General features: G+C 54.7%; 3 protein-coding genes across 4 annotated transcripts; 1 reads left to right on the plus strand and 2 right to left on the minus strand.

Moving 5' to 3' along the window:
* Positions 1–478: 478 nt before the first annotated feature.
* Uqcr10 (ubiquinol-cytochrome c reductase, complex III subunit X) lies at positions 479–2,385 on the minus strand. Its single transcript, XM_069994795.1, has 2 exons — positions 2,197–2,385; positions 479–750 (listed from the first exon to the last, which is right to left on the minus strand). Exons 1-2 carry the CDS (start codon positions 2,344–2,346, stop codon positions 706–708), a joined length of 195 nt encoding a protein of 64 aa, XP_069850896.1. The 5' UTR covers positions 2,347–2,385; the 3' UTR covers positions 479–705.
* Positions 2,386–2,727: 342 nt separating this feature from the next.
* Positions 2,728–33,641, plus strand: Zmat5 (zinc finger matrin-type 5). 2 transcript variants are annotated; one of them, XM_069994569.1, is made up of 7 exons: positions 8,184–8,321; positions 10,272–10,442; positions 21,154–21,304; positions 27,509–27,571; positions 28,555–28,635; positions 30,651–30,762; positions 33,441–33,641. In XM_069994569.1, exons 3-7 carry the CDS (start codon positions 21,178–21,180, stop codon positions 33,568–33,570), a joined length of 513 nt encoding a protein of 170 aa, XP_069850670.1. In that variant the 5' UTR covers positions 8,184–8,321; positions 10,272–10,442; positions 21,154–21,177; the 3' UTR covers positions 33,571–33,641. The 2 variants fall into 2 exon arrangements, with proteins under 2 accessions (XP_069850669.1, XP_069850670.1); XM_069994568.1 differs by lacking the exons at positions 8,184–8,321; positions 10,272–10,442 and adding an exon at positions 2,728–2,780.
* Positions 33,642–33,739: 98 nt separating this feature from the next.
* Cabp7 (calcium binding protein 7) lies at positions 33,740–42,774 on the minus strand. Its single transcript, XM_069994567.1, has 5 exons — positions 42,599–42,774; positions 36,210–36,353; positions 35,536–35,648; positions 35,145–35,298; positions 33,740–34,942 (listed from the first exon to the last, which is right to left on the minus strand). The coding sequence occupies exons 1-5, from the start codon at positions 42,705–42,707 to the stop codon at positions 34,815–34,817; spliced, it is 648 nt and encodes a 215-aa protein (XP_069850668.1). The 5' UTR covers positions 42,708–42,774; the 3' UTR covers positions 33,740–34,814.
* Positions 42,775–61,850: the final 19,076 nt, after the last annotated feature.

The raw sequence follows: 61,850 nt of genomic DNA on the forward strand, positions 1-61,850 counted from the left end.
AGGATGGCTGGGAAGGTGGCTCAATGGTAAGAGTGGTTGCCTTGCATGCATGAGGCCCTGGATTCGATTCCTCAGCACCACATAAGCAGAAAAAGCCGAAAGTGGCGCTGTAGCTCAAGTGGTAGAGTGCTAGCCTTGAGCTGAAGAGCTCAGGGACAGTGCCCAGGCCCTGAGTTCAAGCTCCAGGACTGGCAAAAAAAAGAATTTTTTTTAATGAAAGTAAGCCCAGGCAGAAAAGTCTGAGACTTTTATCTCCAATGATTCCAAAAGCCCGAAGTGGGACTGTGGCTCAAGTAGTAAAGCATCAGTATGCATATACATATGTGTGTATGTGTGTGTATATATATATATATATATATACACATATATATATACATACATACAAACACACACACACTATATATATATATATATATACACATTATACATACATTTATATAGCAAGTTAGTGTTAACAAAGCACTCAGTACAAAGCGGGTCTCATGGTTAATTTACATTTATTTGCTGATGACTGACAAAACTCATCAAACAGCAGAAGTTAAGAGTCTATTTTAGGGGGTGGAGCCATTTTTTTATTTTTTTGCCAACAGCTAGAGCTGGTCCACAAAGAATAACTTAAGAATCATCTTCAGGCTGAGGCCTCTGCTTTGTGCAAACAGCAGGCGGATGGGCTGGTCCAGGGCTCCTCCAAGGCAGAGGCGAGGACTACTCACTGGTCACATACTTGTGCTTGATATGTTTCCACAGCTTCTGCATTTAAAAGACAAGAGCAGACATGGTAACCTTTGCTCCCCACTTTACAATTGCTCCCACTGGAGAAACCCAGAGCCATATTCTGGTTCAAAGTGTGCAGCTGGCAGTGGGCAGAATGAAAATAACACCAGGCCAGATGCACAGTTCTAAATATTTATAAAATCCTCATGCTCTACAGCTGGGCATGGTGGCACACACCTGTAAAATGCCAGCTATTATTCAAGAGGTCCTAAATATCCCTAGATATTTCACTGAACGATTCCATTTTCCCAATGAACACTGGACGCAGGAGCTGGGAAGGTGGCTCAGTGGTAGAGTGCTTGCCTTACAAGCATGAAGCCCTGGGTTTGATTCCTCAGCACCTACCACATATGCAGAAAAAGCTGGAAGTGGCTCTGTGGCTCAAGTGGTAGAGCACTAGCCTTGAGCTGAAGAGCTGAGGGACAGCGCTCAGGCCCCACAACTGACAACAACAACAAACAAAAAACAAAACTGGATGCAATTCTCATCCCTACAAGCACAGGGGAAAAAAAAAAGATGGGTTATGACAATGTACTAGGATGTCTTTCCAGATCAGTGGATGTGGCCAACGAGAACACCGGCAAAAGATGCTGTTTCTCAGGGGTACGATTTCCTAGGCACGAGGGCACCTTATCTGTATTCCCTGAGGTAAATACTATTATGATTTCTATTTCACAGATAAAAGGGAATCCTAGAGAGTCTAAGGAACTTGTTATTAAACAGGAATCCACTGTACCCAGCCAGTGCTCTTTGATTTCACAGTCTCCTCTCAACCATTAATGCCAAGATGCCTACGCAGTTACGGTTAGCCTTGGAAACTGAAAGAGCTTTTTTTTGGCGGGGTGTGTGTGTGGGTGTCGGTTTTGGGGCTTGAACTCAAGGCCTGAGCGTTGTCCCTGAGCTCTTTTTGTTCAAGGCTAGCACTCTACTACTTTGAGCCACGGCTTCACTTCCGGTTTTCTGGTGGTTCATTGGACATAGAAGAGTCTTATGGACTTTCCTACCCAGGCTGGCTTAGAATCACGATCCTCAGATCTCAGCCTCCTGAGCAATTATGATTACAGGGGCTCGTCTGAAAGAGCAATTTTTGGAGGTGCTTCCCATGACACCTGTGGCCTGCTCAGATCTGTCCTAGAAACCCTGGGGGGAGAGAGGGGTCTGGGCCCCACGCCTGACTTCCCACCGACGGGGCTGGCCTACTAAGCCCTGGGCTCCCCGGCTTCTGCCAAGGTCCAAGTGTGTATCAACCCCCGCGGAGTGGGGTCTACGAGCGCCTCTAACAGGTCAGGATCCACACCAGGCCCGGCGGCCTCACTTTCCCGCTTCCCACTACAGGCAGACTGAGCGCGGCCCACCGGCGCCCGCCCCGCCCCGCCCCTGCCCCTCGGGCGGGCCCAAGGTCAGAAAGGCGCCGGCCCTCACCCCCTCGTTCATTTGCTCGTAGATCGCGTCCGCGCCTTGATCGAAGGCGCGCTCGAAGAACAGGACGCCCACGGCGATGGTGAGCGCGAAGGTGGAGGTCCTGCGGAACAGCAGGGAGTACAACCTCCCGGAGAACGAAGTGGACGGCATGTTTCCTCCCAGCCGGGCTCGCACCACTGCGCCTGCGCCGAGGCTCTGCCCTCGCCTTCCTAAGGACTCTCGGCGCGCGATGCTTTATGGGATTTGAAGTTTCTTCTGGTCTCAGCGCTCGGTATGTTCAACCACGGAGGTAACTAATTATCCACATAGAAAAACAAAATATCGCTATACTCATATTGACGCATCCTGAATTTATTGAGATTTACTTTAGCCCCTGTATGTTGTCGATCACATCCTACTGTTTGAAGATGTCAAACTACAGCTGCCAGTAGGGCTTGCTCCACTCCCATCATCCCCTGCGCTCTCGGTTTATTTTTCTGAAGGGCGGGCTGATACCCAAGGAAGGACTACGAATCCCAGCGGGCAGTGCGCCGGGCAAGGGCACCAGAGGAGGAGCCGGGAGCCGTCGGGCCCCGGGGAGTCAGGTACCATCTTTGGCGCGACCTCGAGGGGCGGGTTCCGCTTCCCCTCCTCCACACACTTGGGTTCTGCGTTCTAAATCCTGGCGTGCCACCATTTCCTGGGGTGGAGAGGGTGGGGGGCGAGGGGAATCTGGGATTTCGGGGCCCCTGGTGGACTCTTCCATGTTACCCCTGTATCTGCCCGAAGTGGCAGAAGTTCAGTCTCGGCCGCCCGACCCCCGCCCCGCCCCGAGGAAGAGTGGGCTCCGCACGTGCTTCCTGGCCTCGAATCCCGGCCTGAAACCTGGCGATTGGGACTGTTTTTCTAGAAAGGACTAGGGCTTTGGAGCAAGGGGCTGAGCGACCCCTCTAGCCCCCGAGCTGATCACCAAAGCTTGAAAATCTGCTGTGGGAAGTGCCATGTTCGCCCTCACGAGAAGGCTGGATGCCTAGGGGGCGTTGACGGTGCTGTTTTAACCTGAAGCCCTGCTCAGCCGACACTTGACCAGAAGACCTGAATGATTGTAGTCTCAGGTCACACAGCCCATGACTACTGTAGGCCTTCGAGGTTTGAGGAGAAGTAGGGTGGACCAGAGACTTAAAAGTGGGCTGGGGGCTGGGAAGGTGGCTCAGTGGTAGAGCACTTGCCTTGCATGCATGAGGCCCTGGGTTCGATTCCTCAGCACCACATAAGCAAAAAGAAAAAAGCCGGAAGTGGCACTGTGGCTCAAGTGGTAGAGTGCTAGCCTTGAGCTGAATTGCTAAGGGGCAGCGCCCAGGCCCAGAGTTCAGGCCCCACAACCAGACCCCCCCCACACACACACACACAAAAAGTGGGCCTGGGTCAGCTCTGGTCTGGCCTTGTAACCCCTGGGAAGAAGTCTTATTTTTTCCTAATTGCACTCGGAAGCCACTGAAGGGTTTTAAGGGAGGGATGTGAGAAGATCTAATTTACATTTTAATGCTATCATTTGGACTGATCTCTGGAGGACTGACAGAAGAGGGGAAGTTATTCAGATGGATCTGTCTGAGGAGGTCGGTGATTTAGATTCAGGTGTGGATTAGAGTAATGATCAGATTTGGGAGGTATTTTAGGAGAGAGGGCAGACCTAACAAGCTGGCAAATATGTGTAGGGAGATCAAGAACATCAGGTTTTGACCTCGGTGACTTAAAAATCAATAGGAATGATCTTATTCTATATTCTGTTTTGTATGCGCTGTCCCTTAGATTTGTAGCAGGCAGATGGGTTATGTGTGTAGAGCTTAGAGAAGGTGGCTGAAATGTAGATAAGAGTCATCAGGATGGGGGTGGCATTCAAAACCAAGGACTGGTCAGGAGTCCGTGGCTCATGCCTGTTTGAGATCTGGGGATCCGGGTTAAAGCCAGCCATGGGACTCTTTATCCCCAATGAACTATGGGAAAACCAGAAGTAGAATGTGCCTCAGAATGGTAGAGCACTAGCCTTGAGTCAGAAAAAAATCTCAGGCTGGGAAGTTGGGTAGAGTTAGAGTGCTTGCCTCGCATGCATGAGGCCCTGGGCTCTATTCCTCAGCACCACATAAGCAGAAAAAAGCTGGAAATGGCACTGTGACTCAAGTGGTGGGGCTCTAGCCTTGAGCTGAAGAGCTAAGGGACAGCGCCCAGGCCCAGAGTTCAGCCCCCACTACTGACAAAAAAAAAGTCTCAGAGATCGCACCCAGGCCCTGAGTTTAAGCCCCATGACTGAAAAGACAAAAAAAGGGCTGGGAAGGTGGCTCAGTGGTAGAGCGCTTGCCTTGCATGCCTGAAGCCCTGGGTTTGATTCCTCAGCACCACATAAGCAAAAAGAAAAAAGCCGGAAGTGGCGCTGTGGCTCAAGTGGTAGAGCTCTAACCTAGAGCTGAGGGACAGCGCCCAGGCCCAGAGTTCAGGCCCCACGACTGGACCCAAAAGGCTTTTTTTTTTTTGCCGGTCCTGGGCTTGAATTCAGGGCTTGGGCTCTGTCCCTGAGTTTCTCTGTACTCAAGGCTAGTGCTCTACCACTTGAGCCACAGCACCACTTCTGGCTTTTTCTGTTTATGTGGTGCTGAGGAATTGAACCCAGGGCTTCAGGCATGCTAGATAAGCATTCTACCACCAAACCACATTCCCAGCCCTAGATTCTTCATCAGATCAGACCCTGAGCCCTATTTTAAATCACCTGTAAAGCGTAACAATAATGAGTCAGGCACAGGCACCTATAATTCTAGCTTCTTGGTAGGCTGGGATTGGGAGAATCACTATTTGAGGCCCTACATGTGAGATCCCTTCTCAGATGCAGTGGTGCATGTTAGGAAAGATGAAGTGGATGAAAGAGAAGTAGAGACCTCACAGATCAGATCAGGAGGAACTCCAAGTAACACGGGAGAAACAAGGGGTTGGGGGACTGTTTGGGGGTTTCAGTATGAGGGTTCTTTGGAATGTCTGTGACTGTAGCAGATTGTTCTGTTTGCGATTTATCATATTGATATCCTCCTGACACCATCAGTCCTGCACTTTCAGATAAGGTCTGGGTGAAGTTGTTGGGGTTTTTGTTGTTGTTGTTGTTATTTTATTTCTGAGGGTGAAGTTTTGTTGAGAATCAGGAGGGGTCCCTGGGGGAGCATGGTCAGTGGGCCACAGGAGCACCATGATGTTATGAGAACAGAGCAGATTCCCATCAGTACGTACTTATCATCCCAGGTACATAGGAGATTGAGATTAGGATGGCCTGGGCAGAAGAGTCTGAGACTTCATCACAAGGAAAGCTGAGTGTGATGATATGCACCTGCCATCCCAGCTACACTAGGAAGCCTAAAGTAGGTGGAGGGTGGTTCAGGTGTGTGCCCTGCAAGAAAAGCAAAACCCCATCCTGAAAATAACCACTGCAAAAAGGGCTAGGGGCACTACTCACCCCCACCCCCACCCCATTCCCCCCCCCCCCCGAAAAAAAAAATAACAACGATGCCTTACAAGAAAGTGAAATGCTCTGCACTCTGGATGAGCTGCCCTCTCCATGGCTATTTCTTGTTTGCAATGCAGCCTAGTAATTTCCTGGGGCAGGAATTGTGAACCTGTAGAGAAACTAGATTTTCTAATCACCTACATCAGACCTGCAACAAACGAATCTGGCTGATGAAAGGTGGATCCAATGGCCACTGGGAATAAAAGGTGTGGTTTATTCCTTGTGTTTTTTTCTTTTTCTTTTTATCTTAGTTAAAATGTCTGTTTTGTAGTAACAATTTTAAAACATGATTGTCTTCACCAGATTCAATTCGGGAATTATTATTCTATACTTAAGTCTAGGAAAGTAAGAAAAATGACTAACTGTTCCTTTGATAGATGACCGAGCTCCCAATGAACAAATGAAATTCCTTTAGACACAGCCTGTTTACACCTTAATTACATTAAACATTTTAACTCCACTTATAAATTTAATATATTTGATTTTCTGTTTTAAACACTTTAGTTGCATAACCTAACAAGCATAATTTCCCCAAGGATACTAGTTATTAGCAAATCTAATTAATTCTGCTAATACAGAATCTTACGTTGTTGCAAACATTTCAATTCTTTTTACAGACTTTGCCAAATTTTAATTTCAATGGCTCTTTTCTGAGAACTAAAAATAAATAAAGGGATAGGTGTGGCTCAAGTTGTAGAGTACTTGCTTGAAAGCAAGAGATCCTGAATTCAATGAAAGGAAAATATAATATATATTATATAGAGAGACTTTATCTTTGGCATAATATCTGAATATGAGGGGCCACCTTAAGTATCAGAACAGCCCAGTGTTTCCAATCATTGCTGACCTTTCAACCTAAAAATTACAAGCCTAATATCAATTACTGACATATTTGATCAGTTACCTGACTATATTTTAACTACTTTATCTTAAATTGGAAGCACAATGCTTACCTGTCAGATAGTCACCATATAAAATTATTTTCAATGTTGAAAATGCTTCTAACTAGCCAGGCACCAGTGGCTTATGCCTGTAATCCTAGCTACTCAGGAGGCTGAGATCTAAGGATCAGGGTTCAAAACGAGCTCAGGTAGGAAACTCTGTGAGACTCTTATCTCCAATTAACCATTCAAAACGGGAAGTGGTGCTGATACTCAAAGTGGTAGAATGTTAGCCTTGAGCAAAAGAGCCCATGGACAGCACCCAAAGCCCTGAGTTCAAGCCTCAAACAACAACAAAACTTCTAAATACCAAAATGGACATTCCTGTTCTTGTTTGATTGCTCTTTGAAATTTTTTTTGAGGGGCATGGCAGTTTTGGGATTGAACTCAAGAGTGTCAAGCTTACTAAGCAGATCACCCATACCTTCAGCCTTGACCTTTTTTTTTTTTTTTGGTCAGTCATGGGGCTTGAACTCTGGGCTTTGGTGCTGTCCCTCAGCTGTTCAGCTCAAGGCAAGCACTCTACCACTTGAGCCACAGTGCCACTTCCTATTTTCTGGTGGTTAATTGGAGATAAGAGTCTCACGGACTTTTCCTGCCCAGGCTGGCTTTGAACTGTGATCCTCCGATCTCAGCCTCCTGAGTAGATAGGATTATAGGCATGAGCCACCAGCACCTAGAGTTATTTTGGGGCCTTAAACTGGAAATCCTCCTGCCTTAGCTGGGATGATAGGTATACGTCATGGTGCTCATCTTTTGACTAGACCAGAGGATTAGTACCAGTGAGTTTTAATTACATTTCTTTTTAATTCTCAACTTTCTTGCAGTATGGCAAGACAAACACACAGTAAGAAAAAGTCTTTTTCAAGTGGGGTGTGGTATTACATGCCTATAATTCTAGCATTTGGGAAGCTGAGGCAGATGGACAGTTGGAGGCCAACCTAGACTACATAGCAAGGGCCTGTCTCACATATCTACACACTCACATTCCTGTACATGATGTTTTGAATCCAGCTGAAGTTGCCATTTTGTCAGATAGGGTTATTCATAAACTGCTTTCTGACTAGCCTGTGTCTGCTCAAAAGGACTGTCTCAATACAGGCACAGTGCCACTTCCGGTTTTCTGGTGATTAATTGGTTAAAGTCTCATGGACTTTACTTCCTAGTCTGGCTTTGAACTGTGATCCTCAAATCTCAGCCTCCTGAGTAGCTACGATTATAGGCATGGGGCAGGACATCCAGCAAAATCAGGCTGCCTTTTGGATTGAGGGGGATTTCATTCCTCCAGATTTTCTCTTTTAGAGAATTTACTTGACTTGGGCTAGGAATGTGGCTTAGTAGTAGCGTGCTTGCCTAGCATTCATGAAACCCTGGGTTTGATTGTTCAGTACCACAAACACAGAAAAAAACAGAAGTGGAGCTGGGGCTTAAATGGTGGAGTGCTAGTTAGCCTTGAGCAAAAGAAGCTTAGGACTAGCAGAGGGGTGAATGGGGGGGGGGATGTTAGAGAGGGAGAGGGGGAGAGAAAGAATACTTGACTTGCTGATTAAATACCAGACTTTTTAAATTTTTTTGTTTTTTTTGTTTTTGGTTTTGGTTTTTTTTGGTTGCAGGGCTTGAACTCTGGGCCTGGGTGCTGTCCCTCAGTTCTTCAGCTCAAGGTGAGTGCTCTACCACTTGAGCCACAGCACCACTTTGGTTTTCTGGTGGTTCATTAGAGATAAGCGTCTCATGGATTTTTCTGCCTTGGCTGGCATTGAACCACAATCCTCATATCTCAGGATTACAGGTGTGAGCCACCAGCGCCCAGCTTAATTTTATTATTGTTAGAGTATGTTAGACTTTGCCAGAAAACCATGCAGACATCCAGGTACAAAGAACAATGAAAGATTTATTGCCTGTAAAGGGACTGGCAAGATCCCTTCTCACAAGAGAGGAATGAGAAGTGCTGGTTATTGTCTGAGGTGACCTATATAACCGACTGAGGCTAGGAGGGGCTAGAAGGGACTAGGAGGTGGAGACCCCAGTATGGACGTGTGGACCAGGGGCTCTGCCATGGCGAATTAGGACTTAATGGCTGTTGCCCACGTCGTAGATAAGGGGCCTTGCAGCTGCCCAGACCTGAAGGTCACTCTAAGGGGCTCTTGTTTCCTTATATGGTGGTAGCTGCCCCAGAGGAGTGCCATCCCAAGGTAAAGGGGAGTGGAGGCTGATTATTTACTGCCTTTACTGCATGGACCTGGTATTGCCTAGGAAGGGAGCGTGCTAAGCTGTGGAGAGGGGAAGGAGCATGCTACTCTATGGGAAGGTTGCTCATTGGGCTAACAATTTTTGTTTGTTTTTTTGTTTGCTTATGTGGTACTGAGGAGTCGAACCTAGGGCCTCAGGCATACTAGGCAAGCACTCTACCACCAAGCCACATTCTCAGCCTTCCTTTACTTTTTGACACTCAAGATGGAATCTCAGGACTTCATACAGCTAGGCAAATACTCTTCCATTCAGCTCCGCTGCTAGCCCCAGAAGATTTTGTGTGTGTGTGTGCCAATCCTGGGGTTTGAACTCAGGGCCTTGGGTACTGTCCTTGAACTTTTGCTCAAGCTAGCCCTTTACCACTTGAGCTACAACTCCACTTCTGGCTTTTTTAGTGGAGATAAGACACTCACAGACTTTCCTGCCCAAGCTGGCTTTGATCTGAGATCCTCAGATCTCAGCCTCTGGAGTAGCTAGTACTACAGAGGTAAGCCAATGAGACTTCTTTTCATAAGACGATTTTTTTTTTATTTGCTTAGAGTAGTTATCCAGGGGGAAATTCATTGTAACATGTCTGTATATGCATACAATGTATCCAAATCAAACTCACATCTGCCCTCTATAGTTAGTTGTCCCTAACCCTCTTCTTTTATCAACCCCACTCATCCTCTGTTTAAGAGGTAAGATCTTATTATGACCCCAAATTCCTGGGCTCAAAGGATCCCCCACCACACCTGGCAGTAAGTATTTTTCTCTATGAAATACATTTCAACTTACAGCAGTGTAGCCATTCCAGTTCTCATGTAGTTATCTTATTTAAAAAATGTAATTCTGATTCTTTGAATCAAAAGTGTCTCCGGTAGATAGCAAACAGTTCATGGGATCTTTTTTCTCAATCCAACCTGACAGTCTCTACTTTGGGGTTAGGTGGTTTAATCCATATTCACTTAGTTGACATGATTGATGTGGTTAGATCTACAGTTGTCTTTTTGCGCTTTGTTCTGTATGTCATATGTTTCTTTATTCCACTTTTACTGCCTAGAGGCTTGATTCTTAGCAAGTTCTCCCTGAGAGATGGAAGTTTTTGTGCGGGGGTGCTATAAGGAAGTGTTAGTTTGATGCAGACCAGGATGGGCTGAACTGAGCAGCCTGTGTACCCATGGGAGGAAGTAAGACAATGCTGACAGTGACAGAGGGTCCTCTGGTGGTCTTCAAGCTTAGAATGGGGCAGAAGGAAGGAGCAGGCAGAGGTGACTTGGAGTGCAGGTATTTAGTTCAGACTATTTTTGTCTTTCCTATTTGGAAACTCTGGCCTCCTGGGACCTGTAACCATCTGATGAGATGCTGTCTCCCTCCTGCAGTCCCTGGAGCCCAGAACCTGGCTCAGCCAATCTCCAACTGCGCCTGCGGGGCCAGGGCTGATTGGAATCAGGACTCCTCCTGCCCTTCTTCAAACTGGAGCAGAGGGAAACACTCCTCCAAATACTCCTCTTTATTCATCCAGCCAAACCGGGTCCTTGGAGCATCCTGAGGTCAGGAGTAGCATTTATCCTGTCTGACAAAGATCTCACTTTTCTGGGGGTGCCAAGAGAAGGTTGGGGTCTTGCTTTAGAGCGCAAGTAGAACTCCTTATATGACCCAGGCCGGCCTTAAACTCATAATCATCCTGCCTGAGCAACCCCCCCCAGGCTGGTCCTGGGTTTGGAATCTGGGCCTGAGTGCGGTCCCTCTTGAGCTTCTTTATGCTCAAGGCTAGTGCTCTACCACTTGAGCCACAGAACCACTTCCTCCTCTTTTGAGTAGTTTATTAGAGATGAGTCTCTTCCCTGCCCCGCTGGCTTTGAACTGTGATGCTCATCTCAGCTTCTGCAGTAGCTAGGATTACAGGTGGCACCAGCTCCTGGCCCCATGCCTTAGCCTCTTTTTGTTGTTGTTGTTGGTGGTGGTGGTGGTGGGGCCTGAACTCTGGGCCTAGGCGCTGTCCCTCAGCTCTTCAGCTCAAGGCTAGTGCTCTACCACTAGCCACTGAGCCACTTCCGGTTTTCTGAGTAGTTTATTGGAGATTAGAGTCTCATGGTCTTTCCTGCCTGAGCTGGCTTTGAACCATGATCTGCGGATCTCAGCCTCCTGAGTAGCTAGGATTACAGGTGTGAGCAACCAGCACCCGGCTGCCCCTACTTTCTTGAAGGGACTTTTTCTCCCCTCAAAGATTTTTAAACACTCTAGACTAAAATACAGACATTTCTTAGAAAGATAGGAAATACAAAATGGAAAAAAAAATCACATGTAATCCTATTATCCAGGCATAGCCACAGTAAAATATTTTGTGTCTATTCCGGTCTTTGTGTATGTGTGTGGGAGGATGATTTCTCCTTAAGAAGTATTATAACATTGTATGTACGCTTGTAATGAGCTGTTTCTCATTTAGCAATATAGAGTGAACATTTGTCCAAGTGAGGAAATAGTTTGCTTTGACTTAATCTTGTTTTTAGTGAGATAGAGTCTTGCTAAGTGAGCTTGGGCTAGGTCTTGAACCCTTGGGCTCAGAGGGTCTTTCCACTTCAATGGCCCAAATAAGCTGAGAGTATAGATAGGTGCTACCATGCCCTGGTTTGAGTTGATTTTCTTTTTCTTTTCTTTTTCTTTCTCTCTCCTTCCTTCCTTCCTTCCTTCCATTCATTCATTCATTCTTGTCCTGGGGCTTCAACTCAGGCCCTGGACGCTGTCCCTAAGCTTCTTTTGCTCAAAGCTACCATTCTACCACTTGAGCCACAGCTCCACTTCCAGCATTTTTGGCAGTTTATTGGAGATTAGAGTCTCATGGACTTTCCTACCCAGGCTGCCTTTGAACTGCAGTCCTCAGATCTCAGCCTCTTGAGTAGCTAGGATTACAGGCATGAGCCACCAGCATCTACCTGAGTTGATTTTTACTGGCTGTATAGTATGCCATTGAAGTGTGGCTCACATCCTTGTGATTTGCAAGTGTGACCACAGGTTTTTAGGGCAAGATGAGCATCGCAGTAGAACGGACTCCACAGGCTTTGTGCACTGTGTTATTGCGACCCTGTCCGCACCCCACGTGGAAGCAGCGTGCCTAGCTCCAGCTACGGGGCACAGCTGTTGTTGCCTCTACTGTTGCCCATTTCGGTTTGAGTCTGAGGATGAGCTCCGTGGCCAGACCATCTGGATACAAATGATCCCAAAATGCTTGGGGCCAGAAATGTTTTGCATTTCTGAGGTTTTCAAAGTTGCATAGATTCTAGCAAGTGAGTAGCCCTAGTCTGAAAACTAGGAATCTGAAACTCTTGAGCATCCTATCAGTGCTGAAAGTCTGGGGCTTGGGAGTATTTTGGAGTTTCTAAGTAGGGCTGCTCAGTCTGTACCCTAGAACTTTGTGATTGTCTCTGACAAGAATGCCTTGGAGGAATTCCCTGGGGGAGGCAGGCGCCCCTTGGGATCCCTGGTCACAGAGGTGGTGACCCGAGGCTGCTTCCTGGGCATAGCCATGGGCCAGCCACCCGAGACTCAGTAGACCTCATGAGGGCAGGGGCTTCCGTCCCTTGTCATGCGGGCCTCACCTCTGGAGGCTCCCCAGCTTCTCCAGATCAGAGAAAGGCAGGTACAGGATGAAGCTGCAGTCTTCTGTAACCTGTCCCTGGACCTGACTTGCATCATCTCTGCGCTGTTCCCTGGTCACACAGATCCACACTGGCTTGAGGCGGGAAGATCCCTGGGGTCACAGGCTCTGAGTCCACAGATGGACTCTGGGCAGCACTGGCATGCCGGGTGCTGTGCTAAGCACCCCGCATGCGTAAATGCATCCTCTCAGTCATCCCAAAATAGTGCTATTACACCGTTTTCCAGGTCAGGTGCAGAACAGATGTAGTTTGTGGAAAATCGCACAGTCCCAGAGCGGGAGGGATGGGATCAGACCCGAGCCGAGCAACTACCGATGGGGTCAGAGCCTGATAAATCCCCTCTCACTTGAAAATACCATGAATCAGACATGCAGTGTGTGCAGAAATGTCACGTACCATAGCATCATGGGACAGGAAGTGTTCGGTATGTTATGGGAGTGGTAGCTCACTGCAGCTGCGCAGTCCTGCTGTGGATCGTGATGTCAGAATTCAGTATTCCAAGTGCGGTTTCTACTGAATGTGCTTTACATTTGAACAATCACAAAGGTGGATTGTTGTGAGTCAGGGACAGCGGTGGTGAAGGGTACATCACGTTCATGCATTGAACAGGGCAGGCTGTGTGACTTTGAGTGAGCCCTTGTCCTCTCTGTTCCAGTTGCCCTAGACTGACAATGCTCTGAGGACTTGGAATCAGGGCCTGTTCCAAACCTGCTGAGTGTGGGAATAAAGTGTGCCTTACTTCCAAGGAGAGCAGGAGACAAAGTCAAGATGAGGAAATTTACGTGGTTGCCACCAAATACTGAAAGGGGGCCCTCACATACGGACCCCCATCAGGGAAGACAACTTGCATTTCCTTGCAACCCCTGTGAGGCAGGGTCTTGAGCCAGGCCAGCTGTGGGGCACCGCCACACACCCGTGCTGACGGGCTGCCATCCGCCAGACGGCAGACATGTGGCACTGTTTGCCTGGACTCTGGTGGGGCCTTAATTAGAAGCAATGACAGGTGAGCTTGAGGGACGCATGTGGTGAGCACAAGCCCGGGGGAGTTCCAGTGCGCCGCCCCACCCCTGGCCTGGGCTCTTGGCTTACTTTCGTCCTGCGCCAAAGTTAGCTCCATTCCTCCACGCAAGGAACCAGACTGACCAAAGTACAAATGTCTGCCCGTCATAGCCTCCAGCGGGCATTGGTATGGCCAAAGAACAGACTGGGCCAGCCAGACTCGTGTGGATGCCAGATCTGGGGTGCTCTGCCTGTGGGCCCCCCCCCCCCCCCGCAGTCAGGTGATGAGCTATTGTCATTGTCACTAACTCTAATTGTTCCATTGTTTTTAGTGTTTTGCCTTGCTGCAAGCAGAATAGACCCCCTTGGCATCTCCTCAGAGGACTGGGAGGCGGGCAGAATAAGGGGGAAAGCTAAGTGCTCATCAAGAAGTTATTCCTCTCCCATTTCCCCTCCCCCGCCTGTTTGCATCCCTCTTCTATTTTTTTTTTTTTTTGGGGGGTCCGGTCATGGGGCCTGAACTCTGGGCCTGGGCGCTGTCCCTCAGCTCTTCAGCTCAAGGCTAGCGCTCTACCACTTGAGCCACAGCGCCACTTCCGGCTTTTTTCTTTTTGCTTATGTGGTGCTGAGGAATCAAACCCAGGGCCTCAAGCATGCAAGGCAAGAGCTCTACCACTGAGCCACCTTTTCAGCCCATCTTGCTTCATCATTTTACAGGCTTGGTTTCTGCTGCTGAGGAGCAGCACTTGTACAAATAGACAGACAGACAGACAGGGCTCTGCCTTGAGCCTGTGCTGTGGTGGGAGAGGCCGGCTCGTGGGGCAGTAAGCCGGCACGTGGGGAAGTGAAGCATGCTGGGTGTAAGAGGAGCTGGGGACTTGACTGCAGTTTTCAGTTGCTGGTCAGGGAGTGAGGGATGCGTGGCATTCCTGAGCGCACGCTGTGTGCCAGGGACCTGAGTGTGCTATTGGGAGCCCGTGCTGCAGGTCTCATGTCCGTGCACTCAGCCAGTGTTCAGGGGGAAAAAAGTATGCTGAATATGTATAGAATTTTTCCTCGCCATTATTATCTACACAATACAGTGCAACAACATTTACACTTACTGGGTATTATAAATAACCTAGAGATGATTTCTAGCGTACAGGAGGACGTGTGTATAAATACCACGCTCTTTTACATAAAGGACTTGAGCACTGGAGGACTCCAGTGTTGCTGGGGTCCTGGAAGCTGTCCCCATGTGCACCGAGGGACGGCTGTGGCCCTCGGTGAGGTCTCAGCTGCATGGGATTCTTCTTTCCTAGACAACGGCAGATGGTGAGACATGAAATGACTTTCTGGAGGTCACTGGGATTGGAACTCAGACCGGTGTGGTCCCAGGGCACTGTCCCTCTAGCTTGCCTGATGCCCCTGGGCCATGAGGAGGCAGGCCGGGCACCTGGCGGAACCCTGGGAGCCAGCATCCACTGTCACAGCCATGGGCCTGATCTCTGGAAGTGGGTTGGCACCACCCGTGTCCTTGGTGGGGGAGTGCAGCTAGGTTATTCTGTGTTCCGGGCAGGGCCTGGCTCACAAGCTGCAAACTCAACCATCCTTGGAGGATGAGGATGAATCATGGCGGAGAAGGCCAGCTTAGTCAGCACCCCATGCTGCTGCTAGGCCCCATGTAGACGCCCCAGCTGCCCCCTCTCCTGCAGCTCAGGGCTGCTGCGTGCAGTGAGCAGGGTGCGCCTTGTGCAGGGACGCCTGGCTGGGGAATGTGGCTGAAGCCAGGCCAGTGTTGCTTTCCACGTGTATGTCTCTCAGTGTTTTCTGCATACTGACCCCTTTCCTAAGGTGCACACAAGCCCTGGAGGGAGGCAGCTAGATCAGGAGTCTAGGAGTTTATGCGTGGGGAGGCCATCTTGCTAAAGGTCAGCTCCTGCCCAGGCAGAAGTCCTGGGTTCCCAGTGGCATGCTGGGCAGTGGGGCTGTCATGCAGGACAGACGTCTGGGCCCACCACAGGGCTGAGGTTCCATTGTCAGCTTTGCCTCTTGTGCTGGGCCCTGGCCTCCCTTTGCTTATCCCCAGAGTGGCTCCACTAACCCCGTTCAGGCTGGCATCCTGCTTCTTGTCTGAGCCTTTGTTTCCTGGAGACCCTCGTAATGATGGTGTTTCTGTTAGCCAGAGTCCTCTCCAGAAAAATCAACCTGACGGCAGCTGTCCTTTTCTGGTGTTTCTCCTATAGGCCCAGCCCTGTGCTACCTGCTGCCTGTGTATATGGATGAGTAGATCCTCAGACAACCACCTGAGAGGCTGTTGTTATCCTAATTCGTGTGTGTGTGTGTGTGTGTGTGTGTGTGTGAGTGTGAGCACGCGCACATGCATGTGTGCACATCTACGTGCACACACCCTAGTTTTGGGGCTTGAATTTAGGGTCTTGGCACTGTCCCTGGGCTTTTATTGCTCAAAGCTAGCACCCCACCACTCACGCCACAGCTCCACTTCTAGCTTTTTGGTAGTTAATTGGAGCTATGCATCCCACAGACTTTCTTGCCCAGGCTAGCTTCGAACCTCAAGCCTTGGATCTTACCCTTCTGAGTAGCTAGGATTATAGGCCCAGCATCATCCTAGTTTTTATAGCAGGAAAACACTGTCAGCACTTAAATATCACTATGCACTTAGAAAGCAATGCCCCTGTCTGGATGGAAACCCTAATGCCGACTCAGCTCCTAACCCTTGTCCTAAGTGACCTTTCTGGACACGCAGGGAAGGCTGTCAGAGGTCTGCCGCTCAGTCCTGTCCCAGCAGTGATGAGAGAATGCAAAGTCCTGTTGTGAGCATCTGTTCATCTGACCACCAGATACCTGCAGAGGCCTTTAGAGATGACCTGGCCCAACCACCCACCTGACACATCACAACGCACAGCCACAGCCAGACCTGGCAGAGCCAGGACTAGAACATGGGGCCCTGTGAACACTCCAGGGTGGCCAGACATTTCCCATATGCCAGAGGAGGGGTGGGTGGGCAGCTGGGGCAGTAGTGAGAACGTAGATGGAGCCATTGGCTGATTTGCCTGGCTATGGGTATGTGCAGCCTACTGGGCTGAGCCAGCAGAGGGGCAGGTGGCCTTGATTTCCTAGTGGGCTTGTGTTTAGGACAGTTCATAGGCAGCGTGAACTTAAACTTTCTCACCCCAAGATCTGTTCTTCCAATGCCTTAACACACAGTACCTCACAGCACCTCCTTAAGCTTCAGTTTCCTCATTTGTAAATGGGTTTATAAATGTTTAGCAGCATGGTCCTAGAGGTGTGATGCATGATTCATAAAGGAAAGCTGCCATCAGGTTGGTTTTTTTGGAGAGGACACTGGCTAAGAGATTTGGAGATTAGGCCTCTCTGTCTAGGTTCTAAGCCAGCCTGGCTACCTTCTAACAGCATGACCTTCACCAAGACATTTCTCTTCCCAGAGCCTCAAGGCTCTTATCTGAAAAGACATCACAGGCCTGCCCTACAGATTGTCTTGATGGTTAAATGAGATGAGGCTGGTGAAGCTCTTATTCTAGTGCTAACAGATAGTAGGTGTTCAATAAACCACTACCTCCATAGACAGTAGCCTTTACTGAGCCCTTGCTTGGTATGAAACATGTAACAATGGATCCAGCCAGGCGCTGGTGGCTCACGCCTGTAATCCTGCTGCGTAGGAGGCTGAGATGTAAGGATCACAGTCAAAGCCAGTTGGGCAGGAAAGTCCATGAGACTTTTACCTCCACTGAACATCAGAAAATCAGAAGTGAAGCTGTGGCTCAAAGTGGTAGCGCACTACCCTTGAGTGAAAGAGCTCAGGGACAGCACCCAGACCCTGAGTTCAAGTCCAGCTGACTCTTTCTCTCTCTCTCTCTCTCTCTCTCTCTCTCTCTCTCTCTCTCTCTTGGGCGCATGCTTGTGTGTATACGTGTGTGTGTGTGTGTGTGTGTGTGTGTGTGTGTGTGTAAGAGAGAGAGAGAGAGAGAGAGAGAGAGCATGAGTGCATATGCCAGGGCTTCAACACAATGCCTTTCATTCAACTTTCATTCTCCAACTTCAGCCATGCCTCCAGTCTGACATTTTGATTTTTAGATGAACTTTTTTCCCCAAGGTAGTCTTGAGCCTTGATCCTTAGATCTTGGCCTCCTGAGGAGCTAGGATTATAGACATAAGATAACAGTACCCAGCTAATAGTGTTATTTTTTTTTTAATAATAAAGAACTTTTTTGTGGTGCTTGACACGGGAACCCAGGGCCTCAAATGCTAGGCAAGTGTTCTACCAGCCTTAATCATCCATTTGCATTAGCAAACTTCTCTCCACCACTCCTGAAGCAGTCATTTGATCATTTAGGTCCTTTGTTGCCCATCCCCTGGTCAAAGAGAGGCCTAGAGAGGAGCAATGACTTGCCCAAGGTCCACAGCCAGCTCCTGTGTGACTTGATCCAGCACCGTCTGCTGCAGAGCCACTGTTCCATGTTGGTCTCCAGGGGGACACCCTGTACCCCCTTCCCCGTTACTCTCCTGAGCCAGCAGCTTCTTGGAGCTTCAAGCTTCCTGAATGGCTTGGTTAAGCACTCGGCCGTTAAACGTTCATCTCTAACAATTTCAGTCCAATTCCTATAAGTTTATTGGCAAGACGGAGTGTATTAGAGCTGCCAAATTTAATATATCAAGTTTGTGTGTCTGGGAAGTGGTTTCTCGGCAGTGATGGCAGAAGAGAGGTTATAGACATTTTCATTTGGAATGGCTGGCTGTTCCTGCTCCCATTACAGCCCCTGACTTAGTGGCTGGCGTCCCTGGACTGCTGCAGGAGCGACTTTCTCCCTCAGCCTGCTTGGCTGCCCAGACTTCCCAGGTACTTGCTTGGCTCGGCCTCCTCCTCCTGTCCATCGGCTCTACGGTCAGGTCCCAGTATCAGCCTTAGATGCCATGTGAAGGGAGGCTAGCAGCCACCTCTGATCTCATGCCCACCTTCCTCTGAGCTTCGGGAGCTTGCTCTAGGCAGAGGAGCAGCAGACCCGAAGCACCATGCTGAGCTAGGTCCTAATTGATGACCTCCAATGGACCTTCTCCTCAAAGTCATATGACACTGACCCGGGAGCCTGGGGACACATAATCACCCCCCACCTTGAGCTGCAGGTTGAGACCGCAAGGGTGGCTATTGGTAACCATGGCTAGGGCATCTTAAGACCCTATCCTATTCTCACTCCCTGTGAGGCTGGTGGGATCCTGCCCCCCAAGAATGGAGTAGCCTCATCAGGCCGGATGCCTAGGCCCCTGGCTTCCCAAAGCATGAAGCTGGCTGGAGGAGAGGACACCTAACAGCATGACATGGGGGACCTGCACTGGTGTTCAGTTTGCTAGCTTTGTGGCCCGCAAATCCCTTTCTCCCTCTGAACCTCAGTTGTCGCAAAGGGAAAATGAGAATTAATTCATCCATTACTTGCTCTGCACCAAGCATCATTTTAGGTGCTGGAAGTCCAGCAATAAACAGAGAGAGAGAGAGAGAGAGAGAGAGAGAGAGAGAGAGAGAGAGAGAGAGAGAGAGAGAGAGAGAATGTGTGTGTGTGTGTGTGTGTGTGTGTGTGTGTGTGTGTGTGTGTGTGTGTGTGTGTGTGTTACTGCCTTGATGGATTTTTGAGGGAGAAAAACCATAAACATTGGCTGGGAAGGTGGCTCCGTGGTAGAGTGCTTGCCTTGCATTCATGAGGCCTTGGATTCAATTCCTCAGTACCACAGAAGCAGAAAAGCCGGAAGTGGCGCTGTGGCTCAAGTGGTAGAGCACTAGCCTTGAGCTGAAAAGCTCAGGGACAGCGCCCAGGCCCAGAGTTCAGGCCCCACTACTGACAAAAACAAAGCAAAGAAACAAACAAAAAAAAAACTCTATAAATAAAATAAGGAATTTGCTACTTCAAAGGGGGTAAGTGCAGAGAGGAGAGCAAATCAGGGAGTGGGACAGTTAAGGGGAGGGTTCTGTGATTTTTACATGAAGTACATAAAGTAGATTACTGTTGAGGTAGCATGGAGCGAAGACGGAAGGACTGAGTGAGCAAGCATGGCAGGGACCTATGGGAGGGAACCCAGGCCTAGGGGCAGCATGTGCAAATGCCATAGAGTAGCCATGTGCCTGGCATGTGTGAAGAGCAGAGGAGGCCAACATGGAGAGGTCAGAGAGGGATGGGGGATGAGGGAGGCTGGCCAGAGGGCGCGCTGAAGGCACCAAGCCTCCAGCCTGACCGGGCCTCTCCTGCTAAGGTTCTGTGTTAGCTGGTGGGGTTGGAACCTGGACATCAAAAGTGCTCAGAGCTGAGCACTGGTAGCTCACACTTTTAGTGCTAGCTACTCAGAAGATTGAGATCTGAGGGTGCCAGCCCAGGTAGGAAAGTCTGAGACTCTTATCACTGATTAAGCACCAGTAAAGCTGGAAGTGAAGCTGTGGCTCAAGTGTAGAGGTCTAGACTTGAGCAAAAAAGCTCAGGGACAGTGCTCAGGCCCTGAGTTTAAGTCCCATGATTGGCACCAAAAAAAACCCCCCAACAAAGTGTTAGCTGAGTGCCAGTGGCTCACACCTATAATCCTAGCTACTCAAGAGGCTGAGATCTGAAGTTTGCAGTTTGAAGCCAGCCCACACAGAAAAGTCCCTGCAAGACTCTGATCTCCAATTAACCAATCAAAAAACTGGAAGTTAGCTGGCACCAGTGCCTGTAATCCTAGCTACTTGGGAGGCTGAGATCTGAGGATCACGGTTCAAAACCAACCCAGGCAAGAAAGTCCATGAGACTCATCTCCAATAACCCACCAGAAAACCGGAAGTGGTGCTATGGTTCAAGTGGTAGAGCGCTCACCTTGAGCTAAAGAGCTGAGGGACAGTGCCCAGGTCCAGAGTTCAAGTGCCACAACCAAACCAAAACAAAACAAAACCTGAAAGTTGGGGCTGGGAATGTGGCTTAGCGGTAGAGTGCTTGCTTTGCATGCATGAAGCCCTGGGTTCAATTTCTCAGTACTACATAAACAGAAAAAGCTGGAAGTAGCACTGTGGCTCAAGTGGTGGAGTGCTAGCCTTGAGCAAAAAGAAGCTCAGGGACAGTGCCCAGGCCCTGAGTTCAAGCCTCAGGACTGGCAAAAAAACTGGAAGTGGAGTTGCGGCTCAGAGTGGTAGCGCACACGAGCTGTGGGATAGCACCCAGCCCAAGTTCAAGCACAACCAGCAAAAAAACAAAAAAAGCCGGGCGTCGGTGGCTCACGCCTGTAATCCTAGCTGTTCAGGAGCCTGAGATCTGATGATCACAGTTCAAAGCAGCCTGGGCAGGAAAAGTCCATGAGACTCTTATCTCCAATAAACCACCAGAAAATGGGAAGTGGTGCTGTGGCTCAAGTGGTAGAGCACTCACCTGGAGCTGGGCAGTGCCCAGGCCCAGAGTTCAAGCCTTAGGACCAACAACAACAAAAAAAGTGTGCAGCCCAGATAGGCCCTAAAACACTGGCACTAGAGGTGCCTAATGGGGTGGACGTCCTTAAAGAAAGCTGTGTCTCGGGCCTGACTCTGGGGCCTGGCAAGCCTTTCCTTATGGTCTGACCAAGTACCTTGTGGTTTCTCTGGTAGCTGCTGCACCTGGCACAGGTGGCTATGGGGAAGCGATACTTCTGCGACTACTGTGACCGCTCCTTCCAGGACAACCTCCACAACCGGAAGAAGCACCTGAACGGCCTGCAGCACCTCAAGGCCAAGAAGGTGTGGTACGACATGTTCCGGGGTGAGTGTGCGTGGGCTCGGCACCACTGTGGGCATTGACATGGCCTGGCCCTGGCCTGAAGGGCTGGGAGGAGAGCTTAGGGCTCAGTCCCTGCAAGGCCTTGGGCTGGGTCCCCAGCACCAGAGAAAAGACATGGAAAAAAACAAAAGGAGAGAAAACTCCTTGTTTGTGTGTTTGTTTGTTTTGTCTTGGGGCTTGAACTCAAGGCCTGGGCACTGTCCCCAAGATTCTTTTTGCTCAAGACTAGCACTCTACCATTTGAGCTACAGCACCACTTCCAGCTTTTTCTGTGTCTATGGTACTGAGGAATCAAGCCCAGGGCTTCATGCATGCGAGGCAAGCATTCTGCCATTAAGCAACGCTCCCAGCCCAAGAGAGCACTCCTTTCGCTGGCTCATGCCTCCTACTCAGGAGGCTGAGATCTGAGGATCTCGGTTTGAAGCCAGCCTGGGCAGGAAAGCATATGAGACTTATCTCCAGTTAACTCAAAAAAACAAAACCCAAACCCCAAAGCTAGAAGTGGAGCTGTGGCTTAAGTGGTAGAGGGCTAGCCTGGAGCACAAAGTCTCAAGCCCCAGGACTGGAGAGGGAGACTGACCAGGCCTCTCTCCTTCAGAGGAACCACCACCAGAGAGCTGTTCCTCAGCCACCTTACCCAGGGCTCCGTGCTCCACACACTGTGGACCGCCCTGGGGGTGGAAGAGGCCTGTCCCCAGAGGCCAGGTTTGAGCCTCTGGCTGGAATAGCGGGAGAGGCCAGCAGCTCTATTCTGGTAGGTTCTGAAGGTAGGCAAACAAAAGCATCTAGGAGTACCACACTGCAGCCACTGATAGGGAAGCTGAGGGAGAGGGTATAGCTCATGAGAAGAGAGTGGTGGGGTCTGAATCCTTTTTTTTGGGGGGGGTCCAGTCGTAGGGCCTGAACTCTGGGCCTGGGCGCTGTCCCTCAGCTCTTCAGCTCAAGGCTAGCGTTCTACCACTGGAGCCACAGTGCCACTTCCGGCTTTTTCTGTTTATGTGGTGCTGAGGAATCGAACCCAGGGCCTCATGCATGCAAGGCAAGCGCTCTACCACTGAGCCACCTTCCCAGCCCCATGGCCTGAATCCTTTAGGCAACCTTTTGAGGACCCTGCTGTGGGCAAGGTGGGGTGTAAGAAGGGGTTATTGCCCAACTGGCTTGAGGTCAGTGGAGGGAGAAAGGAAGGGAGAGAGGGTGAGCAAGGCAGCCCCCTCCCCCCCCCCAGGGGTCTGGGGAGCTGTGCTGAGCAGGCTGAAAGGAGAGGGAGCTTGACAGAGCAGCAGGGGTACACGAATCACCCCAAGAATGAGATGGGATGGAGTCAGTTTCCATACATTGGGAGCAAGATTTCAGGACAGAGCCCAGATCCCAGAAGGAAGGAACTGAGCCTCAGATGAAGGGAAGTGAAGGGAATCTGGGCTCCTTGGTCCGAGATCTAGAACTTATGAGAAGGGAATATGCATTCATTGAGTGCTTGCTGCATGCCGGATGCTTGCCACAGTTTTTCATTTGCTTCTGGGTACCCAGGAAGCCTCTGGCCTTGACATCAAACAAAGACTGCCCGTTTCCACCTCCAGTGAGGACTGTGGCCTATCTCAGCTGGGCCAAGATCCCCTGGTATTTGCACTAGTCCCAGTCTAAAGCAAGAGCAGCTGGGTCCTAGCTGGAGGGCTGAATTACTTCTAGAAAAGGTGAAAGAGCAGGTGCCATGAGCCCCTCATTAGGGCTCGTGACTTCTCAGTGTCTTCTCACCCCTTAGAACAGCTCTGCAAGGGAGGCCGGCCGTGGAGTCCCTACTGACAGATGGTGACCAGTGCGTTGTCTTATCCTAGATCCTCAGCTGCTGCTCATCAGTCTGGCATTGGAGCTCTTTCATCTTCCTCAGGAGGCTTTTCCAGGAAGGGCGGGCATGTAGGTACATGCCTATAATCCTAGTTTCTTGGAAGACAGAGACAGGAGTATATTAGTCTGGAACGGTCTCAGGCAAAAGCACTAGGCTCTATTTAAAACAACAACAACAACAACGTGTGGGTGGGGACTGGGAATGTGGCTTAGTGGTAGAGTGCTTGCCTAGCATGCTTGAAGCCCTGGGTTCAATTCCTTAGTACCACATTAAACAGAAAAGGCTGGTGCTGTGGCTCAAGTGGTAGAGTGCTAGCCTTGAGCAAAAAGAAGCTCAGGGACAGTGCCCAGACCCTGAATTCAGGTCCCAGGACTGGCAAAATAAATAAATAAACAAACAAAAAGACTGGAGGCATGGTTCAAGTAGTTGAGGCTCTGAGTTTAAGGCCCTAATGTTATAAAAAAAAAATGGCTTTTCTAGGACAGCCTACCGTCAGCTTACCCTGAGCAACTGTATAGACGAGGCTGAGACTCTATTGAGTCTACCCTAGCACCATGGCTTTGGATAAGTTCCTGAGCCTCAGAAGCTGAGGAACCCCAGCCCTGGTGAGGAGCCATGGAGCCGGCATACTCAGCCATCGGTCCCAAAGTGTCACTAGCAGTGTGGGCTGCATCTTGTCATGTGCAAAACAGCCGTAGCAACAGAACTAACCTCCCAGGGATGTGCCAAGGGCTTAGGATCCCATGGTGGCTGGCACCGGAGGGTCCATTGAGCAAGAGCACTGTCTGTGTGTTCTCCAAATGGTTGGCCTCAAGCCCTTCATTTCATGGGCTCATTCAGCCAGTGCTCCCTGAGGATCTAAAAGCCTGTCCCACCTGGCTGCCACGTGGTGTTGGCCTCTGCCTGGCCCTGGCTACATGCTCACTACGTGTCTGCATTTCCTGCCGTCCTCTGCCCACGCCGGTCCCCAGGTCAACTCAGGCAGCGACTCCTCTAGGACACCCTCTCTGTCCCCTGGGCCGGGCATCTGGCCGTGTGGCATGTTCCGTGTTTACCCTGTTGATACCCACGTGGATTAATGTGGCTGCTGGGCTGGAAGAAAGAACCAGCTCCGACTTGTTCTCTACTTAAATCCTCAGCTGGGCACCGCGCCTGGTGCCCAGGCTGTGATCAGGGGCTGGGAGTTGAATGGCTAAAGGACTGAGCAAACAAACATAGGCTGTGGGGGCAGCTGCTCATTAGGGGAGATGAAGCGAGAAGGACCAACGGGTCAGAAGGTGAGGAGCCTTAAACACCAAAGGAACAGCAGGGAGGACTCTGCACGGGCCTGGGCTGGGTTTTGCAACCTTGGGAGCTTAGAACTGCTCCCAAGAATGGAAGCAGAACCTGACAGGGGAAGGGATGGTGTCCCTGATTCAGAGTGTGGTGGGGAACTCTTCTCCCTTGTCCGTGACTTCTGCCAGTTTAAAGGGTCCTGGCCCATAGCCACATGCCCTCCACCACCCTGCCTCCCCCAGGAAGATCAGGCAGAGCTGCTGTGTGCCATTGGTAGTCCCAGCTGGGTGGACGGAGTCTGATAAGTCTGGTGAGTGTCCCGGAGGGACCCTTACCCACCCTGCTGGCTCCACCCTGGCCCCAGCACCAGCTGCCCTGCTGCGAGGGGTCCCCAAGGCAGGGACCATCAACCCGCCCCAGGATGTCAGCAGCTACATGGAAATGGAACTCAAAACTCCCAGCCGCAGCGTTCCTGCTCCGCTCCTCCTCATGGGATACCCTTGGCCAGGCATTTCACTAAACCCGTTTCCCCTCTGCAGAATGGGTTACAGTGAGAAGCAAGGAACTTGCTGCCATTTCTCAGCAGGTGCTCAGGGGTGGGCCATCCATGCCTGTGGCCTGAGGAACTGGATGCCCAGGCCACGTCCAACCCCACTTGATGGCTTCCTTGTTGCTTTCCTGGTGGTTCCACAATGCTGCCAGGCTTGGGACCCACAGGCTTCCTCTGCCAGGTGCTCTTCACCCCTTATCTTACCGGCTGTGCGCAGCAGCCCTGCAGGGTGGGAATTGCCCCCCATCTTCATGGGTGAAGCAGCCTGAGAGAGACTGAGCCACCTGCCTGGGCTTTATGTGCATGGGATTTGAGCTCAGAGTTACAGGACTCTGAATCCTGTAGTTTTTCCAGTATTCCAGCAGCCTCTAGGGAAGGTGGTGGGCAAATGTCCTGTCCAGTTTGGCCTTTCCCTTCATCCAAGGTGACTAGTAGGGCCTCTGTGTCTAGGGACCATCCTTAGGCACTATATGTGTGTGTATTATATATGTATATATGTATCTATATGTATATATGTATCTATATACGTATATACATGTATATATACGTATATAATACATATATACATATATGCATATGCATACATATATATGTATATATACTTTTTTTTTTTTTGGTCTGGTCATGGGGCCTGAACTCTGGGCCTGGGCACTGTCCCTCATCTCTTCAGCTCAAGGCTAGCGCTCTACCACTTGAGCCACAGCGCCACTTCCGGCTTTTTTCTTTTTGCTTATGTAGTGCTGAGGAATCGAACCCAGGGCCTCATGTATGCAAGGCAAGCGCTCTACCACTGAGCCACCTTCCCAGCCCCGTATATATACATTTTTTTCTTATTTTTTTTTAAATGGCACTGGTGGCTCATGCCTGTAATCCTAGCTACTCAGGAGGCTGAGATATGAGGATTATGGTTCAAAGCCAGTGAGACTCTTATCTCCAATAAACCACTCAGAAAACCACAAGTGGTACTGTGGCTCAAGTGGTGGAGTGCTCACCTTGAGCTGAAGAGCTGAGGCCCACAGTTCAAAGCTCAAGACTGACCTCCCCCCCCCCCCCCCCCACTGGGGTTTGAACTCAGGGCCTCACTTCTAGGTAGATGCTCTATCACTTGGGCCTTGCTTCTAGCCCCTTATTTTTGCTTTAGTTATTTTTCAGATACAGTCTGGTGTTTTTTGCCTGGGGCCAGCCTCAAACTGAGATTGTGCTTTACCCCATAGCTGGGATCATAATTCCCTGACACTATGCCCAGCTTATTAATTGAAATGGGATCTCTCTTTTTGCCTGACAGGAATCACTGTCTTTCAGATCTCTGCCTCCCTAGTAACTGGTGGGACTGGAATTTAAACTCAGGGCCACGTACTTGCTCAACTGGAACTCTACCATGTGAGCCATACAGCTTGTTTTGTTTTGCTATGTTGCCCAGTCTGGCCATGAACTCTTGGGTTCAGGCCATCCTCCTGCCTCAGCTTCCTGAGTACTTATGACTCCAGGCACATACTGCTGTGCCCGGCATACTCACAGATTTGAATCTTTTCTACCAAGAAGCACACAAAATTTAAAACTGTAGATATATGATGAAAGCTGAGGTAGGATTAGTCACAGGAAAATAGTTTAAGGTTAGCATCCAGAGTGGCTCTGAGCACTGCAGCTAGGGTCAGAAGATAAAACAGAGCAGTGATTGCAACCTTGTCTGTGGAGACATCCTTGCCCCTCGGGCATCCTGGGCACTGGGATTTTTAAAAATCTTTATTTTGAAGCAGTTATCTGTCTCTTACTGGCAGGGATACAGTCTGAGGAATGTGTCTTGTTAGGTGATTTTTGTCATCACAAACCAAGATGGCTATGCTATCATTAGGTAATGTAGCTTAGGGGCCACTGCTGTGGTCTTTAGTGGCCCAGGTCTATAATTAGGGATTTACAGAGGATAGAAAGACAGGATAAGCCGGCGCCAGTGGTTCAGGCCTGTAATCTTAGTACTCAGGAAGCTGAGACCTAAGGATGGTGGTTTGAAGCCAGCCAAGGCAGGAAAGTCTTTTATCTCTAATTAACCTCCAGGAAAACCAAAAGTGGCACTGTGGCTCAAAGTGGTAGAGCACTAGCCTTGAGTAAAAGAGCTCAGGGACAGTGCTCAGGCCCTGAGTTCAAACCCCACAACAACAACAACAACAACAACAACAACAAAAAGGTCTCATGGTGCCTGGATTTTTTTTTTCTTGGTATCTGGTTTGAACTCAAGGCCTCACATTCACTAGGCAGGCACTTTTTGTTGGCTAATTGGAGAGAAGAATCTCACGGATTTGTCTACCAGCCTAGATTTGAACTGCCAATTTGAACAGTTCAAAGTGCTTCTTCCTTGTCGTGTCCTGGGTGGGCTGGAAGGGAAGAGGCCACCTGGCCTGCTGTCAGCCCTGGCTTACACTCCATGCGTGGGAAGCTCTTTTCTTTCCTTATGAATCCATGCCTCTGTGGCTCACCGAGGAATCTGGAGCCATCTGAACCCAGCCTCTCCTTTCTCTTACAGATGCCGCCGCCATTTTGCTGGATGAACAGAACAAGCGGCCCTGCAGGAAGTTCCTTCTGACAGGTAAAGGGTTGTGCTGCGCTCCGGTCCCCTCGGGAACCAGCAACACCTGTACAGCCTTCGTGAATCTCTGGAATGTCTACTCAACCCTAGCCACCTTCCCAAGCCCGCGTGGTCAGTCAGGGCCTCCCCAGGAGCTGAACTCTGCTGGTCTTTGTTGCTTCAGATATACCATGTGATTTTATTGGCTCACTGAGAGCAAGCAAGCTCTGGAGATTATAAGGACGTTCAGGAGCTAGGTGCTAGTGGCTCATACCTGTAATCCTAGCTAGTCAAGAGGCTGAGATCTGAGGATCATGCTTCAAAACCAGCCTGGGCGGAAAATCCCTGTGACTCTTATTTCCAATTAATCACCAAAAATCCAAAGTGGAGATATGGCTTAAGTGACAGAGGCTAGATTTGGAAAAAAAAAATAAAGGACAGCGCGCAGGCCCTGAGTTCAAGCTCCAGTACTAGCACAAAGTTTAAAAAGGCAAGCCAGGATGGTAATTTGCCATCTTGCTATTACATACTCTAAGGGTTTGTCTCTGAGCTTCCTGTCAGCCAAGGCAAAGAAGGAAACCACACTGGCATGGCTTGTGAGGGAGCTTAGCACTGGGGAGAGGTCCTGCTGTTGAGCCAGAGCCAGGGAAGCCAAGTGAATGGCCTTGTTCTCCTTGGGACACAGTGCTGCCTCAGATGGCCATCAGGCCTGAGATCGGGGCTCCCCCACAGACCTGGCCTTGGCCTTGATGTGCCTTTGCCACTGCTAGGTGGCGCTGGCTGAGGACACGGCCAGTGTGCTCTTATTCCAAGGCACACCTTGGTCACCTTGGTTGAGATGGACTAACTGCACAGACAAAGCTGCCAGTGCCTTCGTGCCAGCCCCAGAAGAGAACTAGGAACTAGGATTGCTGCTCTCACGTCCTGCCTCTGAAACCCTGGGGCCCTCCATCCTTGGCTAGGGTCCTTCCCAAACGGGGGGTAACTCTGTCTTCTCCTTGCAGGCCAGTGTGACTTTGGCTCCAACTGCCGCTTTTCCCACATGTCTGAGCGGGACCTGCAGGAGCTGAGCATCCAGGTGGAGGGTGCGTTGCCATGGGGACCGGGATGCTGCAGGAATGAGCAGGGAGCAGGCATGGCACTTGACCTGGGGAAGCGGCCCGTGCCTCCCCCTCTCCCTCATTGGCAGCCACCATTCCACCAGGGGGACAGGGAATCCCTGAGTCCCCAACTGGGAACAGGGCCAGACACACATGGCTTCCTCCCAGGAGCCCTGAAGTTATACCTCAGCGGCCTTGGGGCCAGGCTCTGGCAGTGATTTGTGGCTGTCCCTCCCTCCTTCCCTCCCTCCCTCCTTCCTTCCCTGTGCCTTTCCTAGCCCCCTCCCTCACAGATCCCCTACAATCTTTTTTTTTTTTTTTTGTCAGTTGTGGGGCCTGAACTCTGGGCCTGGGTGCTGTCCCTCAGCTCTTCAGCTCAAGGCTAGCGCTCTACCACTTGAGCCACAGCGCCACTTCCGGCTTTTTTCTTTGTGCTTATGTGGTGCTGAGGAATCGAACCCAGGGCCTCAGGCATGCAAGGCAAGCGCTCTACCACTGAGCCATCTTCCCAGCCCTCCCCTACAATCTTGGGCCAAGCTGTTAAAGTGAACCCTGACCCTGCTTCAGGGTTCTCCCAATCTAGTGATTTCCACTTCTGTGGAAACTGGGATCTGCCCCTAGGGTTCACTGCTCACTCTGCAGCTAGAGAACAAGGAAGTCCCGTCTGGATGCTTTCATGGACATCCTCTTGTCTGCCCTCACTGAACAGGTAGCGAAGCACGCCTGGCACAGGGCCTCCAGGGAGCCCCACAGCCCCAGGGGGCTGCTGTTTCCTCCACTACCCAGTGGCTTCCCAGCAGCTTGGCCTCAGCGCCTGGTGGGCCCAGTCACAATCCACATGCTCCACGCCCTGAGCCAACAGTGGTGGCTGTGGCCCTGGCACCCACGCAGGGTTTCCAGGAGCTTTCTCAGAGTGGCATGGAGGCCTTGTGGGGCTGGCCAGCAAGTCCTGGCAGTGGCAGCGTCTCCGGCCTGTCACTGGCCGCAGGCTCTCGGGGAATGGTTGGCTCGTGGAAGGGAGCACATAAGCCACTGGGCCTGGAGATAGGGAGGTGAGGCCCCAGACGGCTGGCAGTTTGGGTTCCAGATCACCTCCCCTGAAGCCTTGGCACGTGGGTGCATCTCTTAGAGGTAGAGTCCTGACTGTCAATCCCTTGTTACAGGTTAGGGAGATGATGCCTGCTCTTAGCCTAGAACCTGGCCCAGAGGGCTTGTTGTGCCATGAGTTTGTTTCCCCCGGCCCAAGGCCCCTTTCCAGTGTTCCTAGAGACTTCTGCCCCCATCACCTGCTTCTACCCAGCCTCTACACTCTGTTTGTTGCTTGGTTTGAGTTCAGTGAGTAAGCATTGTTTTTGTCTAAACATTATATGAGAAGAAAAACCAGAGGCAGCTGGGTGCTGGCGGCGCACACTTGCAGTCCTAGCCATTGGGATCCAGAGGACCATAGTTCAAAGCCAGCCCAGGAAGAAGAGTCAGCGAGCCACCATCTCCAAAATAAGCAGCAAAAATCTGGGCTGGGGGTGTGGCTCACATGGTAGAGTGCCAGCCAAGCAAACAAGCAGAGTAAGCGTGAGGCCCTGAGTTCAAACTCAAGTACTGGCCAAAGGAAAAAACAGAGAAGCTTATTACCTTGCTCGGGGTGAGAAACTGGACAAGTAGCAGAGCTGAGATTCTACCCCATTCTACAGCCTGTGTTGGCTCCTGCACCCCATCTTTGGGCTCTCCTGAAAGCAAGGCTCTTTGCCTTCTTTGTCCTGTTTCCAGTTCCCCAAGGCTTGAGAGAGAAATTAGTGTTGCCTCTAATTGCCTAGCGTGAGGTGCAGAGCGGGGATTGTGGTTCCGGGAGCAGCATGGAGGGGGTGAGCTGGGGGCACTGAAAGGCCAGATTGCACCCCTCAGCTCACTGTAGCCCCCCAAGGCTGGCAGTTCTCACTGTGTAGGGGAGGGAGGGACTCAGGCAGGTGGGATCATGACCCTCACCTGTCTCCCTGTCCCCATAGAGGAGAGGCGGGCCCGGGAGTGGCCAGTGGATGCCCCTGAGCTCCCTGAAGGCAGTCTGGAGGACTGGCTGGAGAAGAGGAGCAAGCGGCTGAGCTCCACCCCAAGCAGCAGGTACAGCGCTGACCCAGCCCCTCCCAGAGGAATGACACCCCATCTGGACTGTCCTTTGTGTGAAGTGCCCAGGCCCAGGGGCCAAACGCGGACCCCTCCCACAGAGCTCCCTAAGTGGGGCACCTCAGAAGCTCCTGGGTCCCTAGACTGTGGCCTCCAGTGCCTGTTCCCTGGTCCCCTACCTCAGTAGCTCATCTGTGAACCCCTGAGGGCACATTTAGGAGAGCAGAGGCTCCATCACCAGGTGTTAACACGGTGGGCCTCGTGGGGGGACAGGGGTGTAGACCTTGGGCTTCTGCCTGGGTCTCTGCTGCCTGGCCCACCAGGCAGGGACTACCTGGCCCTGGTAGGCTTCGGCCCCTGCAGCAAGTCAGAGCCCCCAGGTGAGCCGGCCGGCCCTTCTTGTAATTGTGGGCACACAGGAGCTCCCTAGGGCGTGGCCTGGGGACCCCTGCACATCCCCTCAGCACAGCGACCCTGAAGGGCAGGCCGGGCAGGAGCAGAGGGCAGCCAGGGAGGGAGCGCGGGGTGGGCCACAGGCGTGAGCAGGCTAATCCCGGCCAGAGCTGTCCCTGCTTCCTATTGTTGGCTCTTCTGATTGTGCCTTTATCCCTCCTAATCTCCCCAACGCCCCTCTGGGCTGCGCTGCTGTTCTGCCCATCCTCCTCCATAAGACTCTATTTCCTTCTGATAAGGACGTGGCTGGGCAGGTGCCAGGGAACTGCTCCTATCCTTGTGCGCAGAGCAGGGCGGCCAGTTGAAGCCACAGAGTCCCGTGCATGCTCACCTGTGCCCCTCTATTATGGAGAACCCTGAAGCAGGGTCAGGGTTCACTTTATGGGCTGGGGGCTAGCGACTCAGGATGCCCTTCGGTTGGGGTACTAGGTAGACAGAGCACTGTGCTGAGCCGTGGTCCCACACGCTGTGTGCCAGTGGCTTGGGGAATCTGCCTGCTTCGCTTGTGAAACGTCCTGAGGCTCAGGCTGGGGGTCCCCAGGATCACACCCTCCCCGGGGGAGCCCTGCTGTCACCCCCCAGGGCGCGGGCGACTGGCTGGCAGCTGGGGCTCTCCCTCGCAGCCACTGTGCGGAGCCTCCCCCACACCCAGCCTTCTCTGCGGCTAGTGGAGTTTATGAAATCTCCCCGGTGCCATAAATCATGTCAAGAGCTGCTGTGTGGCTTTCCAGCAGGCAGCGCACCGCCAGGCAGGGGATGTCCTGTCCCCTCGGCAGAGCCCCCGAGGCCGAGCGGGGCTCCGGAAGCCCTCGGGCCCAGACAGGCCTGGCAAACTGTCAGGGCCGCTGCCCCCGCCCCCGCCCCCCGCGGGCCCCTGGCCCTCCTTTTTTCTGCTGAGGTTTGACCACAGGGCGTCCAAGCCAGAGTCTCCCCTTTCTTGAAGGTTGGGCCATGGAGTCAGGGGACAATGTCCGGGCGACATAAGTTACTTGCACCTCATTCTCCTCATCTGCAAAGTGGGGCTCCTGTGAGGAGTCTTCAGGTTTCTCTAGGCTTACAATAGTGCTGTTCACATGGCTACTGATGGGTCCTTCAACAAGCAGGCAAACTGGATGGCCTTTGGGTGCCAGGTCTCGCTTTGGGACATAGACCCCCTGGTCCCTACTGTGCATTGGAGGGCTGCAAACCCACGGGGAGACATGAGCTCCCTGGAGAGCTCCACCCCAGAAAAGCTACCGCAGCCCTGAAGCCATGGCAGGGGCCAAGTCTGCAGGGGTCTGAACGTGGAACAGGTCGGGGAAGGCCCTGGTCAGCTGGCTGGACACAGAGGACACCTTGTCCCAGCCGCCCTTCCAGTGGCGTCCTGCATTCAGGGGAGGTGACTGGGGAGAACAAGTAGCATGGGAAGTTTAGGGGGAGCGGTTGGTGTTTTTTGGTGTTTGTTTGCTTTTTTTTCTTTTTGCCAGTCCTGAGGCTTGAACACAGAGCCTGGGCACTGTCCCTAAGCTTGTTTTGCTCCATGCTAGCCCTCTACCACTTGAACCACAGTGCCACTTCTGCTTCTTCTGTGATTTCATTGGAGATAAGAAGCTCACAGACAAATCCTCAGATCTCAGCCTCCCGAGTAGCTAGGGTTCCAAGAGTGAGCCGCCCGCACCCGGCCCAGGCACCTTTTTAAAAAAAATTAGACAATACTTTTTTTCTGATTTAAAAGGTGTGCATGCCTGTAAATCTTCTGAAAAGTAGATTTAAAAAAACCCACCCACAACTGCACCACTCAGAGAGAACCAGTTGACATTTTAAGGTGACTTCCAGGATTTTTTTTATGCATTTATATATGTTATATATCTTTAAACAAAAATAGTATCATGCTATATACATTATTTTATAAGCGGCTTTCTCTCCTCTCCCAGCACGTCTGCCCCGGTAGTGCAGGTGCAGCAGGCGGGCTGCGTGGCACTCTCGCCACAGCTGTGCGTGTGCCCTCGTCCCCCACGGGTGGACGCGAAGGTTATTTCCATTTTCTCAAGACCAGTCTTGAGGCTCAGTGTCTGCCTACAAACCTGCTTTTTGCTAGGGCTCAGTTCCTGGAGGGGAGGCGCCGGCTCCGGGGTCTTTCAGCAGGTCATGCAGACAGTGGGCCCTCCCCACGGCCAGGGTCCCGGAGCATGCGCTGGGTCTAGGCTGTGCCCATTCTGATGCTCTGCCCTCTCTCTCTCTAGGGCTGAACCCATCAGAGCCACCGTCTTCCAGTACCCCATGGGCTGGCCGCCAGTGCAGGAGTTGCCCCCCTCCCTGCGGGCACCCCCACCTGGGGGGTGGCCCCTGCAGCCCAGAGTCCAGTGGGGCTGAGCTCACAGTCCCCACCAGACTCTCACCCAATCAACTATCCCGTCACAATAAAGACAACTTTTTGTACTGGGGTTCAGAGCCCCCTTCCTGCTGTGCCCCCAGGCTCTGGGCCTGGCCTTCCCCAGGCCTCCCATACCAACTGCCCTCTGGTCCCAGTCTGCACCAGGCAGCTCCCCCTCCCCCCATTCCACTGTCTTCAGAAGATGGGCAAGGAAACTTCCAGATGTTTGGACAGGAAGCGTCTTGGTGGTGGTGTGTGTTTCTCCTGCCGGTATTCTCAGCTGCGTCCCCCCGTCCCTGGTCAGGGGCAGAGCCTCAGCCTGGCAGAGGTGCCCAGGTGGTAAGCAGCCCAAGTCTGCAGAGAGGCGCCCCAGGCCTCCATCTGCCATCCCAGACTGGCAGAACTCGCAGCCTCCACGTCGCCCGTGCCAAGCTGGCATTAAGCATTTGGTGCAGAGGAGTGGGGGGCCAGGAGGAGTGGCTCACCGTGCCTCTTGGGTTATACCAGCTCCTCGGCCCAGCGGGTGGTCTCCCACAGTTCTAGCCAGAGGCCTCGGTGCCCTGGCTGCCTAGCTAGTCAGGCCCTCCCAGCCTCAGCCCTGCTTCCTCCCCAGTAGATTCCAGTTCTGGGTTCTGTGCTGTGGGGTGGGATGGGGGAGGAAATACAGCCTTTAGTTACAGGGCCTTTGGTGGCGGGGGGGGGGGGGGGCGCGAGGTTCTCCGAAGGCAAACCCAGGTCAGGTCTCAGGCCACTGCCCGTGAGATCGGCAGGCTTGGGCACCAGCAGGTGTGGGGGAGGAGGACTGGGTTTGGGCTGAAGGAGGGTCAGAGGCAGGGACCCTTCTCTGGAAGAAGGCCAGCAGCCTCTGCCTCGTCTGCCCTGTGGATTCAGGATGCCTGTCCTGCCTAAGGGACCATAGCAGTGGCTGGGTGCTGGGGGTTCCTCTCTAATTAAATTCCTCCATTTCCCAGGACCCCTGGGACATTGGGAAGTTAGCGCTACATAGAGACTGGGTGAGGGCAGGGTGGCGGGGCCTGGGGGCCATCCTCAGAGCCACCTCCAGGTCCTCCACAGCCGGGCCCCAGCTCCATGCAAGGCCTGTGGGGCGAGAGGGGTACAGCGGCCAGACGTCCGGGCCCTGGAGTACCTGTGGGTGGTGGACCTGGGAGCCAGCTGAGGGACGGGGCTGCGGGCGGCGATGGTGGTGCGCAGCGGGCCCGGCACTGCATGCGCCAGGCGGCGCCTACTTCATGCCACTGCGCAGCACCTGGTTGGCTGCAATGAGCATGACGCTGATGATGAAGGCGATGGCGAAGGCGCAGATGAGACTCTTGCGCACACACGTCTGGCGGATCTGCTGGTTGGAGCAGGCTGTGGCCGCCCACCGGGAACACGGAGACAGAAGGGGATGGGAGGGATGGAATCAGGAGCTGCCTGCGCTTGGGCCCAGGCTCCACCCAGGGAGAGAGGATGATGATAAGGCTGGAGGCTGGCGAGGAGCCCCACCCCCGCCCCAGGCCATTCTCACTAACCAGGGAAGCCCAGCCTCAGAGCTGCAGGGTCGGCCACTCACTCTCCACATCCACGGGGCACTCCTCGGCGGTGCCCAGGTGGCTCTCCTCCTCCGTCATGATGATGTTCTCGATGTCCTTCATGGACAGGTGCTCGCAGAAAGTGTCGTAGAGCAGCCGCTTCAGCTCGTCCACCGTCAGCTTCTGCATGTCGCACTGGGGATGGGGGGGGACAGTGCTCACCGCCATCCCCACCGAGCACCCTGCAGCCGCAGGAGCCCTGCTTCCCACGGCTCACTCCATTGTCCAGCACCTGCCTCGCCCGGGGCCTTGGGGCGGCAGGACATGTGGACAGAAGCCTGGAGTGGCCCAGTCCTCCCCTCAGCACAGCCTGGCACTGGCAGGCCCCGGGATTCCCCCCCCCCCCCCAGGCCGTCCAGCCTGGGGCTGTACCTTCCAGAAGACTGTGTCGAAGTCGGTGCCATGGAACTTCTCTGGGATCCCTGACGTAGACAGCTTGGGTCCCAGGAGGGTCACAAACTCCTCGAAGTCCACCTGGCCGTCACCTAGAGTGGGCACAGAGCCAATCCGGATGGAAACCCGCACTGAGCAGGGACCCTAGTTCCCAAAGGGTCTGGGGTGGAGTCCTGGTGCACGTGACCTCAGACTGGCACCTCCTGTGCCTAGAGCACTGAACATGCCAAGCTCTTGGCAGATGTGGAGACCCAGTGTGACGGGCCCTGGGGGTGGGAGATGTGGAGAGTGGGGTGCACGGCCAGGAGGTGAGGCCCAGCCAGTCTGCTAGAATCCTCTGTGGCTCCCCACGCCCCTTCATAAATGCCAGGTGGCAAAAACAACCAATTAAATGACTTTGAGGTGACAGGATCTGGGATGTTTATTACACGCTTTCTTCTTTGTCATACTTTGAAATTTCTCAGACTACAGAGAGTGGGGGAGCAGCCGTTGTCCCCCACCCCACGTAACTAAGACTGTCACACCCTCTGTGTCTGAGAAACAGCCAGACCATGCTGCAGCCTGCCGTGGGCTCTGAGGTGGCTCCAAGAAGCCCAGGTGTAGGCTCGGCCTCAGTGGCTCAGTGGGGACGGGGGCCTGGGTGTGATGCTCACCGTCCATGTCCAGCCTCTGGATGATCACCTCCAGCTCCACCTCATTGGGCATGTAGCCCAGCGAGCGCATGGCTGTGCCCAGCTCCTGCTTGGAGATGAAGCCGTTGCCATCTCGGTCAAACACTTTGAAGGCCTCACGGATCTCTGCAGGGGAGAAGAACAGGCTGGGGCCTCAGCCTGTCCCCAACAGATCGGGAGGATCTGAGGGGCCACCCGGAGCCTGCAGAGGTGGGGACCAGTCAGGGCACGGATGCATTCCTGGCGGGTAGAGAATGCACGACCCAGGAACCATGGCCGCCCTGAGGCCTGAGCACGCACGGCTCTCCTGGTGTGCTCACGACGACCCCGTGTGGCGGGTGCAAGGAGGACGAGGACGCTGCTGGCCAAGGTGGCTTCTGAGAAGGGTTCCCAGCACACACGCGTGCGTGCGTGTGCACACACACACACACACACAAACACACACGCGCGCGCACGCAAGCTCCTTCCAGCCCCCTCCCTCCTTCTGCAGCCCGGTCCCACTGAGCTTTCTCTCCCAGCTCAGCTCTAAGCACCAGCCGCATGTGCCTGTAGTGACCTGTTAGTGGCTCCAGCTGATGGCTGGGCTCAGATCGCCTCAGCCTGGGATCAGACAGAAACGGGACAGAAGATCCAGTGCGGGTCCCTACCCCATTGAACAGAGAGGGTGAGCGAGGCCTGACAACCTGCATGACTCCAGTGGGCAGCAATGCACTTGGCTGGAATCCTGGAGTAACTCTATGACCTAGGGCTGGATTCCATAGTAGCCACAACCAAATGGGCAGAACAACGTCAGACAGGCTGGGTTAGGGGACCCCAGCCTATCATCTTTGTATTTTCCTTCGGGGGCAGGGCAGATCTCAATCCACTAGATACCCGCGGCCTAAAGTTCTCCTTGCTTCCTTGGTAGTCTCCTGGCTTTTGCCTAAGTTGTTCACCCAAAGGGCAGAGTGGAGCTGCACGTGTGTGTGTGTGTGTGTACATGTGCTATGCAGACACGAGACTCCACATGCTAGAGATCCAGCAAAAAAGGCCCAATAGCTGGCCGGGCTCCACTGCGTTTAAAAGCTGTTGCTACAAGTGAGCTGTGAGCCCTAAAACTTTAGTAGGATCCTATACTTTGAAGCTGTTCCCCGGATCTCCTGGGTGACAGGGAAGCCCAGCCTGTTGGCCCCACCACGGACTGGGAGCCATGGCTCATGGCAGAGTCTTGAACCAAGGTCCCAGCCCTCACAGACTCGGCCACCAGTGCCAAATCTTGCGGGCAGGTGGAAACAGAACTAGTGCTCAAATGGCCTGGGCCCCAGGCCATTATGAGTAAGGCCTGAGACTCTCGTGTCTCAGCCAGTAGCCCTAGGGCCAGGGCCAAGGGGAGCAGCTGGGTTGGGCCCAGCCAGACCTGTGGGTGTCTGCAGATCCTGAACTCAGGGAAGTCTAAGCAAGACCAATACCAACAACCATTTCTGGGGTCCAGCCATTTCCTGAAGGGGCAGTATAGTATGCTCCCGTGACTGGAGGCACAGAAGCAGGCTGCTGTGGAGACTCAGGGCAGCTGCCAGTCTGTGGCAGACGGGGAGGTATGCATGCATACATGTGGGGGGCTGGCTATCTCCCCCTTCTCCCCTACCCCTGTGACATGAACTCAGCCCCGAGACCCTCTCGGGATTTACTTCTAGGCTTTGATCACGGGTGACTCTGACCCCGATGGCAGTTCTGTTGCAGGCCGGCCCTCTGCCTCATCCCCTGCCCCTCTCCAGGCTAACTCTGGCTCTTTCCTGCCCCTCACAAACCTGTTTTCCCCCCTTGATGGACTGTGAGTACCATAAGAGAGAGGCTAGGGGATGGGGGTCCTCATTCATGACTTGTCCCCATGACCTGAAACAACATCCGTGCACACGTGCTGAATGAAGGCCGAAAGGCAGACGGCAGAGACCGAGGAAGGACTCAGAGCAGAGGCCACAGCCGGGCCCCCAGGGAAGGCAGGAAGGGGAGGCCGGCACTGCCCGTCCCTCGCCCGGTCCCCAGAGTCTGTTCCAGAGTCTGTTCCCGCTCTATGGATCACCCACAGAAAAGGAGATGGAGGTGGAGGTGGAGGTGGTTTGGAGGTGCCTGGGGACAAGCACTGTATCCTTCTGAGTCTGAGGCCCTTTGGGGAGTTCTCAAAGTGGGGTACAAAGTTAGAGAGGCCACAGTGGCAGCTGCCCCTCCCCTGCAGTGGGCTGAGGTTCAGGCTGTCTCTTCCTCGTGGCTCTCCCTTCCAGGGTTGCCTGGGCTTTTCCGGCTCCTTTCCTGGAGGCCCCGAGGAAGCACATTGGATGTGGGGGGACAGGATGTGAGGTGGAGCTAGGAGAGGGGATGGCAGAGGGCAAGTGAATCTTGGGGTGCATGAACAGATGACAGGCCGAAGTGGGGGCAGGAAGGGGCAGGTGAATCTTGGGGTGCATGTCGGACGACAGGCTGACCTTTGCCAGGTAAATCCACAGCCTGCCACCTCCCCATTCGTGCGCCCTTCCCGCACCCTCTCAGCACAGCCGGCTACGCCACGGCCCCGTCCCGGCTCCCGCCAGCTTCCATTTGCCCATGGAGACCCAGTTCAGGGGCCAGCTCAGCCAGGGAGTGTCACAGGGACCCAGGTTCAAATCCCAGTTCTCCTCTATCCTGGCAGGGTGACCTTGGGCAGGGACTTGCTCATCTGTACAATGGGACTTGCTTGATGAGTAAGCAAGAAAATTAGGCATACAAGTCCCTGGCTGAGCCTGGCTCAGGGTGGATGCTGTAAATCAGCTCATCCCAGATGGGAGAGCCGGAAGGAGAAGGAGGACTGGGTGAACTCGGGACGCCAGGCTGGCCCGCCTGCTGGCTGGGCCCAGGACCCAAAGCTTGGGCTCAGACTCTGGCTCTACACCACTCTGCAGCCAAGTGGCCTGAGCAAGGCCCTGGTGTCTCCGGGCCTCAGGCCCCTCACCTAGGAGTCAGGCTGGGGCCGGGCCTCTGTGGGGTTCCCTGACGGGGTGGGTGTCATCACTGTCCCTGTGCGCCAGCAGCTGGGTACGTTTCCCCGAAAGCCTCACTCCGCTCCCCACCCCGCGAGGCCAAGGGAAGCTTGTGCGCTCCGTCTTGGCATAGGGCTGCCTGGCCCGGGAATGGGCTGGCAGGGCCACCAGGTTTCCAGGCTGATGCTGTCTCCTCCACCACCCCCAATCCAATCACCTTCACCCTGACCTCCCGTGCTCCCCTCCCCAACCTGCGGAGCTGTGGTAGGGCGGTGTCCCCAGCAGGCCCCCATGGACGCCCATGTCCTCTCTGTGATGGAGTTCGGAGGGGGACACAGGCTGGAGGTCACAGGAGGGGGCAGCGCCCATCCTCTGCAGAGGCTGCCAGGCTCCGCGGCATTGGCCCTGCGCCGCACCTCCCCAGCATCCCGGAGTCCCTGGCCTGTGCAGAGGCGACTGTTGGGCCGCAGGGACCAGGGGCAGGAAGGGGGCTCCTCAGCCTTTCCTTGCCTCAAAGACCCCCTATTTGCTCCCTGCAACCCAGACTCCACTATTAGCCTGGACTGACAACCTGGTGGCCTTCCTGCCTGCCTTTCTCCTCTCTCTTGCCAACCATCCCTGATTCCATCTTCTGGACCCCACTAGCCCCCAATGTCTCTGAACCAGCCCTGGGTGTCTCGAGGCCTCTGCTGTGGGCTGACATTGGGGTGTTCAGAGCAAAGGAATGTAGAAGAACTCCTGCCTCTCCCTCACAGGGACTAAGTGGGCTCTGCCCAGCTATGGCCTTACCCTGCCAACTACCATCCACAGCTCCCCTGGGCCTGTGCCTCTGCCAGACCCAGTCCTGTCCCCCAGCTTCCTGAGCCCCCCCCAGCCCACACTCCTCAGCCCATGCCCTATGCCCATGCTCCAGGCTCACCTCTGCAGGGTCCCCTCTTCCCTCTCCCCGGCTATGTTTGGGCATTCTTGACCATCAGCAGTGCTGGCGAGGGCAATGCCAACCCCCTTTTACAGATGGGGAAATCAAGGCTCAGAGAAGCAAGGAATTGCCTAGGGTCCCTCCGTGAGTGTGCAGACTAAGACCCAGTGCTACCTGACTAGGAAAGCCCTCATCTCAACTCTGTGCTCCCCACTTCCTATCCAGGCCCTTCTCACGCAGATTGACCGCCCCTGGCTCTGCAGCAGGCAGGCACGGACGATCTATGGCATCCCAGGCCCCCGCGCTCCCTCTTGCTGGCGCATGTGGCTTCTTCACCAGTCATCTCCTCCCATCAAGGGCCTGGGTCTTACCCAGACCACCCCGGGGCAGGGGCACTAGTGTACGTCAGAGAGACAGTGGGGGCCGCAGGGGCATCTGAGCCTCTCCACCCGGTCTCACCATCCAAGGACCACCGCAAGGAGCCCAGGCCTGCGGAGAGCTTTGGGGGTTTCTGCAACTAGAAAGGGGGTTTGTTGAGGAGGACTTTGCTTTCATCGGTGGATGCCCACAGACACCTGCTGGCTCCGTGCCCCACCCCCCCGGACAGCGTCGGGATGGCTCTGCCCTTCAGGTGCCCCTGGCACGAGGGCCCCTCTCCTAGCACAGGAGAAGGGGACGGCACCGAAGCAGTGTGAGTGGCGGTGGTGACTAACGAGTGGGCTTCTGCCAGCTTAACTGCTCCATGGCCCAGGGGAGCCTGCGGCATCTGTGCCCACCCTGCAGGCTTGCCACCTCCCCTTCCTCAGAGTGCACTCCAGAACTGGGGGTCAGGAGAGAAGCAAACCAGGGAGGTCTGGCCTGGGGGTTCCAGAATCCTGGGGTGCCAAAAGTCAGGGGGAGGGAATGAGGCAGAGTCTGCCTAAGGTCGGAGACAGATTGACCATTCACTGTCTTATGAGACCAGGAGGAAGGGATGGGCAAGGGCCTTGAATGGGGAACAGGCAGGAGGTCTGGGAAGGCCCAAGGGATGCAGGGGATAAAGATGGAAGATGAGGACAGATGCCCATGCCCCATCCGCTGCCTTCTCGCCCTCGTCCCGTCCCTTCCTTCCCCTAGGCCCTGGAGGAGGCTCTGGATCCTGGGCTTTGGCCCAGACTGGTGAGAACCTAGACTCTGAGTGTAACCGCTGAGGTCAGGTCCGGGGCCCGCGCGTCCCTCCATCTGTCCTGCCTGCCTCGAGTCCAGACCTTGTCTCCTTGGCCCCTGAAAAGCTTGGGGGCTGGGGGTGAGGAGCAGGTGGCTCGTGGCCTGTGGTGCAGTGAGCTTAGTGGTGGCAGCTGCCTTTTCTCTCCAGGTCTTCCCCCATCCCGATCTGATTCCCCTCCAAGATCGGTCCCCATGGGGCTTGGGAAGACCTTCCTCCCTGGCTGCTTTCTCGGTTCCTCCTCCTCAACTGCGGTGGTCCTTCAGCGGCACTCTGCGGGCCCCGATGAGCCCCAGGTCTCAGAGACACCCCCCCCTCCGGACCCAAGGAACCGAGAGCCAGGGTCAAGCTCTGGGGATCGCAGCCGACCGCGGATCCTAAGAAGCCAAGACTCGGGGTCGTCAGCCCACAGCCCCCCCAACTCCGGCCCATTGGGGACCCCAGGAGGTCTGGGGGAGGGGACTCCCGGGCGCCTCCCCCAGCTCTGCAGGGAAAGCGGGGCGCTGGGCAGGCCCCGGGGGGTCTCACGGCCCGGCCCCGACCCCGGGTCCCGCCCCGGCCCCCGGCCCGCGGCGCGGGGCTCCCCTTCGCGTCCGCGAGGCGGAGGAGCCGGGGAGGGGGAGCTAGGGTCCCGGCCCCTCTGCCTTCCCTTCCAGGCTCGGCTACGGCGACTGAGCCGCCCAACCCCGGCCACTTGTTGTCGCCACCGCCTCGCCGCCGCCGGGCCGGCGCTACGGGCTGGGGGTCCCCGCGGGAGCGCGGGGAAGGGGCGCGGGCGGCGCGCGGGCCGGGGGCGCCCCGGGGCCGGGCGGGAGCCCCGCAGGCGCCCTCGCCCCTTCTCCCGCCGCCCGAGCGGATTGGATTTTTTTTTAAAGCGACACGAGCGGAATGTCAATGCGAGCGCAGAGCCGCCGGCGGGCGCCGCGGAGGGAGGGGATCGGGATGCGGGTGCTCGGGGCTGGGGGACCCCGCTCCGATCCCCCCCCTCCCCCGCCCCGGCCCCGCCGCGCCGCCGCACCGCACCGTCAGCCCGCGGGCTGCGCGGCCCCGTGACCCCGCTGCGGGGCCCGGCAAGTTTCCGCAGCGCCGGGGGCCACGCGGGCAGGGGCCGGGCGCCCCCCCCCACGACCCCCTGCGGCGGCGCCCCGGGGGCCGGGGGTGCGGCCGGGGCCGGCCCCGCGCGGCGCCCGCCCGCCCGCGCCCGCGCCTCACCTGGCGCACAGGTAGGGCCGCGGGCCGGGGTCCCGCGCGCACTCACCCTCCAGCTCGTCCTCGGGGATGTCCACCGGGCGCTGCTCCGACAGCAGGTTGGGCACGGTGTAGATGCCCCGGTACATCAACGCCGCCGTCACCGGGTGGAACGGCATCTTGGAGGCTCCGCGCCCGCCCGCCCGCCGCAAACTTTGAGGCCGGGGCTCATGGGCCGCCGGCGGCCCCGGGGGCGGCGGGCGCGGGCGGGGCGCGCGGCGGCGAGGCGGGGGGCCGCCCCTCCGGGGGCCTAGCGCCCCCGCGCCCCGGGCCGCCGGCCCATGCCGCCGCGCTCCTCGTCGGGCTCCCAGCCGGGGATCTCCCCCCACCCCCCCGCACGGGGCGGCGGGGGCGGCGCCGCTCGGGCCTCTCCGCTCCGACCGCCCCGCGCCCGCCCGCCGCGCCCGCTCCTCCGAGCCCCGCGCGCCCCGGGCCGCTCGCCGCCCGCTCGTCCGCTCGCCGGCGCGGCCGCCCGGCCCGGCGCTCCGGTTCTCGCCGCCTCTCCGCCCGGCCGCTCTGTGCCGCGCTCGCCGCGCTCCCCGCCTCCCCCCCCCCCCGCGCGCCCCCCCCGCCCCGCCCCCCTCCGTCCCCCCCTCCCCCGCCTCCCGCCGCCGCCGGCCCCAACGACATTCCCTTTCCCCCTAGGGCCCCCTCAGGTCTCCCTTGGCCGCCACCCGGACGGGGGGGGTGTTTGGGGGGGGTCCCTCCTTCGTACCCCTTGGCCCACCGGCCTCCACGGCCCCCCCACGCAGGATCTGGGAACCAACCGAGGCCCAGAAACATGAGCTCCGGGGGTCCCCAAAGAGCATCACTGGACTGGCACTGAGAGAGGCTTTAAAGTGGGGAAACTGAGGCCCAGAGAAGGACGTTGAGCAAGGTCGCGAGGGCCGCGGCCGGAGCCTCCCGAGACGGAGTGACCTTGCCCCCCGCAGTGGGTCCAGACCGCCCGCTTCCCAGCCCGCGCCACCCGGCCGCCCGACCGCAGGCCCGGCCCTGCCCCGCGGCCCCGGGGCGAGGGAGGGACCAGGCCGGGCCTGGGCCGCGGGGTCCCGCAGCGCCTCGGGCCGCAGGCTGCACACGGGCAGCTCCGGCGGGGCCCACGCCGGTGCCGCACTTGTTTGAGAAAGCATGTGCATGCGTTTATGTTTGATCGCCACGAGTGTGAAAAGGCCATCGGTGTGTGTACACGTGTTTTCAAGCCCACAAGCAGATGGGTGTCTGACCGCTCGCCTGGGCCAAGGTTGTGAGTCAGCAGGGAAGGAGGGAGGCACGAGATTGGCGGCAGGTGGGGGCGCGTGTGCCTGCCCTTGAGCCAGGAATGGTGGGGGGGAGCACCCCCCCCGTACACGTGTGTGCACAGGTGTACGTGGGCAGCTTTGAGGGATTGGGGACCTTCTGGCCCTGGCTGCCCGAGGTTCTGGGGTGACATCCTCTGGAGCCGCCGTGAGAACCACCTCCCTGCCCCTTGGGTCCAGTCAGGCCCAGCCCCAGCGGGAGAGCTGATTGCCACAGTCTTGCCCTTCCCAAGTTGATTACATTTTTCTGCTTGTTTCTGCTTTTGTCGCTGATTAATCAAAGTCCTGTCTCGGGGCCTGGAGAGGGGATTCAGTGAGACATGACAGCTCCTGCTAGCTAGCCCCCAGCACTTGCGGGCACTGATCTGAAGGGAGCCCCCAGCAGCACGGGCACCCCACAGAGGGGCCATGAGAGACCCCAGTTGTCTAGGATCAGTACTGGCTGAGTACTCAGGACCTACCCGGGATCCAAGAGGCTCAGAAGCCCCATCCCTAAAGCTGTCCTCACCCCAAAACTGTCCTCACCCACCTGCTCTTGTCTAATCAGCCACCAATACAGCCGAAACTGAGGTTTCTAATTGAGCAGAGACATGACAAAGAGAACGCAGCACCTGAGCCAGGCTGACCCAAGGCAGCGCTGTCCACTACCTCCTTACCATGAGGCTTGAAAACTACTACCTCCTCCCTCTCCTCTTCCCCCTCCTCCTCTTCCTCTTCTTCCTCCTCCTCCTCCTTCCTCTTCCCCTTCCTGTTCTTCTTCCTGCTTTTTCCTCCTCCTTCTCCTCCTCCTGCCAACCCTAGGCACTGTCCCTGAGCTTTTTTCTTTCTTTTTTTTTTTTTTTTGGTCGGTTTGGGTTGGTCGTGGGGCATGAACTCTGGGCTTGGGCACTGTCCCTCAGCTCTTCAGCTCAAGGCAAGCGCTCTACTGCTTGAGCCACAGTGCCACTTCCAGTTTTCTAGTGGTTTATTGGAGATAAGAGTCTCACGGGCTTTCCTGTCCGGGCTGGCTTTGAACCGTGATCCTCAGATCTCAGCCTCCTGAGTAGCTTGGATTACAGGTGTGAGCCACCGGAACCCGGCTCTGAGCTTTTTTCTTAATTGGAGATGAGTCTCATGAACTTCCCCGCCCCAGCTAGCTTCCAACCTCAGCCCTCAGATCTCACCATAATAGGAGTTTCTTTTCTTGCTTGCTTTTTCTTGCTTTCTCTTTCTTTTTGCTAGTCATGGGGCTTGAACTCGGGACCTGGATGCTGTCCATGAGCTCTGTTTCTCAAGACTAGTACTCTACCATTTTGAGCCACAGCTCCACTTGAGTTTTCTGGTGATTAATTGGAAATAAGAGTCTCATGGACTTTCCTGCCCAGGCTGGTTTTGAACCACAATCTTCAGATTAACCAGGATAACAGGTCTGAAACTTTGGCAGTAGGCTGTGAGCGGCTACTGCTGCTGCTTCCTTTTCCTTTTCTTCTTCTTCCTCCTCCTCCTCCTCCTCCTCCTTTTGCCAGTCTTGGGGCTTGAACTCAGGGCCTAGGCACTGTTCCTGAGCCTCTCTGTGCTCAAGGCTGGCACTTTACCACTTGAGCCACAGTGCCACTTCTGGCTTTTTCTGTTTATGTGGTACTGAGGGCTTCATGCATGCTAGGCAAGCACTCTACCACTAAGCCACCTTCCCAGCCCAGCTGGGAGTTGTTTTTTTTTTCTTCCTTCTTTTGTCGGTCGTGGAGCTTGAACTCTGGGCCTAGGTGCTGTCCCTCAGCTCTTCAGCTCAAGGCTAGCGCTCTACCACTTGAGCCACAGCACCAATTGCGGGTTTCTGAGTGGTTTATTGGAGATAAGAGTCTCAAGGACTTTCCTGCCTGAGCTGGCTTTGAACTGTGATCCTCAGATCTCAGCCTCCCGAGTAGCTAGGATTACAGGCATGAGCCACCTGTGGGGGAGGGAGTTTCTTATTAGCATGAAAATGCATCTCCCTAGAAACAGGAAAGAGTAATAGTGACCCCTGCAGTGACTGAAAGCTTGGTGGCTTCATTCTTTGTTTGCCAGGTGTTCGGGCGGCTCTAGCCGGCCAGCTTGCCATGGGGCAGAGGAAGAGTGGCCTGGAGCCTGGAGCCTGCCAAGCCCAGCCCCCAGCGACCTCCGGAGAAGCTGCTCCATGGTGTGTGGCCCTTGCCCAATGAAGGGGCAACTCCAGGCCTTGGTACCCCGGTGGGGAATTCTCAAAGATGGGGCAGGCTCTGAGTGCCTCAAGCGCAAATCGAGAGACCCTTGCTGCCTTTGAGAGCCACCGCTGAGCTCCAGCCCTCCACTGCTGGCTCCTGCCTCCCGCTGGCGAAGGGGCTGGGGACTGTGGAGGAGCCGCAGCCCCCACTGTCTGAGGAGGAACATGGTGGCAGGATTGAAAAGTCTCGTGATATGGGGCAAAGAGGTAGAGCCATAATGAGTCAGCGCCATGGAGAAGCCAGAGCTGGCCATGTGGCTTCTCTGAGCCTCATCTTTCTCGTCTGTTAAATGGGAACACCTCCCTGCTGAATGTACAAGATTCTGCATGCCCCTGGGCACTGGTGTTCCTGCCTGCCATCTTTGCTACTCAGAAGACCGAGGTCAGAGAATCGTGGTTTGAAGCTAGCCTAGGCAGGAAAGTCCATGAGACTCTTATCTCCAATTAATCACAGAAAAGACTGGAAGTGGAGCTGTGGCTCAAGTGGTAGAGTACTAGCCTTGAGCATAAAAGCTCAGGGACAGCGCCCAGGCCCCGAGGTCAAGTCCCATGACTGACAAAAAAAAAAAAAAAAGCTAGCCCAGTACCGGTGGCTCACATCTGTCATCCTAGCTACTCAGGAGGCTGAGATCTGAGGATCACAGTTGAAAGCTAGCCCGGGCAGGAAAGTCTGTGAGACTCTTATCTCCACTAAACTACTCAAAAAGCTGGTGATGTGGTGACTCAAGTGGTAGAGCACCAGCCTTGAGCACAGAGAGGTTGGGGGACAGAGCTCAGATCCTGAGTTCAAGCCCCAGGACTGGCAAAAAAAAAAAAAAATCAGAAGATAAACATATTGAATGAATAAATGAATGAGTGAGAAAATGAAAGAATGATTCCTTGTTCATCTGCCTTTCCTCTCCTCTGTGCTCCCAGGAGCAGATGGTGTGATTGCAGGGTGTGAACAATGTCTGCCATTCCCTCTTCTGGGGGCGGTGCTGCTGTCATCCCTGCTCCCTCTGGGTGCCCTTGGGGGGGGGGATTCAGTAGGCATCAGTCCTTCCGAGAGATCCACCATGAACCTTACCCATGGTGCCAGGGGCTGCAGACACTGGAAGAGCTGATTCACTGAAACATGCAGATTGGAATTCCCCAGGTGGCAGGACTGTCACACCCAGAGGTTAGACCCCAGCCTCCTCAAGAGCTGAACCCTGAAGCCCTGGCTTCTCAAGACCAGCACAAGGCTGGAGGCATGGTTCAAGTAGTAAAGCGCCTGCCTAATCAAGACCAGCACAGTCCCCATCCTCACCTGGACCGCTGACCAAAGCCCTGTCCCAGCCAAGGACCTGCTGGGAGAGAAGCTGGGGAGAGGTGCAGGGGCACAGGTGGGAAGAGGCTGTCCAGGGACAGCGGAGGCTCTGGCCTCTGCTTCTTGGCTGGGGAACAATATTGTTCCAAGAACCCATGGGGGACGGTGTCTGGAGGTGAATAAAATATTCATTGTCCAGGCAAACTCACGAAGTCACTTGATGAATAATGGAATTTATAGACTTGCAGACACAGGCTGGGCCGGGAGAGGGTGCAGTCGGGAAAGCAGGGGGCCCCTGGCTGCTCTGGTTCCTGCTTTACTCCAGCTAGCCCCATGTCTGAGCCCTGAGAGGTGACGGAGGGGACAGTGACAGGACTGGAGTAGACTACAGGGAACCAAGGCCACAGTGGGAGATGACTTAAAGGGGACAGGCCCTTAAATCGGATGCTCTTTCAGAAGCAACTTGAGGCAGGAAAAAGAACACAGTGTGCAGTGGCGCATGCCTATATTCCCAGCGACTCTAGAGGCATGAGTAGGGGGACTGTAGTCCCAAGCTAGTCCCAGGCAAAAATGCAACATTCTACTCTAAACATAACTACAATGAAGGACACCAGTGGCTCACACTTGGAATCCTAGTGACTCGGGAGGCTGAGATTTGAGGATCCTGGTCCAAAGCCAGCCCAGGCAGGAAAGTCTTATCTCCGATTAACCACCAAAAAGCTGGAAGTGGAGCTGTGGCTCAAGTGGTAGAGGGGGAAAAAAATGTTCAGATACAGCACCCAGGCCCTAAGTTCAAGTCCTAGGACTGACACATACAGAGAAACAACCTATAGTCAAATAGAGCTGGGGCTAGGGGCCAGTGACTCTCATCTATAATTCCAGTTAGTCAGGAGGCTGAGATTTGAGGATCATAGTTGGAAACCAATGCATGCAGACAAATCTGCGAGACTCTTATTTCAAATTAACTAGCAAAAAGTCAGAAGTGACTTGTTGGAAGGTAACCCGTTTGTACAACTATTTAAATGTTTAAAAATAAGACCAGGGGGCTGGGAAGGTGGCTCAGTGGTAGAGTACTTGCCTTGCATGCATGAGGCCCTGGGTTCGATTCCTCAGCACCACATAAGCAAAAAGAAAAAAAGCCTGAAGTGGCGCTGTGGCTCAAGTTGTAGAGTGCTAGCCTTGAGCTGAAGAGCTGAGGGACAGTGCCCAGGCCTAGAGTTCAGGCCCCACGACCGGACCCCCCAAAATAAGGCCAGAAGTGGAGGCATGCCTCAATTGGTAGAGTGCCTGCCTAGCAAGAACAAAGCCCTGAATTGAAAATAAGGAGAGGGCTGGGAAGGTGGCTCAGTGGTAGAGTGCTTGCCTAGCATGCGTGAAGCCCTGGGTTTGATTCTTCAGCACCACATACACAGAAAAAACCGGAAGTGGTGCTGTGGCTCAAGTGGTAGAGTGCTAGCTTTGAGCACAGAGAGGTTCAGGGACAGGGCCCAGGTCCTGAGTTCAAGCAAAAGAAAGAAGGAAGGGAGGAAGGAAGGAAGGAAGGAAGGAAGGAAGGAAGGAAAATAAGGAGAAAGGTGCACAACACCAGAGGTGGAGCCAGTGTGACTGGGATGAGGCCAGACCAGAAGCTGTCCCCAGCTTAGCACCCTGAGCGTGGCACCTGTCTGGCCTCAGTTTCCCCTTCTGTGAAATAGCACTGACGGCCTGCTGTGAGGAGGCGATGGCTGGGGTCATTTCTGGCCCCCAGAATGCACGGAGCTTCAGGAGCCATCTCACTGGCTGCGTGGCGCTGAGCTGGAGGACTGGGCAAGATGTGCCCCCAAGTCCCTTCGAAAAGCAACGGGGGAGAGAAGCTTCTGGCTTCTTGGTGACTAATTTCCAATCCTCAGGGCAGGACTGGAGATTAGTCACCGAGTACACAGCCTTCTTCGAAAGATTCTGCGCTCAGGCCAGGCATGGATGGCTCACACCTGTAATCCTAGCTACAGGAGGCTAAATCTGTGGATCATGGTTCAAAGCTAGTCTGAGCAACAGTCTGTGATACTGTGTGTGTGTGTGTGTGTGTGTGTGTGTGTGTGTGTGTGTGTGTCCTGGGGCTTGAACTCAGGGCCTGGGCACTGTCTCTGAGCTCTTTTACTCAAGGCTAGTTTCCACCACTTGAACCACAGCACCACTTCTGTTTTTTTCTGTGATTAATTGGAGATAAGAGTCTTACAGACTTTCTTGCTTGTGCTGGCTTTGAACTGCAATCTTCAGATCTCAGCCTTCTGAATAGCTAGGGTAACAGGCGTGAGCTACCAGTGCTCAGCTGGGAGACTATTTATCTCCAATTAAATAACAAAAAGCCAGAAGGGGAGCCAGGGCTCAAGTGATAGAGCTGGACCAGCCTTGAGCAAAAATGTCAGCTGAGAACATGAGGCCCTGAGTTTGAACCCCGGTACTGGTGTTGCATGTGTGCGCGCATACACACACACACACACACACACACACACACACACACACACACACACACACACACACACACACACACACACAGAGTCTAGACTGATCCAGGATTAGAACCAAGATACCAGAGAATGAAAGCCTGGTGGGAGGAGCCGAGTAGAAGCAGACAGAGAGGAGCTTGGGCTGACTTGCTTAGGAAACAGCAGCGGCCCATGTCCTTTATGCTCCTTGGGCCTCAATCTTCCTCTGCTGGGGTGTGGCTGGCTGGGCCTGGCTGGGCTGCAGGCTAGGGACAGGACCGTGCACAGATGGGCCCTTGCTCCAGGCCCGCTTCCTGAGTGATGGACCCGGCAGCTGGCAGGAGACGAAGCTGGAGACAGCGCCTAATTGCTCTGGGCATCCCAGATCCCTGCCTCTGCCGAGAAGCTCAACTGGCAGAGACTGCCGACCCAGAAAGATGCCCACTTCCGGCTAGCCTGGGCATCACAGCCCGGCTGATAGGTTGGGGGAAGTCACCTCCCCTGGCCTTGGAGCAGGGCAAGGCTGGGACTCAGGAGTCTCCCTTCTCTCCAGATGTCTGTCTGTCTGTCTCTCTCTCCCCCTAGAGCTTGACCTCTGGGTCTACCCCTGAGCTTCTTTAGCTCAAGGCTAGTGCTCTACCACTTGAGCTGCAGCTCCACATTAGACCGTTTTGGTGGTTAATTGGAGATAAGCATCTCCTGGGTTTTCTTGCCAGGGCTGGCTTTGAAACTCGATCCTCAGATCTCAGCCTCTTGAGTAGCTAGGATGACAGATGTGAGCCACCAGTACCCAGCAAGGACACCTATTTCTCAGGTTCACACAGGAAGAATAAAACACGAAGGTACAGAGGCCCCATAGTCAGGACAGCACACATGGCTTCCTGCTCCAATTCTACAATTCTAGCCTACTGGACCTCCAGTTCACAGCCCCTGCTTCTTGTTTTCTGAGAGCATCTCTAGGACAAGGGATGGACAGCTTAATATGGAACACCCCCATATTCTTTCGCAGGAGGACCAGAGGCCACCTGACTGGGTGTGGCCTGTTTGCACACCTCCAACCACAGGGAGCTCAGTCCTTGAGACAGCAATCAGGCTCCAACTTTATGCTCAAAGATGTCCCAGCTTTGCCAGGCACCAGTGGCTCACGCCTGTAATCCTAGCTACTCAGGAGGCTGAGATCTGAGGATCACAGTTCAAAGCCAGCCTGGGCAGGAAAGTCCCTGAGACTCTTATCTCCAATAAATCATTAGAAAATAGGAAGTGGTGTTGTGGCTCAAGCAGTAGAGCACTTGCCTTGAGCTGAAGACCACCGGGACAGGGCGCAGGCCCAGAGTTCAAGCCCCATGACCGACAGAAAAAAAGAAAAAGATATCCCTGTTTTGAGGCAAAGCCCTGAGCCAGGGCCCCTGGGCGTGGCCTGACCAGCAACTGTGCACCCGAGCGGCCAGTGCTGGAAGGGGGCGAGGCACAAGGGTCAGTTCCTAGGCCCAGATGAGTCTGTGGCTGAAAAAGAAAGCGCTTTGTTCATGGCGGACCTTGGAAAGATCTAGACTGAAACATTGTCCAGAGAAAGGCTGGGCTGGGGGACCTCACCCTCATCCCGTCACCCACCAATCCTGTGGGGACCTGCCTAGAATCTTTAGGAGCTCCAGATGTCAGGAGATGGGCCGGCCACAGCAGGGGTAGTGGATGGAGAGACATCCAAGGCCGCCCTCGGGCTAACATTCCTGGTCCCTGGCCTAAAATCCCAATAACGGGCCTTTGGACCCGCCATGCCCTGGCCGTGTTGAGCCTAAGTGATGATAAAATCGACAGCACTTTAATTGGTCATTTTAATCCTGGACAGAGCAGTAATGGCGTTACTAATTGGATCATTAGAGTTTTGTGCTTTATGGCAGTGTAATTAGAGAAGCCATGGGGGGTCAGGGTGAAATGGGGGGCCATGCGGGGCCGGGGGCAAAGAGCAGCAGCCAGTGCCCTTTCCCAAGTTAGGGCTGGGTCGCAGGCCTGATTGCTGTCCTGCTGGGCTTTGCCACACTGAGTCCCTGGGGTGTCTGAGTGGGGGGGGGGGTGGAGGTGGCTGAGGGGGCCTGGGTCCCATCAAGTAGGAGAGGGAGGAGGGCCTGGGGTAAACTACAGGAAGGGACCACAACGCTCATAGCCTAGTTCTATAGATAACAGGGGCAGAGGCCCCTAAACCCAGATTCTCCCATGTTCCTGAGCTCATGTGGTTCTACCACTTTGCAACCTTGAGCCCTCGGTGGGTGCGGGTGGCTGGGGGGGGTGGGGGGGCATAGGGACTTGCTTTTGTTGGTTGTCCAGTGCTGTGGATGGAACCCAGGGCCTGGTACATGTTAGGCAAGTGCTCTACCACAGACTGAGCCGCACTTCCGCTCCCAAATGTCTTCGTGTTTGAACAGAAAAGAATATTCCGTTCTGTCTTCCAGTCATTTCTAATGTTGGGAAACGGAGGTCCAGGAGAGGCGGGACTCATTTGTGGGTGCTACACAGCTAATCATCAGGCACATGTGGATGGCGGCTGCTCACCGGCCCCAGAAATCAGCATATGGCAGCGTCTCTCCTGTGGGTGCACAGAAAAGACCCTCCAAGGCATAGAGACTGGGGATGCCCTACTGAACCCCATTCCAGGCCCATGGGGCAGAGCCGCAAAGTACTTTGGGGGACAGGATGGAATGAGTTTACAAAAGGCTAAACTGCACCCGGCACTCAAACAATATTTGTTGAATTCATTAGTGAAAGGGAAAAATGGTGAGGAGGAGAGGAAGGAAGCACTGGTAAGGTCTCCGTCACACCCAGGCCCCTAGTATCTCTCTCCCATTGGTCCCCAGACTACCATAGCCACGCCCCTCAACGATGGCCATCCACAGGTACCCGCCTTATTTTCAGGGAAAGCCCAAATCCCCAGGGCGACCAGCAATGTCCCACTTCCCTGCGCTTTCCCCACCTGATCTAGTCCCAACCAGCTGATTGCAGAATGCCAGCCACCTTCCTGCCTCAGGGCCTTTACACTTGCTGCCCTTTGCAAAAAATGCTCTCCCTCTAAATACCTTTGTGGCTCACTCTTTCAGGTCTTGACTCCAAAGTCAGACTTTTACTAGTTAGTGAGCCTTCTCTGGCAACCCTAGGGTTAAAACAAACAAAACAATCAAAGAAGGATGGACCCTGCCTCTCCGCTCCCCACTCCATCCCCATTTGAGGTTCTGGTTCTTGCTGAGGCTGGGTTTTATTCACTGCTGTGAACAGGGCTCCCAGTACTCATACTTCTACAGGCTTGCTGAGTGAATGAAGAAACTGGCGTGGGTAGTGAAGGCAGTTGGGGGGCTGTGGGATGAGAAAAACCAAGGGCTAAAAGCTGGGTGACCGTGGCTCACACCGGTAATCCCAGCTACCCAGGAGGCTGAGATCTGAGGATTGAGGTTCAAAGCCAGCCCATGCAGGGAAGTCCATGAGACGCTGATCCATTAACCACACACACACACACACACACACACACACACACACACACACACACACACACACACACACACACACACACACACACACACACACACACACACGGGTCGCAGCAGGTACTTGGGCAGATGACACCAGCTGTAGGCCTGTTTCCCCTGCCTAACCTGGCTCCTATACCCCACTTCCCTGACAGCAGTACAGTCTGGAGGTGTACCCCAGAGATCTTAATTACCCCAGGATTGGGAGGGGGAGAAATAAAAGTGTCTGTCCTCCTGCCAAACACTTCAGAGCTGCCCCCCTTCACCTGCTCCACACTCTCCAACCAGGTTCCCCTGGGTCTCCGCCAGCCTCTGCGCTCTGCTTCAGAAGAAGCAATTATTACCTCTGGGGTGGGCTGTAGGGGAACCCCCCCCCCCAATGCCTCTCTCTCCTGACCTCAGGTCTTCAGTCCCGGGAAGGAATGGTGTAGAATTTACATCAGCACCCAAGCAGGCAGTACCCTGCGTGGCCACCTGGCCTGGCCACCCTGCGTGGCCAGGTGATGGATGGCCACTGGTTCTGCCAGGAAGCGACAGCAGATGGACAGGCAGTGCCGGGGGGCGGGCTCAGAGCCAGGGGCCTGGCTGGGGAGAAAGCCTTTCCCGGAACGTCACCTCTCTGAGCGAGGGCAGGGTGAGGAGGCTGCAGTTGTCTTGGGCATGGTGCCCTATCCTCTGGCGCTTGGTATGTGGGTAGTACGGGGAACTGGGGTGTTCTTGACTGCCCCCCCTTCCCACGGTATCTCTCCAGGCCCGTTTCCTCGTCTGTCAAGTGGCAGGGAGCAGGGAGGATCCATGGAGTCCAGGCTCAGCTCACTCTCGTCCCCCAACCCTATCATACACCCCTGCCCAGTTCATTCCTTCCTCCTCTGTCCCCCCGCTTTATCCCTCCCCCTCTTCACCCTCTCAGCTTGGGGGTGGGAAGCACACCATCAGCCATCGTGGTGTGCCCAACTTCCCATTTTCCAGATGGAAAAACAGGTTTCCCTCAGGGGCTTTTTTGTGGTCTTTGAGGACAAGGGCCTGAGGCCTAGGGGGACTTCCCACGGAGAATCCTGAAAGCAGCCCCCCCCTCACCCCCAGACTGGGATCCGGGAGGGTGGGGGACAGCCCGCCGTGTCCACTGCCCAGCAGGCTGGGAAGGACAAGCAGGCAGGGCTGAGCCCAGGGAAGGGGCCGCGGCCAGTGAAGCTGGCAGGCCGCGCCAGACACCTCCGTGGACGCTGTCGGCATCCAAGGAGATTGGGGCACTGGGAGGACGGACGGCGTGTCCTTGCAGGCGGCCGGGAGGAGAGATGGGGAAGGAGGGGGGCATTCGGGGAGCGAGGGCCGCCTGCCGGGCTGGGCAGTATCTCCTGCCGTCTGCTCAGCTGCCCTGCTCCCCAGAGGATCCTGCACCCCACGTGGGGGCTCCGGGGCTATGTGCATGTGACACAGATGCAGATGTGAGTGCGTGTGTGCATATGTGTGTGTGGCCATCGGCTGTTGGGCTGTGTGTACCTACAAGGGTCTAACATCTGCACCTAAGAACCTAGGGCTGGGCCGAGCAGATGTCCAGAGATGAGCGAGCGAGAGCACCATGCATCTTGGGGTGGTGTGCTCACTGCAGGTGCGCATGTACACGGTGGTGGGTAAATACGGTCAACACCCACAGGTTCTGCGCAAGCAGCCTCAGTCACAAGGGAGAGGGGCAGCCCCGCTGTCAGATGGGGAAACTGAGGGCAGAAGCCTGCCTAAGGCTGGTGAAAATTCTAGAATGATCCTACCCTGTCTCATAAGGTGGGAAAATGTCAGAAAAATGCTCAGAAAATGTCCCATCACAGGCTGGGCTTGGTGGGGTACACCTGTAATCCCTGCTATTCAGGAGGCCAAGGCAGGATCTCGAGTTCAACACCACCAGACTGGGGGGGGGGGGAGGGGAAGCTGGGTGTCGGTGGCTCACACCTGTAATCCTAGCTACTCAGGAGGCTGAGATCTGAGGATCGCCTTTCAAAGCCAGTCCAGGCAGGAAAGTCCATGAGACTCTTATCTCCAATAAACCACTCAGAAAACCGGAAGTGGTGCTGTAGCTTAAGTGGTAGAGAGCTAGCCTTGAGCTGAAGAGCTGAGGGACACCGCTCAGGCCCAGAGTTCAGGCTCCACAACTGACCAAAAAAAAACAAAAACAAACAAAAAACCAACACAAAGGGCTTGAGGGATGGCTAAATTGGTAGAGTGTTTGCCTACTAAACATAAGGTCCTAGCTTCAGTCGCCCAGCACCTTAAAAACCAACAAAAATGTTGCACCAAGGTGTGAGTATGGGGGGTGGGGGGGTGGGGGGCTGTGTCTGACACTATCCCCAGGTCAGCACACCCTGGCCAGGATCTGCATTCTGGAGCAGTCATTTCTCCGAGCAGGGATGGGTCATGTAGTGCCCAATGAGGGCCTCTGGGATTGCTTGGGGGCAAGCCCCTTGCTTACAACCAATCAGCAACACTTCGCAAAGGGGGTACCCCACCTAGAAGGTTCCCCTCCCCAAGCTTCAATTTTCTCGCCTGTGGAATGAAGCCCCCCTCTGCTTGGGACCCACTGGGAGGAGCTCCCCCCTCCCCCCGGCAACGTCCCAGCCCAACACATGTGGTGACCAGGGTCATGGCAGGTGTGGGAACCAAGGTCATCTCTGGGACGAGGTAATGATCTTGACTGCAGCAGGTTGTACTCGGCCCGGGCTTTTGTTGCTGGCCCTGGAGATGAGCCCAGGGTGGGGGAAAGGAGGGGCAGGAGGGATCCACGGCTGGGCGCGGGCCTTCTGGTTCAGTTAGTGAAGGAATTTGTCATTTTAATGAGGTGATATTTCTTGCCTGGCTCCTTGTCCGTGGAGGTAGGAAGGCGACAGCTGTCTCGGTGAATGAGGAGGTGTCGGGGCTGAGCCCCTCCAGCTGAGCCTCGGAGGCCTTGAACTTGGAGGGTCCAGGGGGGTCACGATCACTTCCAACCCAGCCCTGCGTCTCCTGCCCAGGGTGACCTTGGGCCAGTCCCTCCCCATCTCCTGCCTCAGTTTTTTCCTCTTTAGAATGGGGTTCCTAGCACATAGCACTGCGGGTTCCAACCGTCAGCCTCCCCATGGCCCCTGCACCTGCCATCACGCTGGCTCGGGCCTGCTCGTCACGTTGCGCAGGACAGCCAGCTCCTCACCTTCGCTCGCTCTCTGCTCCCGCACGCCTTAGGCCCTAGACAAGTGTGTGTGGTGAATGACTGAAGGAGCAGCCGCACAGTCGCCTTCCTGGCCCCTTGGAGCGCAGCATGGAGGGCGCGGGTGGCTGCAGCGGCGGGCGGCGGCAGCCAGGGTGGCCCGGTGGGAGGCCCATCCATCAGCCTGGCGCTGTGCCTGACCAGATGGAGCTGAGCCCCTGGGTGGGAGGGAGAGGAGGAGAAGATCCATCACCCTACCGTGGGTGTACGGAAGCAGCCCCCCACAGCTCTCCATCCATCATCGTGCAGGAGGAGGGCCCGGCCAGGCCCCTTGGATAGAACCTGCAGAAAGCTGAGCTCTCTTGGGCCAAGGGGAAACTGAGGCCTGGATAGGAGAGGCAAAGGCTCAAAGCGGGAACCCAGCATTTGGGTGCCAGCTCTGCCACTCATTTCAGCCTGAGTCTGCATGGCCTGGGGTGCCCAATTCCCCAGAGAGATGGGGGTGCAGAGTCCCCTGATGGGGGAGGGGCACCGTGCCCGTCATGTAGACAGTGCTCAGGGCAGGCCGGCCCACCTGGTCCCTGGCCCTGCAGGACCTGGGCAGGCCCAACGCCAGCAGGGGAAGGAGATGTTGACGGATGAGCCTCCAGTCAGCGAGGCTGGAGGAGGGGCAGCTGAGTGATGACTGAAGCCGGGTGGTCACAGCTCATGATCTGGGCGACAGCAGCCACTGGCTTTCTCCCAGCCACCCTCCCTTCCTCCTCCTCAGCTTTTTAATTACACAAACAAGCACTTTCTGAGCCATTATTTTACCTGAATTGCAATTCAGTGGGCTGAGAGCCTCTGGCATTGAGATTCTCTTTCCACACACTGGAATTCATTCATTCATTCATTCATTCTTTGCAGCAGTCCTGTCTGGACTGGGCATCTCCTGTAGGCCAGGCTGTGAGCTGGGCGTGGCGGGGCGGGGGGGGGTGGTGGTAGAAAGGAGGAAGCTGAGGAGCAGGCTCGGATCCCGCTCACCCCAGCACTTGGGAGGTTACAGGTGGAGGGGACTGAGTTCCGCGTCCCACGTGGGGCTGCCAGATAAATGAAAGTGACGGGGCATCAGCCCTTGGGTGGCGCAAGCTCCCTGGCAGTTACGGTGCCGCTCGGTGCCAGGCGCTGGGTAAGCACTTTATGGGCATTATTTCAGTTACTCATCCAAGGCAGACACCCATGACCCCATTTTCCAGCCGAACAAACTGGAACTCAAGAGAGGTGATTTGCTTGGGATCCCATAGCTGGGGGGGGTGCTGGGGCAGAGTGCTCACCCCCACAGGGGAGCGAGAAGCCCCCCGATCGCTAGTTCCACCCCCCCCCACTTTAGAGGAAGAGCCAGGCTTTGTACTGCCCTTTCCAAACCCAACCTCATCCTGGACAACCTAGGTCAGGCCGGACTGATCCCATTACTGGTCCCCTCTGCTGCATCTAGACGACATAAAGGAAAGGACTCCAGTCCTCTGGGCTGAAAGGGACTCTTCTCAGAAGCTGAGCTGCAGAAAGGGCTCAGGCCTAGGAGGAGGCAGATTGGGGGTACACAGGGTGGGGGAGTTCAAATCTGAGAAGCCACTGGGTGCCAGTGGCTCGCACCTGTCATCCTAGCTACTCAGGAGGCCGAGATCTCAGGATCACAGCTCAAAGCCAGTGAGACTCCTAGCTCCAACCAGCAAAAGAACCGAAAGTAGAGCTGTGGCTCAAGGAGTTAGAGTGCCAGCCTTGAGCAAAAAAGCTCAGGGACAGCATTCAGTCCCTGAGTTCAAGCCCTAGGACTGGCGCACAAGAAAGTGTGGATACCTGGTGGGCTCTGGTGTGTGCCCTGACAGAGAAGAGACCCAGCGCTGCGTCAGCTGTGGGGACTGAGCAAATGAGTGAGGGCCGCACAGGCCAGGGTCCGTGTCATTATTCTCTTCTTCCTCAGGGCCTGACCACAGCAGGTGTCCAAGAGGACTGGGGCGCTTCCCCTGTGCACACGGGGTGGGGGTTTCCCCTGCGGTGGGTGGGTGGGTTGGTTCAGCTGGGAGGCGCTGGGGCTCTGCCTGGCCCATGCTGATCTAGCCAGTGGAGCAGAGCCGGCTCTAATGAAGTGAGCTAGCCCCGGGCCGCGCTGATTTCACGTTTGGGTGGCCACTTCCCAGCTGGTAAATGTCACTGGATGGAGCAGCAGAAGCACCCGGCACCGGCTCAGTAGCGGATCAGGTGGGCAGGCTGCCCGAGGGGCTGGGGATATACCCTAGGAATGCTGATGCTGGGCCTGTACAACCCCCCTGCCCCCTCCTCCCCAGCCCTCCATCTGTCCCCTCTGAAGCTGTATCACCCACTTGGGGACATTTGCAAGTACCCTAACAGTCACGCTCTGAGTCCACAATAACCTGAGTGCCAAGGCTGGGAGACATGCCCCAGCTGGCCACATCTGTCTCCTGCTTCATCTGGCAGGGGGTGGGGGGACACAGGCTCAGCTGCCCGGGTCTGTGAACCAGAAGAGGAGCTCTGTGTGCGAGTCCTCCGGGCCCCATGCTGTCGCCTTTGATAACTGACCCTGGACAAGCTAATAACTAATAGCTAGAGCCACATAGCAGCAGGCCTTGTTTAATAAACTCTCGCCGCAGCAGGCGCTGGCTCAGAACCCAGACTCCATCATCTCATCCAACCCCAGGGGAACCCAACTCCGTTGTTGGGGAGAGGGCTGGAAGGCAGAGACTTGGCCTTTTCCTTCTGTCTCCTGGGACCCCCTCAGTCCCTGAGGACCCTCCTCTGCCTGGCCTCCCATCCCATCTACCACATCATCCTCCCTTTCTTCCTCGCATGGGATTGTCAGGAGGGAGACAGTGGGGGTCACGGGGAAGGCGTTGTCTTGATTATCTTGAGCCATACCTCCAGCCCTGTCTTTTCCTGTTATTTTTAGGATAACGTCTCACTTCCTACCCTGAGTCCTGATCTGCCTACTCCAGCTTCCCTCTGTCCCTGGCTTCCCACATCCCACATCCCACATCCAGCTTCACTCCAAGGAGATGCGAGTTGCATAGACATCCTCCCTGGTTGGCCTCTCACTGTGATCCTCCCAACCCCAGCCTCCCATGTGGCATGGAATGACATGGACTGGCATGGAATGCACTGTATCCAGCCAGGTATGGGTTGAGAAAGGGGTCTCTTGAATTATTCTGCTTGGGCTGGCCTTAAAGAGCCATCCTCCTGTTCTCAGCCATCTGAATAGCTAACTGCAGGTGTGAGCCACCAGCAGCTGGCTGGAGGGTTTGTCATTGCTTTTCCCATGGTTCATCCAGGAAAGCCTGGCCTCCGGAAAGACCTAGAGGCAAGAGGCGGCTCAACCTCGTAAGTGCACAAAGTAGAGTCACCCTCTTCACTGTACCCCATGATCGCTTCTCTCTCCTTCTAGACCTCTGATCTCTAGGTCTGAAACTCACAAACCAAGGTCTGCCTGATGGCCTCCACCCCCACCCCACATTTTCAAGATGCCTGAGCACACCCTAGTTCGCACAGATGGGTTTCTGCCTGGATAGGATGCGAGGATCCTCAGGGCAGGCTCTGAGGGTGTCTGCCACAGTCAGGGGCCCTTGGCCCAGGAGACACCATTCTGCAGTTATTCACTGCTTGGGCCTCCTAGCATAGCACCCCTTCCTTCCCTGCCCATGTGCAGCCTCAAGCCACAGCCTTCCTCCTTCTGCCCAGGCTGGACTGGCCCAGTGGGGTTCAACCAGTGTTGTCAGTACAGAGGGCACTGCTGCAGGGAGGGGGGGTCTCAGGGAGGGAATCAGCTCACAAACCACCTTTCCTGGCCAAGGCCACTCCACCTGGGCGCGGCTCCACCTGATGCCTCTGCTTGGCGTTTGTGGGGGACCTGCCTACGTGGGGAGGCCTGCCGCGCACTGTCTTCCATAGGAAAAGAAAAGGGAGGAGAGAAAAGCCATATTAATAAAAGAATAGAATACTGGGACGAACCCCGCAGCCGGTGCAGCTCAGAATAGCAATGTGTTCTCAAGGCAAACAGAACTCCCCAGGTGCTAATGCAAATTCACTCCCGTTAAGATGAAAGAGGGTTGTTTCCCCCCTTCGCTGGTTAATATGAAGGACTTAATAGATTCAGCCTCAGGAACTCGGGATTTCAGGCTGGGAGCAGAAGGCTGGGAGGATGGGGGGGGAGTGATGGGGTGTGGGAAAAGAAACGGAGTCCCTTGTGGGTTTCAGGGGAGAGCCTCTGTAGTCACTTCTGTAGGCCTAAGGGATGTTGTGGCCCTTCTGCCCAGGCTGGCAGGAGCTGGAACTCACTGCTTAGAAAGAAGCCCTGGGAAAACCCAGGAGTTAGCCATGCCAACCTTCTGCCCAGGGGTCCTGTGCATTAACCGGAGACCGCCAATGTCAGATCCCCTTCCCGACTTGTGCCACAGGAGGATAGAGCTAGGGGAAAGGACAGCACAAGGGAGTATCTAAGCCAGGCCTAGGGTCGCTGTCCCAGGACAGCACCTGGATCTAGTCCAGCTCACAGCCTTGCCTGTGAGCACATACCTTCCTTTGATTTTATTTTTTATTTTTGGTGCCATTCCTGGGGCTTGAACTCAGGGCCTGGGTGCTCCCTGAGCATTTGTTCTCAAGGCTAGCATTCTACCACTTGAGCCACAGCTCCACTTCTGGCTTTTTCTGAGTAGTTAATTGGAGATATGAATCTCACACTTTCTGGCCCAGGCTGGTTTTGAAACTTGACCTCAGATCTCAGCCTCCTAAGTAGCTAGGGTTACAGGCACGAACCACTGGCGCCTGCTTCTTTCTTTGATTCTGAAGAGGGTAACACTGGTTTGACTAGGCTTGGGAGGATCAACCTGTGAGGCTGGAATTTAAGAGAGCCTTGGAGTTCTACAGACAAGGAATAAAAGCCCAGGGGATAAAGGAATAACTCAAGACCACACAGAAGAATCAAAGAGCTAGGACAGTCCCCTGAGGCCAGCACCTGGGCTGGACAGTCCAGTTCCTGAGCCAGCCAGGGGGCCCTTCCTCCCAGAGTGAAGCCCCCTTCAACAGAGGCTCTGGGACTCAACTGCACCTTCTAGATCAATCGAAGTTCCCAAGCATTCTGTCCACTCCAGAATCACATGGCATCCAGCAAGGAAAGGATGGCTGGCGCAGGTGTGTGTCAGGGCCCCCAGGGAGTGTTGTCCCGGGCTTAACTGAGAATAAAGCAAGCCTTGGGGAGACCCAAGCTGGGCTATCCCTTCTTCAGGGTAACTAGCACAGCAGGTGCCTACCACAAAGACACCTCT

Source organism: Dipodomys merriami, unplaced genomic scaffold (assembly GCF_024711535.1).
Source record: "Dipodomys merriami isolate MVZ:Mamm:240054 unplaced genomic scaffold, mDipMer1.0.p SCAF_45, whole genome shotgun sequence".
Lineage (NCBI taxonomy): Eukaryota > Metazoa > Chordata > Mammalia > Rodentia > Heteromyidae > Dipodomys > Dipodomys merriami.

Coding starts and splice junctions, on each gene's coding strand:
- Uqcr10 (XM_069994795.1), bottom strand. CDS start 2,346: ATGCCGTCCACTTCGTTCTCCGGGAGGTTGTACTCCCTGCTGTTCCGC. Junction 751..2,196: donor ACGAGCAAATGAACGAGGGG/GTGAGGGCCGGC, acceptor TTTTAAATGCAG/AAGCTGTGGAAACATATCAA.
- Zmat5 (XM_069994568.1), top strand. CDS start 21,178: ATGGGGAAGCGATACTTCTGCGACTACTGTGACCGCTCCTTCCAGGAC. Junction 21,305..27,508: donor GTGGTACGACATGTTCCGGG/GTGAGTGTGCGT, acceptor TTTCTCTTACAG/ATGCCGCCGCCATTTTGCTG. Junction 30,763..33,440: donor AGCTCCACCCCAAGCAGCAG/GTACAGCGCTGA, acceptor CTCTCTCTCTAG/GGCTGAACCCATCAGAGCCA.
- Cabp7 (XM_069994567.1), bottom strand. CDS start 42,707: ATGCCGTTCCACCCGGTGACGGCGGCGTTGATGTACCGGGGCATCTAC. Junction 36,354..42,598: donor CCCCGAGGACGAGCTGGAGG/GTGAGTGCGCGC, acceptor TCTCCCCTGCAG/AGATCCGTGAGGCCTTCAAA. Junction 35,649..36,209: donor CCAGAGGCTGGACATGGACG/GTGAGCATCACA, acceptor TGCCCACTCTAG/GTGACGGCCAGGTGGACTTC.